The sequence below is a fragment of the Leopardus geoffroyi genome, chromosome E3 (assembly GCF_018350155.1).
Source record: "Leopardus geoffroyi isolate Oge1 chromosome E3, O.geoffroyi_Oge1_pat1.0, whole genome shotgun sequence".
NCBI lineage: Eukaryota > Metazoa > Chordata > Mammalia > Carnivora > Felidae > Leopardus > Leopardus geoffroyi.
In genome coordinates, this window is record NC_059340.1 from 34,053,123 (window position 1) to 34,125,211 (window position 72,089).

Sequence of the window (72,089 nt, forward strand, 5' to 3'; positions counted from 1 at the left end):
GCACTTGGCTCAGGCCACAGGCAGCTTATTGCTTTCATTCCCGTTTTGAGGAGACACTCTCTTCACCGAGGGTGAAGCTCAGGGGTGGAGGAACCTGCTGGAATATTTATTCCACTGTCTACCTCACCTGCGGTAGACCGGTATGGCTCGCCCCACCTGGGAAAGGAGGGAGCGTTCTCTCAAACACAGAGGGCGTCCGCGTCACCGGATGAGGGGACTGCGCCCGGCTGTCCTGCCGTGCGGGTTCTTCGTTTGAGCAAGAGCTACCATCACACAGCTGCTGAGCGCCAACCCCTGCGGGGGGCACGGGTGACACAGCCGTGAATGAGTCACAGCGCCTGACCTCAAGCAGTTACTGAGCCTCATGGGGAAGCAAACCAGTAAATGGGTTTTCCATCTGGCTTGGGAATAAAAACACAAATGATGAAAAACAAGCGACTCTTGTGTTTTGAGCCCTTATTCTGTGTCAAGTGCTGTGCTAACAGGGAGGGACTGCCCTGTTTTGAAGATCAGCTCAGGCACTGACTTCTGACGTAAACTTGGAAAAGTCCCTTTATCTCTCCTCGTTTCTGGATGTGGAGTCTTGGATCAGTCACGTATCCTCTCTGAGCCTCAGTTTCCTCTTGTAGAATGGGAACAAAAATGGCCCCTCCCTCCTAGGATTGAATGCAACGACACACAGAATACAAGAGATGCTTCATAAAGGCTGGTATTGCCATCTCGATTACCCTATGAGATATGTCTTCTTATTGCTCCCATTCTACAGACAAGGAAACTGAGGCTTAGATAGGTTATGTTATTTGCCCCATATCCCACATCTACTAAGTGGCAATCCTTGGATGTGAACCCAGGGTTGTAGGGTGCTGAAGCCACGTTTTTTGAGTTAACCAGGAAAGAACTAAAGATTTTTTTTTTTTTTTTTGAGGATAAGGATAGCGCATTTGAAGGGACAGTTTAAATCCCTATGCTGTGTGTCCTGCAGTGGGAAGACAAGGGTCAAAGGGACCCAGGCGTCACAAGGAAAAAATCTGAAGGAATTTAGCATTTCTGCCTTGTTTCCTCCTTCTTCTCTGCTCCCTTTGTCTCTGTAACTCTGAATCATTGTTTGCTTTCAATTTCCCCATTTGAATGTCTTCTTGGCACCTCAGTTTTGAGACAGCCAAAGTCAGACCAGGGGGCTGGAACCACCCCTTTCGCTGTGCTCTGGGCCCAGAGGTCCCCCCCCCACTGCCACTGTACATGCACCCCCATCTCTGAGCCACTCAAGCCAGAAACTTACAAACTATCCTCATTCCTTTTTCATCAGCAAAACATGGCAACTCCACCTTTTTTTTACTAAAATGTATTTGACATACATTGTGTCAGTTTAAGACATACCACATGTTCATTTGATACATTGCAATGGTCATTACGAGGGTCACTACTGCAGCCTTAGCTAAACCTCTATCACAGCACCTATCATTTATTTTTGTGGTGGGAATAATTAAGATCTAATCTCTTGGCAAGTTTGGTTGTTAGAGTACAGGATTGTTGACTGTCATCACTATGCTCATTAGATTTCCACCATTTATTTATTTACTAGTTGCAAGTTGGTCCCCTTACACAACACCTCTCCTCTTCCCACACCCACCCCCTGCACCCTCCCCCCAACCCTGGGAACCAGCTTTCTACTTTCTGCTTTTACCAGCTCAGCTTTTAGATTCGGCTTTTTAAATTCCACATACAAGTGAGATCATACATATTTGTCTTTCGCTGTCTGACTTACCTCGCTGAGATAAGTTGATACAATGCCCTCAAGGTCCATCTGTGTTGCTGCAAATGGCAGGATTTCCTTCTTTCTAATGGCTGAATAACATTCACATAAATGTATGTGTGTGTGTGTGTGTGTGCCTATGTCTAGATCACATCTTCTTACCCATTCATCTGTGGACGGACACTTAGGTTGTTTCCATGGCAACCCCACCTTCAAACCGGTGACTGACTGCTCACTTTTCTCCATCCCTCCTACCCATCACCTCTTGGCCAGACGGCTGCAGGAGCCTCCTCACTGGCCTTCCCACCCCTCTACAGCCTATTCTTCCGCCCCCCCTATAGTCCACCCTCTGCAAAATACCAAAGAGAGCTTTGGAAAACAAAACATATCTTGTTGTTTCCAATGAGAGGGCCTCTGGCCTCTCTTTACATTTGTGATAAAATCCCAACCCTTTCCCCTTCCAAACCCACCACCATCCTGTCCACACTCTCCATCAGCCATGGCTTCCTGGCTCGTGCACTCGGATCCCTTTGCCCAAACAGGACCCATGCTCCCTGTTACTTTCCCATCAAAGGCTCCCCCCGTGCTCTGTAGCTGCCTGCTTTCTTCTTGTCACTGAATCGCAGGTTGGAAGTCACAACCTCTGGAAGGATCTCCCTGACCACCCAGCTCCCTCCCATGAGTGATTCATTCCCTATTTTTATTCTTGCATGCACCTGTCACCAACTCTTATTTTTCCTGTGTTTTCTCCCAACGAGAATGCACGTGTGTGAGAGGAGAGACCCTGTCTGCTTTGTTCACGTTTCCTCAGTACCTTGAACACAATCTGGCACACAACGGGGTCTGGTGCATAAGTGCTTGGTAAATATTTATACCTTGGATACATAAATAGGTTTCTTCTCTCCCTCCTGTCCCTCCCATCTAGCTTCTCCAGTCTTAAATTCACTCCTCAGAATAAGGATCTAAGACATGTAACATCTCATGCTTAGTCATTTGTAACCGGTATGTAAAATCCTGGAACTCTTAAAATATAACGGAGAATTCTAAAATGTAACGTGTGGATGGCTTCTCTGAAATGTTTGCCAGCCTCACAGAAATGGCTCCTTATCTCCATGAATACAAATGAAGGAGGGTCACTCAACAACTACCTTCAAAGAAGCCACAGCATCTGTAATCCCTGTCAGATTCTCTCTGCTCAGTCTCAGATGCACACCCCTAGATTCATTTCATTAGTCTTAATTATCCCTCACCATGACTGAGCAAAGACTTTAGAGCCATTTTAGAACTCGGAGACTGGATCACTTTCTCCAAGGTGTCTGGCTGTAATTGTTCTCCCATAGAACGGAAACAAAAGTAGCATTACCTTATCCATTTGCTGAATTTATATTACATTTTGGGGCAGATGTAGTCTTATGGGTTTCTGTATTTTTCTGGGTTTGTGAATATCAAGTCTCCCTAGACTGGCTTTGGCTCTGGCTGAACTGTTCCTACCTTCTCCTGTGACATGATCTCAAACCCAGCCACATTACTCACGCATCCTCCCTCTCTCTCTCTCTCTCTCTCTCTCTCTCTCTCTCACACACACACACACACACACACACACACACACACACACTCACACACTCACTAACCCAAAACCACACGCCCAACCTGATCACTCCTTACCATCACCATCACAACACTGGCACAAGCCCCTCATCTTTTGCCAGGATCTCTGGAGGAGCCACTCTGCTCCCTCCACCCACTCGAGCAGCCAGTCAAATCCCATCCCTCCTCCTCCTCCCTCCCAAAGCCCTCAGTGGCCCCTCCGCACAGGTGGACCAAGTCTTTCCCACGCCCTACAACACCCCAGGGGATCTGGCCCCGGCCTTCCTTGCTGACGTCATCTCTTATTACTCTACTTCAACTACTCTTGCCTCTTGGATATTTCTGGAAGCCACCCATTCTACTTCTGCCTCAGGGCCTCTGTGCAACCCAGGACACACTCGCAGTGAATACCCACATAGTTTGCTCTCACCCTTCATGCAAGCATTTGCTCAAATGCCACTTCATCTAAGAAGCCTTGGCTGATCATTCGATCTAAAACATCACCCTCAGAGACAAACCATAAGAGACTCTTAATACAGAGAACAAGCTGAGGGTTGCTGGTGGGGTGTTGGGTAGGGGGGATGGGCTACATGGGCGATGAGCTTATTAAGGAGGGCACTTGTTGGGGTGAGCACTGGGTGTTACACATAAGTGGTGAATCACTAAGTTCTATTCCTGAAATCAGTATTACAATATATGTTAACTAACTTGGATTTAAATAAAATATAAAATAAAATAATAAAATATCACCCTCAGCCTCCTTTATCCCTTTGGCTTGATCTTTGTTCCATAACACCATCAGCTCATGACATTATATTATCTACTTATTGGTCATTTCCCTACATTACACATAAGAATGTGCCAGCAGGAGGAAAGAAGCTAGGTAAGGAAGACCTGGCTTTAACACCTACAGACAGATAGCAGCTGTCCCTCTGCAGAAAACTCCACTAAGTGGAGAGAAAATGATGGAAGACAAGCCACCCAAAAGACTGTTGTGAAAAAGATGCAGATAGATGATAAATGATAGATAGATAGATAGATAGATACATAGATACATAGATGAATGATGGTAGATACAGACAGATGGCAGATAGACAGATGGTAGACAGATAGACAGATGATAGAAATAATGATAGTGTTATCAATATTTAACAAGAGACTCCCTGCTAAATTAATTGCATTCATTATCTCAAATCTTTATTACAGTAATTCAAGATATGAATTTTGTCCCCATTTTAAATATGGGGAAACTGAGGCTCAGAAAGATTAGGAAACTTTCCAAGGTGACTCCCAGGGACGTGACAAAGCCTCATCTAAACCTGGCTTCACTGCAAGGACTGTTCAGCAGGCACAGGTGTGATCTACTGACTCCATTAGCTTCGCCATCTCTCCTGTTGAGAGTCTGTCCTTCCTAAGCAGAGAAATCTGGGAGGAAAATTAAGAGCACTTTGTAAAATCGTTTCAGCCATCACTGACTGCTGCACGCTCCCTAAATAGGATTTTGTCTGTGTTTGCAAATGCCAATCCCCTCCAGAATCTCTTATTTTCAGGAAAGGGGAAGGCATACATGAGAACGGAGATTTGTGTGTCATGTCATGCTCCTAAGATCACACTAATTATGGGTGTTTAGCATTTTGGGTCTTCCTGGTAGTGGATGCAAAAAAGGTGAAAAACTTCCAGAAGCTGCCATGCACCTTGTTGAGCAAGAAGCTTTAGACTTTATGCAAATCAGTCAATCAATGAATCAAGAGGCTTCTAAGGGTGTGAGCAGTGGGGTTTTGAGGTACTCCAGCAGAATTTATTTCATATATATTTAAAAGTGCCTACTACATGCTGCGTACTGATGTAGAAATGATGACAACAAGCCTGTGTTCTCAGGATCAGACAGGATCCCCTCTAGCAGACTCATCTGTAACACATCACTCAAAGAAAGGATGAGGGGCAGCCTTCCATCAGTTAAGCCAGCTCAGGCTGGATCTGTGAGCTGCTTTATTGGTGGGCCAGCGTAGGCTTGAGCTGAAAGCAGAGTTCAGTCCTCTGGCTCACCTGCGGGGGTATCACGTTCCACACAATGGAAAACCTCTCTAAGCCTCAACTTCCCTGCACATAAAATTGGGATGGAGATGGCCACCCAGGAGTACTGTTGTGGAAAGGACTGAATGAATAATGGCACAGAGAGCCATGCTCAGTGCCCGGCCCTTTGTGGGCACTCAACACATGGAGATTACCTAAAGCAGATATAGAAGGGAGGAAGGGAAGAAAGGAGGAAAGGGAGGGAGGGAGGGAGGAAGAAAGGATGGATTTCTATGTCGAGATCCAGGCAGAAACATGGAATGACTTCAAAACTGATTTGACATGCCTTCTTTGGCTAACACTGCGCAGTAGAGTAGACCAGAAGCCAATTTCAGGAAGTCATTTAGCCAGGAATGGAAGGCACTTCCATGGTGGACCTCAGAATCTGGCTCTACTTTCCATTCAAGAAAGGTCCAACATCCCTCATCAACTATCCCAATGCCTGCATCTCTCTCTTTACCATTCTTGCTCATCTAGACCCTTGGGGATTATACCAAAATATCACAACATCTGTACAACTAAGATGTTGCCCACAGATACCGAAATGTGAGCTTCAGTTTGGCAAAGGTAACAAGGAAGTTTACAATGTCCAACTCTTCAATCCAGAAATCAACCTTCTAGAAAACAGAAGGAAATTTCCTGAAATACAGCTATGCGTACAATGTTATTTACAATACAGAGAATAGGAAACGACCCAACTGTCCAGCGACGTGGCACTGGTTAAACAAATGAGGGCACATTAATATGATGAATGGTCATGCAGTCATTAAAGTTATGTTTATGAGCATTTTTAATTTCATGGAGAAATACTTATTCAGCAATGACAAGCAAAATAATGAAGATGCAAAATTGTGTCCTCAACTCTTAGAGGAAAAAAATGAAAATATACTGGAGGAAATTACTGGAGTGGCCAACACGTTGTGTTGTGTTTAAGAATGATTCTTCCCACGGGGCACCTGGGTGGCTCAGTCGGTTGGGGCATCTGACTCTTGATTTCGGCTCAGGTCATGATCTCACAGTTCATGAGATCGAGCTCCCTGCATCAGGGCCATTCTGACAGCATGAGGCCTGCTTGGGATTCTCTCTCTCTCCACCCTCCTCTGCTTGCTCTCTCTCTCAAAATAAATAAATACAATTTTTAAAAAAGAATGATTTTTTCCACTGTGCAATATTTTTCATATCTTCCAAAGTTTATACTATAACATGATGAAGACTCCCCCCCCCCAAAGTCATTCCATTCCCAGTAAATAAAATTCTTTCCACTTGGTTGGATTCTGGGAACTTCTTCAAACTAAGATGAGAAGGCATGCGTTGGGGACGGCAGAGAAGACAGAGACTTGTGTAGGGCTGGGACCAACTCGAAAGGAAAGCTTTGTCTTAGAGTGTTTCCCAAAGCTGAACTGGGGAGACCCTCTCCTTCTCTTCTAACACAGCACTTGAAGGCTCTCAGACTTCCATCCACCCCCAAGTCCAGCCAGGGGGAAACTGGGTGCAACTTAAGCACAGACATCTTGGCCAAAAGGTTGAGAGGAAGAAGTGGGGGAAAGATCAGAAAAATTAAGAAACCAGGGGCACCATCAAGGAGGGGAAGAGGGGAAAGAAGACCAAAGGAGAAAATGAGTTAGAAACACATTACCTACAAGAGTCAAACAGAGAAGCAGGCTGTGTAGAAGGATAATAGGGACTGGTGGGGACTATGGCAAATCCTACTTCATACCCTAGTGAATGGGAGCAGTTGGCTCAGTTCCAGACTAATATTACCACATAATAATGCACACCCAGGTTTTGCCAGGTTTTTCCCATTTTTCAATTCAGAAATCCATATTTTTGTATAAAAATTTCACATTTTTAAACATTAGCAAATTATTAAACATTTAAATCTTATTTATAAAAATATTACAAGTGGGGTGTTTTTGGTTGATGGACACAGTGGCATTATCACTTTTCCCTATTTTTAAGTAAGAAAAGAGAAACAAGGACAGAATTTTAAAGCCCTCTATGTAGACTAAGTAAGATATGGACAAGCATATTCAGTTTTCAACAATACCACAGTATAAGAATTCTTTTTTTACCTTGCAATGTAGCCTTAGTATGACGTGACATGCAGTGAAAAAGGGAAACACAGAGGTTTTTACTTATTTTCACTATCCTGTATGGTTTTCGCCGGAATGGACACCACTATCTCATCTTTCCAAATTGTAAGGGATCTAAGACCGTGAACATCCTTTAAGTCAGGAAAGAATACAAGAATAGAGTAGCCAGTCATGGCATGAAACTTGGCAAGGCCCCCCCCTCCCCCAGGAGAATGGACCTCTCCTCTAACCTCTCCAGCCTGAGCTCTATGAGTGAGCATCACTGCTGTGTTTATAAGACACAGTCAGATTAATTTGTTTGACAAATGAAAAGAGACAAGAGAAGTGTCGGGTCATAGAGATGGTTATGTTGTGACCGTCTTTATCAATCACTCCTGCATCTTCTGAGACAATGCCAGGTTAATCCGTGGGTGCCTCTGATTCAGATGGGAAAGATGAGAACAAATCACCCTTTTGCCAAAGAGTTCAGGCAGACAGACTGTGGTAGCGTCTGCTGGGCCAGAAATGATCGGAGTCTGACCCATGTAACATAAGAGCATCACAGTTCATTCGTGTGACTGCCTCTTTCCAAGGGTTGGCATCTGGTAACCAGAAGGAAATAGAACCTGAGCCATCCTGCAACTTGGCTACTGACATCCAGGTGTCCGTGGCTATGCTATGCCACCTTCCATGGACCCGTGCCCCAGGGTCCTCCTAGCCCCGCATGTTGGCTAGGAGATTCTGCGGATGAGCATAGAATTGATGCCAACCATTAACGGTAATGACAGCCATTAACTGTGAGGTTAATGATAACTAATACCCACCCGAGCCCCACTCTGTGCCTAACAGTAGACCTGCACTGTTATTTACTATTTGCAAATCTTGAAATGGCTATTAGCAGTCCCATTTTGCAGGTGAGGAATTCAAGACTGGAAGGGTTATGTGACCTTCTCACCAGGTGGGCTTTAAATGGGAATTTGGATCCCATCATCCAAGTGCACCTCACAGACTGTCCTGACAATGCAGACAGAGATGTGACAGTGTTTGATAAATCTCAGGAAGATGTTTTCCACGTATTTTCCATATATCCTAGAAGACTGTCCATCAGTTTGACTCTTACGAGAAAAAGCAGTTTTATTTTTTTTTTGTTTTATTTTTTTTTTTCAACGTTTATTTATTTTGGGGACAGAGAGAGACAGAGCATGAACGGGGGAGGGGCAGAGAGAGAGGAAGACACAGAATCGGAAACAGGCTCCAGGCTCTGAGCCATCAGCCCAGAGCCCGACGCGGGGCTCGAACTCACGGACCGCGAGATCGTGACCTGGCTGAAGTCGGACGCTTAACCGACTGCGCCACCCAGGCGCCCCGAAAAAGCAGTTTTAAAATACACCTTCCAAAGAAACTGTGGCCTGTGGTAGAAAGAGGAAAGTTCTAGCATCAGACAAGCCAGGAATTACACCCATGCTCCGTCACTTCCTTGCTGTGAGATTCCAAGCAAATCCCTGAAACTCTCCGACCTTTGGATTTCTCCAGGGCAAGGGAGAGATGGACTAAGAATTAAATGGAATAGTCTAAGAAAAGCACCTGGCTCAGCACTGGACGCAAGTGTAGAGATAACTTTTCTCTTGATGGGAGGCTGGCAGAGCCGCTTCCCCAGAGAACCCACAGAATGAGAGCCCGAAGTCATTCCCTGCAACCGCGATGACCACTGGCAAAAATGCCAACCTTGTGCCTTTCTCTCCTCTCTATCCAAGGGAAGAAAGTCCTCAGGACCCTGCTACCCAAACTGTGGTCTGTGTGTGGTAACATGGACATCACCTGACTCAAGGAAGCAGTGTGTGGGGAGAGAGTGACAGAGGGAGGTCTCCGCACAGGATGGGAAGAGAAATCCCTTCTGGGGCATTTGTGAGGAGATCCAGTGGCAGGGAAAAGCTCACCTTTTAAAGAGGTAGAGGGTGTTGCAGACAGAACAGAACGTGCAAAGGCCCATGTCAAGAACAGATTCAAATGTTCAAGGAACAGGAAAAAGAAAAAAAAAGAAAAAAAAAAAACCACACGGTGTCTGGATTCACGGGGAGAGACAGCAAGGTTACAGGGTGAGCATGACAACTTGGAAAGGTGAGCAACTTTCTCCCAGTCCTCAGGGGAGATTTGCAAACTTACCAGAGTGGTTTCTGTCTCTCTCTGTGTCTGTCTCTCTCTCACGCTCTCACACACTCACACACACACACACACACACACACACACACACACACACTTTACACACTTCCATTGCACCTTGTCATTCTTCTTGGCACTCAGTGCAGTACAGCCAGATAAGTATTCAAACAACTGTCTGTTTAATATCTGGTTACCTTGGCTACCTGACTAGCCTGTAAGCTCCCCTAGGACACAGCCTCTATCTGGGCTATTCACCAGTATACACATAGCTCCCAGCAAAAGTACAAACTAGGCTAGATGCTCTATAACATTTGGAGGAGGGGGAGAAAAAGGAGGCTCCCCGTTTACACTTCATCGAATGGTCGGTATTAAATTATTTTTAAGATTCCTTAAGATTCATTTTGAATTATTCTTTTTTTGTTGTTATTTAAAGGAACTGGGCTCCACTGCCACAAAAACTGGATTTCTTTAACAGGAGTTAAACGCAGCTACAATTTTTCTTACGTTGTTATGACAGTGAAAATAACTAAGAAATCTGTGATAATTTCAAGGAAAGCATAGAAGGCTTTTCAAAGTGCTCTAGGTAAAAGCATACAAGTGTCCCAGATGATGTGTGGCATATTTTTTCCAATGTTTACTTATTTATTTTTGAGGGGGATGGGCAGAGAGAGAGGGAGGAGAGAGAATCCCAAGCAGGCTCCAGCTGTCAGTGCAGAGCCTGACATGGGGGCTTGAACTCACAAACCGTGAGATGGTGACCTGAGACAAAATCAAGAGTTGGATGCAGGGGTACCTGGGAGGCTCAGTCGGTTAAGCATCCGACTTCAACTCAGGTCATGATCTCACGGTTTGGGAGTTCGAGCCCCACATCGGGCTCTGTGCTGACAGCTCGGATCCTGTTTTGGATTCTGTGTCTCCCTCTTCCTCTGCCCCTCCCCTGCTCATGCTCTGTCTCTCTCTCAAGAATAAAAACACATTAAAAAAAAAAAAGTCGGACGATTAAGTGACTAAGCCATCCAGGCGCCCCAAATTTGTGGCATAATTTAAATCACCTTGTTAAAAGTACAACTTTCATATACAAACATGCACACATTTTAAGTGTAGTTTGGTTTTCTAATTTTTTTAATTTTTCATTCCAACATAATTAAAACACAGTGTTATGTTAGTTTCAGATGTATAATGTAGCAATTCAGCAATTCTCTACATTACTGTGCTCATCGTGATAAATGTGCAATAACTGTACAGTCTGACAGTTTGGACAAACACATACACTTATGCCATGTAAGGGCAAATACAAATTAAAAACGAGAGGCTTAATTCTCTGTGTTAGAAATAAGGGAAGTGACTTCTCCCCAGTCCCTTTTCTTAGAGTGTAAATTTATTTTGGAAAGCTTGTAGGTTCGAGTTCTTCCTCTGACTCTGAAACATGCATAAATCTTTTGACTACATATGTCTCTTGCCAGCTTTAGGAACCACTGATTTCTCTCTCACGAACATGGGAACCACCTCTTTGAAATAGACATCATCAAGGGAGACGGTGCCTCTAGCTCCCCATTTCCTTCTTTTTTAGCTCCCCATTTCTTGTGGGAGGGTAGCAGCCTGCCTCCAAGTTGCACAACTCCCTTCTGTCCCAAGTGCTCAAAATAAGAAGCTCATTCTTCCTTTGGATAAAGCCAATTAGCACACACAGATGGCCACCTCAATTAGCAGATGAATCTGGGATGGACGGTGTGTGACAAATGGTGATATCAGGTCCTCTTACATGAGCAAAGTTATCATTTATCTTGAGAACATCTAAGTCATGGGTTGTACCTGGTTGCCTTTGGACAGGAAGAGAGTTTGTTTGTTTGTTTGTTTGTTTGTTTGCAATCTCTTGGCGGATTGCCTGTGATGGGTATCGCACTCTGCTTTAGTAGCTATTCAACCATCAAACTGTGTTCTTTCTCTTCCACCGTTGTGGAGAAGTTTTCTGGGTTGGCATGAGATTTTGATTTAAATTATATTTCTGCATCAGTCACCATGGCCCTAATCAAGACAGGGAACATTTTCGCCACCTCGGAAAGTCACCATGTGCCCCTTTGAAGTGACTCCCCAACCCTCCACCGCAGGCAACCACTGATGTTATTTCCATCAGTAACCACTAGTGTGACCCACTCTAGAACTTGTAATAAATGGAATCACATGGTATTTACTCAATGTGATGCTTCTTCTGCCCAGCATACTCTTGAGATCCAGTACATGTAGTTTGCACTGGATGTAGCTTGAGATCACTTCATGTTTCTTTTCACTGTAGAGGGCTGCCCCAGAATTCGTTTCTGCATCCACCACCTGTTGACAGGTATTTGGAGTTTTGCCTGTTGTAAATAAAGCTTCTATGCATGTTCATGTACAAGTTTGTTTGTGGACTTGCATCTCCCCTGTATAAACAGCTAAGGATGAAACTGCTGAGTCTTATGACCGTGTATGTTTAACTGTGAAACTAAGTGACAAGCCTTTTCCAAACTGCTTGTACCCATTTTACATTCCCATCAGAAGCGTATGATTGGTTCCTGCTGTTCCGCACCCTCGCCAACACTTAGTGTGGTCACTATTTTTTTTATTTTTTTAATCTTTATTTATTTTTGAGAGAGACAGAGACAGAGTGCAAGCAGGGAAGAAACAGAGAGAGAGGGAGACACGGAATCTGAAGCAGGCTCCAGGCTCTGCGCTGTCAGCACAGAGCCTGACACGGGGCTCGAACCCGTGAACCATGAGATCATGACCTGAGCCGAAGTCTGACGCTTAACCGACTGAGCCACCCAGGCGCCCCAGTGTGGTATTTTTAATGTCTGACATTCCAATAGGTCAGCATCTTGTGGTTCTAATTTGCTTATATCCAACAAGACAGGCACCTCTTGTGTGTTTATTGACCACTTGTACATCTTCTTTAGTGAAGTGTCTCTTCGAATCATTTGCCCATTTTTTAATTGGTTTTTTGACCTCTTATTGGTTTGTAAGGATTCTTTTTATATTCTGGACACAAATCCTTTATCAAATATATGCTCTGCCAATATTTTCTCTTTTTAATAGTGTTCTTTGTGTTCAGTCTTAAGAAATCTTTGCCTACCACAAGGTCATGGCATTTTTTTCCTGTTTTCTTCTTACATTTTTATATTTTTAGCTTTTACTCAGGTCCACTGGTACATTTTACATGAAATTTTGTGTATAGTGTGAGGCATAGATTGAGGTTCAAAATATCCTGCTTTTCCATTTCTTAAAAAAACATCCCCCTCTCCAAGTGAATTATGTGGGTGCCTTTGTCTAAAATTGCTTATATACATGAGGGTTATTTTTGGACTCTATCTTTACACCAATACTGCGCTGACTTGATTACTGTCATTTTATAATAAGTCTTGAAATCAAGTCGTATATTTCCTCCAATTTTGCCCTTCTTTTTTCAAAATTGTTTTGGCTATTCTCGGTCTTTTGCACTCAAAAAAGCCTGCTTGGGTTTTCATTAAGATTATGTTGAATCTATAGATAAGTTTGGGGGGAACAAACATGATGATTTTATTAGGTATATACTGCTCTGCAACAAATTATCCCAAATTTAAAACAACGATATTCATGATCGGACAGTTTGTGTGGGTCAGTAATCTGGCCATGATCTAACAGGGTCCTCCCGCTCAGGGTCTCCTACAAGGATGCAGTGACCTCTGTGTTTGCCTAGATCCATTCCCAAGCTCACGTAGTAGCTATTGCCCTGATTCTAGTCCTTGTTGGTTGTTGGGCTGAGAACCAGATCCTTGCTGGCTTTTGGCTGGAGGCCACCCTCAGCTCCTTGCCATGTAGGTCTTTCCCACAACATGGTGGGTGACGTCATCAAAATAAGCAAGAGAGGGGCACATGACTTGCTCAGTTGGTTGAACATCCAACTCTTCATTTCGGCTCAGGTCCTGATCTTGAGGTTCGTGGGTTCAAGCTCCACATCGGGCTGTGTGTTGACAGCGCATAGCCTGCTTGGGATTCTCTCTCTCCCTCTCTCTCTGCCCCTCTCCCCACCCTCCCTCTCAAAATAAATAAATAAACTTTAAAAAGAGTAAGCAAGAGAGAGGGAGTGAGTTAGAAGGACATAGAAGGCAAGGTCTTTCATAACCTCATCTCAGAAATATCATCCTCTCACCTTTGATATATTCTACTCATTAGAAATAACTCACTAAGTCCAGTTCATACTAAAGAAAGAGGTTTACACAGGACATGCTTAATGGGAGGTGGGGATCCCTGAAAGCCATCATGAAAGTCAACCGTTATAATAATATTAAATATGCCAATCTGTGGACATGATCTCTCTCTCTCTCCTCCTCTTTCTCCTCCTTCTATTTCTCTAAACAATGCTCATTAGTTTTACCAGTGAAATTTTGTATATCTTTCATTGAATTTATTCCTAAATATTTTATTGTTGATATTACCTAAACTACTATTTTTTTTTAATTTTTTAAATATTTTTTATTTATTTTTGAAGGAGAGAGACAGAGCATGAGCGGGGAGGAGCAGAGAGAGAGGGAGACACAGAATTCCAAACAGGCTCCAGGCTCTATGCTGTCAGCAAAGAGCCCGACACGAGACTTGAACTCACAAACCACGAGATCATGACCTGAGCTGAAGTCAGATGCTCAACCGACTGAGCCACCCAGGCACCCCACTAGTATTTTTTATTATGAAATAATAATTATCCATTTAGCCAAAGTGATGATAAAAGACATCGAAAACAAATCCATAAGGTCATATAGCTGTGAGCAAAATTTAGGTTTTTTTTTTTAAATATTAAGACTTTTAAGTTTTTATTTTAATTCCAGTTAGTTAACATAAAATGTTATGCTAGACTGAAACTTGTATTTTAAGGGCGCCTGGGTGGCTCAGTCACTTGAGCATACGACTCTTGATTTCGGCTCAGGTGGTGATTGCATAGCTTGTGAGCTTGAGCCCTGCGCTATCAGCATGGAGCCTCCTTAGGACTCTCTCTCTCTCTCTCTCTCTCTCTCTCTCTCTCTCTCTCTCTCTGCGCCTCCCCTGCTCATGCTTGCTCTCTCTCAAAATAAATAAAATTTAAAAAAATAATAAACTAGTATTTTAAATTTCATTTTCTAATTCCTTATTATTAGCAAATAGATATACAAATGGTTTTGTATGTTGGCCTTGAATTCTGTGACCTCACTAAACTCACTTATTAATTCCAAAACTTTTTTGTAGGATTTTCTACCTTAACGATCATGTCATCTGAAAGGGAAAAAAAAAAGGAAAAAAAGAAAAGTTTTACTTATCCCTTTCAAATTTCTATATGTTTAATTTTTATTTTTGATGTCTTATTACACTAATTCCTCCATCCAGTAAAACAGTTAATAGAAGTGGTCAGTCTTCTCTTCTTCCTAAATTTGAATTTACTATCTCATCATTAAATATTACATTAATCATATATTGTTCACAGATGTCCTTTAGAAAACAGATGACATATCTACCCTACTGTTTCCAGTTTCCTGACAGACTTTCATCATAAATGGGTTTCCAATCTGTTACCAAATCCATCTAGTACATTTTTAATTTTAATGGCTGTATTTTAAATTCAAAATTTCTATTTTATTCTTTTATATGATTTCCACTTGTCTTTTGATAGACCATATTTGTTCACTCATGAAAACTGTGTTTCCCTCAAGACCTGAAGCATCCTTAAATTGATGCTTTATATTCTCTATCACAATATCCACCATGTAGGCAGTCTCATTGCTGGTTTGTACTGACTACATTTTGTCTTGATTACGGTTCACATTCTCCTGTTTCTTTGCAGGTCTAGTAATTTTACAGTGTATACTGCACATCAAAGGAAAAAGTCTAGAGACCCTAGAGTCTTTCTCTTCCTCTGAGTCTGTTGGCTTTTGTTCTACAAGGAAGAAGAATTGTTGACTAATCACCTTAAGCATCTACGGTCTTGGTCTTACACTCCATTGGCATGGATCTATAAAAGCCTAAGCTGTTTCTCCAGCCTCTAACTTAGAAGGACCCAACTTCCAAATGTGGAGCTCTCTGCAGATCTTGGGCAGACGAGGCTTTAGTTTGGTGGGCTCAAGTCTAAATAAATATTACTCTGGGAAATATTCCTTATTCCTGAAGAATAAACTTTCTGGTTCTTTAGCTGGGTGCCAAGATGTCACAAGGTCTCTTCCCTCCGGACAGGCCAGAACCTCAACATCTCCAAGGACCCCGTGACCCTCAGTACTCTATTCTCCTCTCTGCCCAGGGCGTGACTCCTGGTAAATCTTGCACAGCTTTGCCCTGCACATACGCAGCTCAGCCCCCCACAAGGATGGTCCTAAGAATCCCTGCACAGATTTCTGGAGTGTCCTCTGGGCGTCAGCTTCCTCTCCTATGATCTGTTGGTGCGCAGCTGCTCCCGCAGCTCCCAACTCTGTTGTCTCTTCGTCAGCTCAGCAGCACTTCTAGGCTCTCCGGGAGCCTGCTCTGCACCGCAGCTTAGCACCACATCAAATGGGACCATTGTTTCCTGAGTTCATCCCTGCACTCAGGAGGCATGGTTTTAGGATGCTAACTCTCCAATGACTGAAAGCAGTTGCTTCATTAACTTTGTTTTGCAGAAGGAAGAGCTAATCCAGAGTCAGTTCCTCTCTTAAGGCTGCACATGGAATGACTGGTGACATTTCAATTTGGGTGAAGGCAGTCTTGTCAAAGAAACCACTCCCTGTCTTTCCAAGTTACTTTTCTTTTTTAATATTTGTTTTAAGAGAGGACGATCAGGGGAGGGGCAGAGAGAGAGGGAGACACAGAATCTAGAGCAGGCTCCAGGCTCTGAGCTGTCAACACAGAGCCCGACGTGGGGCCCGAACCCACAAACCATGAGGTGGTGACCTGAGCCAAAGTCAGATGCTCAACCGACTAAGCCACCCAGGCAGGCCCCACCAAGTTACTTTGACCACTAATGTTGTGGATTGGAACCCCCTGCTGTGCATTTCCTGGGACCTATCTGATTGTCAGCTTGGGGTCTATCTACTGGGGAGACAAAGTGCCCAGTGAGAAACAACTCACTCTAAATGAAGACAGTAACTAAGGGCCAAGATCCAGGGTTGGTGAGGGGGAATGAGTCTCCATCATTCAGATCTCCTTCCATCCCAGCAGTGTGGGCAGATCTTGGCATCATGGCAAGATGGAATACAATCAGAGTGAACAACCAAAAACACGATTTTTGGACATTCTGCAAAATGTTGGCATTGGCCATAATATTTGTTGGGGCGCCTGGGTGGCTCAGTCGGTTGAGCATCCGACTCTTGATCTCAGTTCAGGTCATGATCCCAGGGACGGGGGACTGAGCCCCACCTCAGGCTCTGAGATGAGTGTGGAGTCTGTTTAAGATTTTCTCTCTCTCTCTTTTCTCCTTCTGCCCCTCTCCCCTGCTCACCCTGTCTCTCTCTCTCCCCCTCTCAAATAAATGAATGAATGAATGAATGAATGAATGAATGAATAAATAAATAAATAAATAGAGATTGTTTAGTGCCTGCTCTATCCCAGACATAGTTAAAAGGACTTTCTATGCATTAGCTCACGTAATTCATACAATAACCTAAGAACAAAAGTTCTGTTGCTCTCCCAGCTTTGCAGATGAACTTAACCCAGGTGCTAGGAAAGTCAGTAAGGCCCAAAGTCAATCCACATCAACAGCAAAAACAGAATCTGTGAGCCTCTGACAGCCATTCTTTGCCTGCACGCCCAGTACAGTCTATACTGGAAAATTTCAAATTTATTGCTCTTTTATTTCTTGTGACTACCTATAATGCAAGTTAGTTTACAAACAAGGGATCTCAGTGAGGCCCAAAAAGAGAAAGTTAACGTTCCCAGTTCCTTCCCCCGGTGAGTACACTCCATGAGCTCTAAATGTGGGTTTTTCTGATCCCAACCCAGGGCGCTTTCCTCTGACCTTTGCCGAGAGCCCAGCAGCCCCAGGGGATTCAGCAGGGGGAGATGTGCTGCACTGTCCTCCCAACGTCTGGCAGCAATGGCGTCAACCGCCGACCTATCCTGACCTACGGTGGCAGCAGTAAGGAGAAGGGGAGGAAGAGGCGTGTGGCTTGAGTGGGTGGAAATGGATGGGACTTCTAGAGTGGTGGCCCCACAGACAGGGAGGTCTTGGGAGTCAGGGAGCCCGTACTTGGAGCCAAGATCTATTTTTAGTACTGTAACGGGAGTGGCCCTGAGGGAGAAAATGCTGCCTATTTTATTTCACAAACTGCTTTAGAAAGTGGACACATTTAGTGCTGGCAACTGTGGTCTCTCCACGGCCTGAGCTGCTCTATTCCTGTTTATAATAGAAATGGCAGGTGCACTGGCAGGCAGAAAAGTGTCCGACTCCTAATTTCGGCTCAGGTCACCATCTCTCGGTGAGTGAGATCGAGGCCTGCATTGGGCTCTGCATCGACAGCCTGCTCGGGAGGCTCTCTCCCCCTCTCTCTGCCTTTCCCTTTCTCTCTCTCTCTTACTCACTCAAAAATAAATCAACTTTAAAAAAAAAAGTGAACCAAAGTTTTATCACCTATAAAATGGAAGTCGTAACAGTTCCTACCAGCATGGCATGTGTCAAATGCCCCAGCAGCTTTAGATGCTTGGAGAAGACCTCTTTAAGCAATTAAATTCCTGAATAAGGCACAAAGGATGAGACCAGGTCAGACTCACAAAAATCACATAGGATACCCCAGGCAGGAGGGTAAGAGCAGGGGCAGAGACCCTTGGGCAGGAAAGAGCTGGGCGTTCACGAATCAGGGAGGACAGTGTTGCTGAAGCACTGAGAGCAGGAGTGAGGAGGAGAAAATTAGTTCAGGGCAGGGTCAGATCACGCAGGACTTTTTTAGGGCATGGTTAGGAACTTCGATTTGATTCCAAGTGTAACAGGTAGTTTTTAGAATGTTACGAAGGGTTTTGAAGTGAGGGGAGGACATAATTTGACTTATCCCAGGGTAGCCACAAGGGCACCAGCTCGATAATGCAGTTGAAGGAATCACACAGCAGCTGCATGTGGAAATGCACATAGGAAGAGCTCGGTAAATGGCGGCTGCCGTGATGGTCTCACGGCTGCATCAATCTGGTGTCCTCCAGGGCAAAGGTTATTGCTGGAAGGGCTCACTTCCCTGAAGCCAGAGGGAAGTTCCAGGAAGGCCACTGGCACAGCCCCACCACGTCTCTCCCGCCCCGGAGAAGGCCTGGGACTGCTGACTCAGGAGCAGAGCAATCATATCCAGATGAGCTTATTAAAGCTCCCTGCCTCTGCTGATGAGGTTATGAAGGTTAGTGACGAGGGAGCATCCTTCACCTGGCTTTGAACACGACCTGCTGCTGGGCTGTGCCCAGACTCCTGCCCTCCCAAGAGGGGTCTGCTCACTGGGTGGTTTTTTCACAGAGACAAGCTCTGTTCCGCCCTGTTCAGTAGCTACAAGGAGGGCACAAAGAAGCAGTCTGCCCGCTTCCTGAGTCCCAGAATCCTCAAGGGTCCCCTCATCTAATTATAATACCAGAAAGAAGCTATCTGTGGAGCACCTTGCATGCTCCAGGCATAACATAAGGCAGTTACATTGCCTCCTTCAAACCCTCAACCACCCTTCCAAGGAGGCATGTTTTCTTTCCAATTCACAGAGATTCAGAGAGGCTAAGTATGTTGCCTAAGGTCACACAGCTACTAAGTCGTGGAAGTAGCATTCGAGCCTGGTGTTTTTAACATCATAGCTCACGCCATGCTGCCTCCACATCTCTTCTCCCCCATCCCACAGATGAGGACAGGGAAGGCAAGAACGAAGCAACTGTTCTATACCAGATGCCTCAGCGTGCTTTTAAGAAGCTTGTCAGAGAAGGCAGAACCTAGCATCACACTATGTCGATGAGCTCCTCAGAGGACAGGACAAGTTGACCCTGAAGCTTCCTTCCAGCCTCCTTCAGAGACTGTTTCTGGGATGGTTTCTGAAGACATCTACAAAGCAATTTACCTAAATAAAACTGAAAACCTAATCACCAAATATTTACTGACCCCTTAATGTGCCAGGATTTACAACTTGGGAAAGATTCATCTACTATTACTCCTGAGTTTGCTTTTGGCCAAGATGGAATCACACAGATCAGATACACCCTTGTGGCAGAAAGAACCATTAAATCCACACAAGGTGTAAGAAACAATGGTTTTAAAGACTGTGACAGCAGACAATCCAGACTGAGGATCCCTATGGGGCCAGAAACAAACAAGGTCAGCCCTATGGTTCTTCCTGCTCTGAGAGACTTTCCAGGACGCGGCTGAGAGAGGGGGAGCCTCAGGGACTCTCTCTGTTGAAAGACAGAGCTGTGAGTTCACAAATCCAAGACAGCCAGAGTTTGCAGGATCGACCAGAGAGCAGAGACCTGCCCGGGGGATATGCAGAGGGTCCCTTCAGGCCCTGAGCACCTGGGTGTGAGGGAGCTAACTCAGACTGGGGAAGAGATGGCCCCCAAAAATTAGAGAAAACAGTGCCTGGAACTCACACAGGGCCAGACGCAGTGCCTGTTCCCATCAGTCAGACAGGAAAACCTCATGACTCATGGGGCACTGGGTGGAATCCCTCACAAGGGTCTTGCCTTGGTATTGGTGATGCTGTAAATCTTGAATGGTAAGAGACAAAGATAAGGCCCTTAGACACAAGAGCATCATAAACAATTCCGCCTCTTCTTGCCATGGAAATTATTATAACTGGAAAGAAAGAGAGAAAACCTATAAAGTTATCGCATCTATAATCTTAGTGAAAATTCCCCTTTTGGGCCATATTCCCCCTAAAACAAAAAGGTGGCTTTTTGAGCAGCAAATGAACAGCTTTGGAAGGTTAAAAGGCAAACACAGTCACTAGGTCACATCTGGAACAACTTCACCAGGACTTTACAAAGATTCATTGCTATAGAGCAAATGACAGGATGGGCTCCACATAATTTTTTTTAACAGAGTGGCCTATTTATTTTCCCTCCAGCACCTCGTATAGGGATGAAAGTTTCCAATGTTTTTAACATCTGCAACTCCAAAGAGAACATAATATTATAAATACTACTCAGTATCAGAAAGACAGTTGTAATTTGATCCAACATCCACCGGGCACCAAAGAGTTGTCTATGTGCTGGAGGTTAAAAGGGAATAAAGATTTTAATCATTATTAATATTTACATTAAAATAACTCATCATTAACATTTGCATTAATAGATAATACATAGATGGCCGTTGCTCTCAAAACTAAAGAGGCAGACACACCCAAATAATATTAAACTTTGGGAGCATCTGTAAGCGTAAAATATCAGAACTCCGCTTGGGATTCCTTCACCAGAGTCCAGAAACTCAAACAAGCTGCTGAGCCTCTGGACCCAACCAATGGCATGCAGCCTCAGCTGATGGAAGCGGTCTGTGGGTAAATCAGGCTGACGATGACTGAGGAGAAATCACATGCACCTTAGCTATCAAATGGTCTCCTTGTGTCGGTATTCTTCAGCCTAAACCCAAGCCTTTAAAATAATTCCCCTGTCCAATGTGGCTTGGTTGACTCCATGCCACTTAACTCCTCAAGAGACAGCACAGCTGCCTCCTTGTTTGCTTTAGGCAATTTCCACCTGCATGTCCTCCTGCTCTTCTTCACCACTGTTGTGGCTGTAATTATCACCATTGCCATGGTCCCCATCATCATCACCATGATTATCATCATCATCGTCACCATTGTCATTCTCATCGTCACTGTCACCATCATCACCATCTTCATCATCACCATCACCATCATCGTCACATCATCATCGTCACATCATCATCACCATCATCACCAGTCACCATCATCGTCACCATGATCATCACCATCATCGTTGTCACTGTCACCATCATCACCATTGTCATCTTGTCACTGTCATCATTGTCACCATCATCGTCATCACCATCATCATCACTGTCATCATTATCATCACCATTATCATCATTGTCACCATCATCATCGTCACCATCATCATTGTCATCATCACTACCACTTTCTGAGCACTAATGATAAGCCAGACTAAGAATAAGGATGTGTTAAGTACCCTCCATGCCCTGTTTCAAATTCTTAAAACATTCTGAATGGGTACTTTTATCCCCATTTTACAGGTAAAGAAACTGAGACTTAAAGAGACTGTTCCCTAAGTTCGCCTGGTAAAAATGAGAATGCAAAACCAGAGGTCACGATGTCACAATAAACTCACACTTCATAATGCAAAGACTTTTTTCCCAGCCCAGTCCAGGTTTCCCAAGTACCCTGAATATAAACACTGGCAGGAGGATTATTTATTTTCTATTCTTGTGACTTGAATCAGTGCAACATTTTGCTCCCTGGGATTTGGACCATAAGCCTAAAAGTCATCTGAGAATACTGAAAAATCCCTTTGTTTCACTTCAGAAATGCTCTGCCAGTGTTGGAAATATTCCTGCAGCTTTGTACGGATGCCCATTTTTCTCCGTGATAAATTTTGTGTCGTGGTGGTTTCCTACCAAACCGGCTTTCCAATGAACACTTCCATTCGGGTTTCTTTTATGATGTGCAGATGGTAATGAAATAAAGCTGCCACTCCCATTTTTGCTTTGAACTTTCATCACTACACATCATAAATAGTGAAGGAGTTCTCACAAGGGACTTCTCGGGTGTATATAAATTGCTGTTATTTCTGTGGTTTAACCACTTGGACCTGGAGTGATTTATCTTTGCACAACTAGAGGCTGCGGTGACATTCATCATCCAAGGGGAGGCAGAGAACCAACGGGCCCGTGTTCACTGAACAGCTAAACGTGACGCGGACGGTATACATGGAGGCTGGGCCAAGTCCGAGTGACTCATAAATGAACGTACCACTGGACGCACCCCTGGAAACCACTGCCGTTAATGAATTACTCCAAAATGCAAGCCTCATGAGGACTGAGACCATGACGGACTGAATGTTTGTGTCTTCCCCAAATTCACATGTTGAGATCCTAACCCCCAAGGTGGTAGTGTTAGGAGGTGGGGCCTTTGGGAAGTGATGACATCATGAGGCTGGAGCCCCCATGAATGGAATTAGTGCCCTTATAAGAGAGATCCCACAGAGCTCCCTCACCCCTCCTGCGATGTGAGGACACAGCGAAAAGGAAGCAGGTTCTGACCAGACACCGGATCTTCTGGCACCTTGATCTTGGACTTCCAGCTGCCAACTCTGTGAGAGAGACGTGTTTGGTGTATAAACCCCCCAGTCTATGGTTATAGCACCTGAAATGGATTAAGACAGAAATCCTATCTGTACTGTTCATTTCAATTCTTATCACCTTGCTCAGTGCCTGATGCACATTAGATGATTCACAAATATTTTTCCATTTCATTACAAAAGTTTTCAAACACAGCATAGTTGAAAGAATTTTGAAGTGAAAACCTTTATACTCACTACCTAGAGTCTACCATTAAAATGTTATTATACTTGGGGCGCTTGGGGTGCTCAGTCCGTTGAACATCCAACTTCGGCTGAGGTCACGATCTCAGGGTTCGTGAGTTCGAGCCCCACGTCGGGCCCTGTGCTATCAGCGTGGAGCCCACTTAGGATCCTCTGTCCCCTCTCTCTGCCCCTCCACCACTTGTGCCCTCTCTCTGTCTCTCTCAAAATAGATGAACTTAAAAAAAATAAACCCCTGAGTTAAGAAAAAAATGTTATTCTGTTTGCTTTATCACATGACCATCCTGTTACCTATCCATCCATTAATCCATCTTCTCTTCCAAAGCATTTCAGAGTAAATTGCAAATATCAGTACGCTTCCTCTAAATACTTCAGCATACGCATCGTTAACTTCAATACTTGTTCTCAGTTTTTTTTCTCCTGATGAAAATTTACATCCAGCACAGTGTACAAATCTTAAGAGTACGCATGCTGGTGGCTATGGGCTCAACTGTGTCTCCCCCAAATTCGTATGTTGAACGTCCTAGGCCCCAGTACCACAGACGTGACAGTACATGGAGACACGACGTTTAAAGAGGTGATTTAGTTAAAATGAGGTCATATGGATGAGCCCTGATTCAGTATGACCAGTGTCCTCAAAAAAAGGGAGAATTAAGACACAGACACCTGCAAAGGGGAGACCCTGTGAAGGCACAGGGAGAAGACGGTCACCTACTAGCCCAGGAGAGAGGCCTCAGAGGAAAGGAAGGCTGCTGACCCCTTGACCTCAGACTGCCAGCCTCCACTATTACCATTCAGTTCCACCCAGTCTGTGGTGCTTTGCTATGGCGTCCTTTGCAAAGTCACACACTGGGTTTCACAACCACATTCATCCATCAGAAAATGAAACATTATTATCCCCCAGGACGCCCTCTGGTGCCCCTTTCCAGTCCACCCCTACCCCAACCACGACTCTGAATCTTGTTCCTGTTGGTTGGTCTTCTGCATTCTAGAACCTCACAAAACTGTAATATGTATGTGCACTCTTTTTGTAAGCTTCTGTTGCTCAGCGTGATGTTTCTGAGACTCACTCATGTTTTTCCATATATCGGTACTTTATGCCTTTTATTGCTAAGTAGCATCCCAAGGTATGGATGTACCACAGTTTATTTATACCTCCTCCTACTGAAGGATATTTCAGATGTTTTAAATTTTGGATATTATGACTAAAACTGTTGTGAATATTCTTGTACAAGTCTCTCTGTGAACAACATGTTTTTCTTTCTTTTGGGGCAGACATCTAGGAATGGAATGGTTGAGTCATATGGTAAACGGATGTTTAGTGGTGATTTTAAAAATCACCAGAATTGGGTGGCTCCATCGGTTAAACGTCTGACTCTTGATTTCGGCTCAGGTCATAATCCCAGGGATCGAGCCCCACGTCAGACAACATGCTGAGTGTGGAGTATGCTTAAGATTCTCTCTCAAAAAAAAAAAAAAAAAAAGATTCTCTCCCTCTCTCTCTCTCTCTATCCCTCTGCCCCTCCCCCTGGCTCATGCCTACGCACATGAGCTCTCTCTGTCTCTACATATACATACATACATAATACGTATATATGTATATTATATGTATTATATATGTATGTTATATATGTATACTACATATATTATATACATATATATTAGATATGTATATTATATATATTATATATGTATACTATATGTGTATATTATATATGTGTGTATACTATACATATTATATATGTATATTATATATGTTATATATGTATGTTTTATATGTACATTATATATCATATATGTGTGTATACTATATATATTATATATGTTATATATATGTATATCACATATATATATGTATAGTATACATATGTATTTTTTTTAGTTGCCAGAATGACTTCCCAAGTGCTTCCACCACATTACGTCCTCGCCAAAAATGTGCCAGAGTTCTGGTTGCTCCACACCCTCACCTGCCATGTGTGCTGTCTTTGTAGGTGTTTGATAATGACTAAAGATGTGCATTGTTGCTGAGTCTTGAGGCGACTGTGCCCAGAACTGTTCTGGGGAGACTTCTGTTGCAAGAACCAGGTTTCTTTTCGCAGAGAGCAGAGACATGCAATAATGAGATTATGGGTGTGGGGGACGGGTCTTCTGGGTCCAGATTCCAGCCGTACTTCTTAACGGCTGTCCCATCTGGGCAAACTTCATTCTGCTCGTGTCTGGCAAGAAAACAATACCAGCATCACAGGTTTGCTGAGTTAAATGAGGAGCCATACCTAACAGCGTTCAGTGTGGACCCTGCCCATGGTGCAGTTCAGGAGCTGACACTTGGGGCCACAGATCAATCACTCAGCCTCCTTCTGCTCCGTCTGAGGGCCTCTTGTTCCTTCTCCCATCCTGCTTGCCTCTTAAATTCCTTCTTGCACTCTCTTCCTCCTCCCTCAGGCCCCCCATAGAAGAGCAGAATCATTCTGGGCACACCCAGTAGCAGAAGGCATCCCGTGAAAGGCATAAGGGAACCAAGTCAGAGAAAGACCTCAATTTGAATCCAGCTCTACTTTTCCCTTAGCCGGGACACTGGCGATTAATGAGTCTTGGTTTTCTCTTCTGCAAATCATGGATAATAACACCTTGCACCATGGGTTGTTGGGTGTGTCCAGTCAAGCAAGTCTAAGACACCGAATACCCAGCGTAGTGTAGGTGGTCAGGCAATGGCAGCTCCTGGCTTCCCCCAGGCCTGGGTCAGAGGGCACCTTGCCTGCCCGTGGTCTCTAGCTCTCTCCATCTCAGTTCTGCTCCTGACTCATGTGGGACTGAGCAAAGCCCCTTACTCTTTTGTTCTGTCTCTTTAGATCTTGTTACTCCAAGCCTCTGACATTCCATTGAGCATCCGGGAGCCAAGACTCCTTGTGCGTGGTCATGCCCCAAGCCCTGGAGAGAGAGGGCAACGTGTGGTGATGCAGAAACAGACAAGGAGAAGGAAACAGAGAGGAAGAAGGATCCAGTTAGCACCTGTCTCCATCCTGAGCCTCAGAGCAAAGATTTCAGAAAGTGCCCTCCCCCACTCCCCTTCCCTATCATCTTAAGAGATACACTCAGGGCATTTCCTCACTCTTCAACTAAAGATAAAGCAAAACCTCTTCACATTTAACAAAGGATTTCTGTGAAGTGAAAATAAAAGCCTTTCATTCAGCGATCACTCCATTTTATTATTATTATTAACCACTGGTTGACTCGTGTTAATTGAGCTCCTCTGGATAAAAGGTTAACATTTCTTAATACAGAGCTGCCACTAAGCCATCTAGCAGTTTTCAGAACGCATTCTCTGGGTTTTACCTAATTAAGGTGCTGTCGGAGGGGAGGGGCTCACATGTTGTCAGGGGTGACCCGGGGGGGGGGGGCCACGGGGGAAGTGGCCTACCACCACTCATGAGCTCCCTAATTCACCATGTTCATTCCAAATGAGTTCTTAAGCCTACGCTTCATGAAGCTGCCCAAACCTTATACAATGATGAATGCGTGAAGTCTCCTGGACTCAGATTTTCACTGGATAATTAGGAAATGAGGTAGACAGAACTCTTCCAAATTGTACTCTTGGGCAGCCCAGATAGTTTAATTTAAATTGCTGGAGAATTTACATATGTGGTAGGCTGGAAGCTTTTGGAAGCAAATAAAACCACATGTGAATAACAACTATGACTCTCTTGTGCGCGCGCGCTTCTGACCTCAGGCCTGTAATCTCTCGGAGCCTCAGTTTCCTCACTTGCAAAGTGTCAACAGTAAGACCAACTGCTGAGGTTTGTTATGAGGTTTGAAGATGATGCGTAGAAAGCATCCAACACAACACATAACAGGTGCTCTCGGTGGGAGTGCGATCTCATTGTCATCGTCACTGCCATCATTGTCATCCAGCTGTGAGTTTATGGCCTTTAACTGGCAGCCACATTGAATCCCTGATGACAGTATGTAAAAACGTTCCCCTGAGAGTGAGCCAAACGCCGTGTTAAGTGCAAGAAGGGTAGAGATGTATGTCCTGTAATATTTGTGTAAGGTTTGTTCCTTTGTCCTTCTGCTCCCCAAGGACTAAAAGGCACACACAGTGACTCAACACAAATTACACACTATATACAGGAAAGACAATACTATTGTAACCTGTAGGACACAGAGACATAAATAAGGCTTGTTAAGTCAGAATTCTGCTAATGGGCTGGGGACAGGGGGCTCTTTACCTGGCTTTGCACCAGAATTGTGGCTGTGATAGTCAAAGGGTTGCCCCAGACCTGACATCCAGCTTAAAAATACCGGGAAGAATTCTGAAACTCAGGACTTTTCAAAAGCTGAAGGAAGACTTGAAGAGAATGCCTGAGCCTTTTCGCTGGCTTCTGAGGAGGTCCTGACCCCTGCCTTCTCTACACATCCTAAGTCACCGTGATGGGCAATGAAGTCTCCCATCCTTTTAGCCCAAGGAGTTGGTCAAGTTCAAGGTCAGATTGGGTCATGCTGCCCACAGACAGAGGATCCAGAGGGAATTAGTTCATAACGCATGCGGGCATTGTTCCCTCTTCTCTAACTCCATCTACGTGCCACTGTGGTTCTGACCAAAGGTTGAAATCCCAGGACCTGCAGGTGACAAGCTGGTTACATAAATGAGTGACAGCACCACGCTGCAGAGGGCGGCTTAGTGTCGGCCAAGCATTGCCAGGTGGGAAAATGCAGCGTTAGCAGACATTTGTATTTTTTTAGGGTGAGTTAAGAGGCCAGATTTTGTAAAATCTTCAATTTTTTAACTTTTAGAAAATAATTTCTTTAAAAAAAACTAAGAGTCAAACAAAAATATTCAAGGCCCACATGCGGCCGGCCCTTAGCCAGCCAGTAAAGTTTAGTCACTGGAGTGAATGAGGACCAGGTTTAAATCTCAGCTCTGCAAGTTATTATCCATTGACCTTGGAGAAACTGCTTTCCTACCCTATGGCTCAGACTCCTCACCTGTAAAGTGAAGGCAGTGACAGTGTCTGCCTCATCAGCTGATGTCCAGATTAATTAGGATTGTTGTGACAAAGCTCCAACATAATACCTGGCACATACAGATGAATTAACACTGGTTTAAGAAATCATTAGCACGTCAAAACGTGGGGACGGAATTCTAGAACACCAAACAAAGATAACCTCCCTAGACCTCACACGATGACCAGCTGTAGACTGTCTAGTTTTATCTCGTAGTAGTTCACCCAAGTCTCCAAGTTGGCATAAATTCTGAGCTAGTCTTGTCCCCAAGAGCTGCCCACAAAATACGATTCTTTGCACGTCAAATCTCACCCAGCTCCATCCCAATAAATGTGGCTTATATCTGCCCCTCTCTGCAGAGACAAGAGGAAGAAATGGATCAGTAATGGGTCAGTCTGAAAAAGCCCCCAGTGAGCCCTTGATTTCCTCCAGAAACCTTCTCTGTCCGTGTTATCACCCACCCTTGTCTCTGCACCATTGACTTCTCTGGGAGCAGAGAGGCAGAAACACCCGAGCTAGGATGCAGGGACTGTTCCCCGGGCACTCTCCAAGTCTCCTGCAGACACAGAGGAAATCCATGATGGGAGAGAGCCTCCTCATGGGTCAGGAAAAACAAGGAATCTCTCTAGAGAGCTGCCCAAGCCCAGCAACACTGACATCCTGAGCCAGGTGATTCTTTGTCATTGGGAGCCCCCTGTACACGCAGGACATTTAGTAGCATCCCTGGCCTCCACCGGCACACACCAAGTCAGGGAGGGAGGTTCCTCATCCATTCGTTCAACATTCATTCATTTATGAGTCTTCCTATGTACCTGGGCGTCACTCAGAGTCTTTGAATCAATCAGTGGGCAAAACAGACAGAAGTCCTGCCCCCCAGAAGGTACATCCCAGTGGGAAACACCACGGACTTTCTGAAATGTTATGCCATAAACGTAAATAAATAATGCAAATGTGATTTAATAAGGATTCATCATTGCCTACCTCGTGGCTAACTATCTGCACCCTCATGGTAAGACTAACATTTCCAATGCTGGCTGTCCTCATCTGTAAAGCAGCAAGGAGGGGGAGTGGGAGGGGGACAAAGACACGGTGGTGATAGGGTTCTAGTAAACGCTCACCTTAAATATCGCTTCCCTTAAACTCCCAACTGAGACTCGGCTCCCTTGTGTGCAGTCAGAGCACCATGAAGTTCTCCATAATTACATCCGTCGGTGAGATCGTTTGGTGACTGACTGCCTCCCCTGCTAGACCCTGAAGGTCAGGACACGCCTGCAACCCCAGGGCTGAGGACAGAACCTGGCACAAAGCAGGTTTCTGAGTGAACAGACGAGTGAATAATCACCATCACTACTGCTGTAAAGCCATTCACCCTCCAGGGATCTCAGACCCCTGGCCTCAGCACCCCATTCTATGAGATTTTGTTTTGTTTATTAAAGTTGCCGCTCTCCCTCTTCCACCAACTCGTTTAAATCTGTCTTCCCTTCCAGTGTCCCCGAACCCGTGCGGGGTAGACACCTTCCTCGATGAAGGCACTCGACTCCAACATGCTCAGCCCCGAGGTAATCGAACCTCCTGTATCGGGGTGGCCCTGTGATTCAGGGGGAGCACCACTGTGCAGCAAACATTATTAGTGCTGTTATTACCGTCGTGGCAGAAGCCACTTTGGTGGTTTCTGGAAGCATGTCAGATGAAGAACCTTCAGTGAGTCTGGGTCTGTTTCTCGTTTTTTAAATTTTTCTCTGGAGCCTCCTAGATCCGACTGCCCTGAGATGGCAGGAGGACCCTTGTGAGAGACACTGTCAGACCTGAGCTGCCTCGAGACTGACAGCTCTTCGCAGAGAAGGACCAGCAGCCATCTGCCAAGTGGCCCCTGAGGACGCCTGCCAAGAGAAGAGAGGCTCCAGAGAGCAGGAATTGAAAATCACTGTGTTTGCGCACGCACACTTACGCGCACACACGCACCTCACCAGCACCCTGAGCGCCGCTCAGATGTTCAGCTGTAAAGACCAAATCCTCAAGGGTATTTCATAAATAACTGCACTGGAGCATGCCTGTTGGGTCCATGCCCCTTAAAGACACCATAAACCTCGCTCCGTCACCTGTCTTTATCCACACACAGCTGGCAGGGAGCTCCTAAAAGCCCAGTCTATATTTATATGATGCTTTGCTCTCAACAGGACTGACTGTCCACTCCCTGGTGGGATCCTCCTCTCTTTGAAAGGTGACTCTTGGGCTGCAGTGTCTGGAAAATGCCAGGAAGGTGGGCAGCTGCCCCCCCCCCCACACCAGCTCTGTGCCTCAGACCATGACCCTCCCACCAGTTCCCAGGGCCCCACTGAGGTGTGTGCGCGAAGGGACCAGGCTCTGTGCTTCACAGACGCTGTCTTCCCTGCTACCACAAGGACCCTGGACCGCCCAGGTCTCTGGGGCTCTTCAGACAGTGCCCAGAGCACCGAGTCACCTTCCTATCTTCTGCCTGTGTACTGGCCTTCAGAACTTCCTAAACCAGGGGCACAGACGGTGCCCCTTCTCCAGCAAGACCAAGGGTCCAAGGGAAACAGTACCAACTAGGTACTTAGTGCTTCCAAGCTTCAAGCGGATTTCTGAGCATGTGATGAGCTCTGCCTTTCATTTAAATTCACAAGAGGCCTGCAAGTTACGTATTTATCGTTATTATTTTATAAGCAGGGGGGCTGAGGTTCAGAGTGGGCTATTAACTTGCCTTTCCACTCACTGACAAGCAAATGACAAGGCTTTACTGGAGCACAGATCCGTCTGGACTCCAAACCTGAGTTCTTGAAAGTACCAAAAATAACAACAGCTGGGGGCACCCCAGGAGGCTCAGTCAGTTCAGTGTCTGATCCTTGGTTTCGGCTCAAGTTATCATCTCACTGTTTGTGGGATCAAGCCCCATGTCTGTGCTATCAGGGTGGAGCCTGCTTGGGATTCACTCTCCCCCTCCTCTTCCTCTCCCTCTCCCTCTCTCTTTCTCTCTATCTGCCCTTCCCCTCCACCATCAAAATAAATAAACTTAAAAAAAAAAAACAATAGCTAACATCTAATGCCCACTTTACCATATGCTAGGTGCTAAACCAAGCATTTAACACGTCTTTCTTCTTTCTTGTATTTATCACAGGAGCTATGTGCCATTATATCCATTTTAGAGATGAGATCACTGAGGCCAAAAGCAATTAAGTATTTGACCCAAGGATTCATGGCTGGTGAGTGGAAAAGCAGGGATCCCAGACCAGGTCTTCTGATGCCAGAAGCTAAACTCTTAACCACACACTATGCAAATTTCTACAAAGATTTCAGAAAAGACCTCTGATCCACTTTGACTTATCGTCTCAAAATGTCTCCTCATGCCCCCAAATCCTGTTACCAAAAAACTTACATCCAATAAAAAAAATCAAGTCAATAACAAGAGAGGTGGGAACAATTTGATACTTGTCTCCTTAAGGGTACAGCTCAAATCCTTGTCTTGTTTTTAAAACATCAGACAGGGGCGCCTGGGTGGCGCAGTCGGTTAAGCGTCCGACTTCAGCCAGGTCACGATCTCGCGGTCCGTGAGTTTGAGCCCCGCGTCAGGCTCTGGGCTGATGGCTCGGAGACTGGAGCCTGTTTCCGATTCTGTGTCTCCCTCTCTCTCTGCCCCTCCCCCGTTCATGCTCTGTCTCTCTCTGTCCCAAAAATAAATAAACGTTGAAAAAAAAAAAATTAAAAAAAACAAAACAAAAAAAAACATCAGACAAGGGGCACCTGGGTGGCTCAGTTGGTTGAGCATCCAATTATTTTTGTTATTGTTGTTATTTATTTATTTTTTAAATCCAAGTTAGTTAATATATAGTGAAATAATGATTTCAGGAACAGAATTTAGTGATTCATCACTTATATACAACACCCAGTGCTCATTCCAACAAGTGCCCTCCTTAATGCCCGTCCCCCATTTAGCCCATCCTTCCACTCAACACCCCACCAGCAACCCTCAGTTTGTTCTCTGTATTTAAGAGTCTGTTATGGTTTGTCTCCCTCTCTGCTTTTATCTTATTTTTGCTTCCCTTCCCTTATGTTCATCTGTTTTGTATCTTCAATTCCACATGAGTGAAGACATATGGTATTTGTCTTTCTTTGACTTATTTCACTTAGCATAATACCCTCTAGTTCCATCCACATAGTTACAAATGGCAAGATTTCATTCATTTTGATGGCTGAGTAATATTCCATTACATATATACATATATATATATATGTATATATATACACACATAAGCACACACATACACATATATACATACACCAACTCAAGAGCATCCGACTCTTGATTTCGGCTCAGGTCATGATCCCAGGGTCATGGGATCGAGCCCTGCTTTGGGCTCCTCAAAAAGCCTGCTTAAGATTCTCTCTCTCTCCCTCTGCCCTCCCCACTTCTATCTCAAAACACACACACAAAACAACCATCTGACAGTATATATCACCCTCCAACGGAGCTGTCTAAGCCCAGAACAGCCTCAGCTGCTCCCATACTTCTGTCTCCCAAACATACGTGCTGAGGACACTTGTGTTCTCCTCCAGCATCCTGTGGCAGCACCCCAAGCTACTCAGGATTTACATACCATGCAGGAAAGCAACGAATCTCTCCCTTTCCCCTACTACCCACTCACAGCTTTTAGAACCAGTTCCCCATTGAAACAGGACACCACACATCTCCAGCCCTCATCCTGGCCGAATGGAGGTCAGCCAGAGGGACACGAGGACTGCTCCAGCGGGGGAGACCCTGGCTCCTGGAACTGTAAGGGACTGCGCACAGGGGATGTGAGGTGAGCCGCTGGGAGCACGTTGCCTTTGCCCCTGTGCAAGAGCGGACCAGATGAGGCTTCCCCCACAGCCTCACCACCAGCCAGGAACAGGATTTGTGGTACCCTGTCCGTCCACACCAGGGCAGCTCTCCTAGACAGCACCCGGTGCCAGGGACCGCCCGTGCAGTTCAGAACTGTCGCTGGGAGCTCAATTCAGCTCCCCACTCAGAGCTAACCAGCTGCATCTCTGTATATTACGCCCCAGAGGCCACCACCGACTAGGACGCCGGAGCCCTTACCCCAGTGCCCACTCAGCTGGCCACCCGGCCAGTTCTTTTCAGCTCAGAGAAACATTACTTCTGCATCTGGGTTCAAGTATGCCTCCTTTATCTCCAGCTGCGTGACCTAGGGCAAGTCACTTTCCCTCTCCAAAATCCAATCTCCCCACGGCGAATTGGGGATTATAAATACCCTCACAGCGCTCGCCCAGGTCCCCGCACAAAGAAGCTGCAGCATAGATGCTGCGGAAGTCCCTCTCCCCTAGAGAGCCCAGTGCACGCAGGCGGTGACACAGCACTTGAACTCTGAGCGTGGCTCAGGGCAGTCTCTTGGAAATGAATGCGGAGATTTTAAATCCTTTTTTTCAGACTTTTTGATGCAGGAACATTTTCTGTATACATTTCTGAAGGAAAATTGGGGAAATGTGGGGGTTTTTTCATGCCTTTCAAACATGCACCTAAAAGAGACCGTCACGGCAAACTGTACCGTAATGTTATAGTGCCTTATGGGCACAGCCCTCAGTCATTGTAAATCTCGATACACAAGTTATGAGAGAAAAAAATCAAAACAACTGGCTTGACTCAAGGGACTCCGAAGTCAGCTCATGGTGCTGTCAGAATGCCCTGAATGGATCCACTCATGGACAGGCTGTCAAGGAAAAAGCCCATAAAACCACAACCTGGCCCTTGGCCTGTACCTACTCTTTATATTGGGATGCTGAAAACACCACAGTAACCAAAAAGGACACTGCACAAGCTGGAATGACATGCAGAGAGCTGACAGCCGGACCAGGCGGATGCTGGGGTCCAGGTGAGTAACTGGGCAGGTGGTCAATAAAGGAAGACATCGCTTGATGGGCCAACACCGAGGACCGCCTTATCTCCGTAATTCCAACTGAGGCTTGAAGGCCAGAGACGTCCCTCCCAGGCTGTGCTCCCAAGAGTTTGTAGGAGGCTTCCCAAGGTCAGGAAGTTGTTAAAGTCTTGATAAACTCTTTTAAAAAAGGAAAGCATTTAAAATATCACAGATCTGGCAGTTGTTCAGAGCAACTGAAGTCTCTGCCACTGTGACACAAGACTGGCCCCAGCAGCTGCCTTTGCGTGGGCCGTTCTGGTCCCCCCTCTCCGCCCCTCCTTTTCCTCAGCTCCTGTCCTTGCACTGAGGAACAGGGCCCAAGGTCTTTGGAGTCAGAGCCAGGATCAGAGTGAGTCTCCCCCGCTTCCTACTTGCCCATCTTCGGGTCTGTCACTTCATCCCTCTGAGCCTTACATCCTCATCTGTAAACACACAGAGCATACTCACAGCCTCTCCCTCTTGGGTCGCTACAGGATTCCATAAAATATGAATAAAAAATCACTCCCTCATAAACGCTAGTTTCCAAAGTACACCCCCAGCACAGTGCGCGGCACCCATGACGGTGGCGAAAGTAACAACACAGCGCCCAGCAGGTGCTCCGGGCTCCGTGCTACGCACCTCACAGTTACTGTCTTATTACAGCAGCCTCACTCTTAGAATTGGGGAAATCAAGTCCCAGTGAGGTTATGCAACGTATCCAAGGACTCAGCTTGGAAAACGGCTCCCTGGGGATTCCAGCCAAACCATCCGCCTCCAAGTCTGACTCTAAGCCCCCACCCTCAGACGCACAAAGAGATGACCTCTTCTTCCTTACGATTCCTCTACTCTTCCTTCCCTTACATGAACAGAAGTGTTCACGTCAAGTTACGTGATTCATTGGTCATCCCACACACCTGTATGAACCCTCTCCTGGCTGCTGGGAGCTGCCCCAGGCACTCGGTGCCCTCGGAGCCCCCTCCAATCTCCTGCTAAGCAAGTAGAGCCGACATCAGTACCCTACCAGACAGAATTTAAATAAAAAGGGAACCAGACAGTGTGAGCGTCATGCTCACAGCCACACAGCTAGAACCTGTGACCGTAGAACTGAGACTGGGCGTCCGACTCAGCGTTTTTCATGCCCGCGCCAACACAGACCGGCAGTACCCACGTAAACGAGGCGGGCTAAGCTCCCCTAAGCGTTCGCGCTGTGCAGAACTGTTCTGCCTACTTTAAATACAGCATGCTCCCCCAAAGAACTCTGTGAGTTAAGTTCTCTTTTTATCCCCATTTTACAGAAAAGGAAACCAGCTCAGAAAGTTCATGTAGCTCATAGGTTACATAGTTAAGAGGAGGAGCCAGAACTCAAACCCACTTCTCTCCAACTCAAAAGGCTTTTCCTTTGTTTTCACTGTTTTTTAATGGTTATTTATTTTTGAGAGAGAGAGAGACAGCATGAGCAGGGAGGGGCAGAGAGAGAGGGAGACAGAGAATCGGACGCAGGCCCCAGGCTCCGAGCTGTCAGCACAGAGCCCGACGCCGGGCTTGAACCCAAAAACCGTGAGATCGTGACCTGAGCTAAAGCTGGACGCTTAACCGACTGAGCCACCCAGGCGCCCCAAAAGGCTTGTCCTTTTAACCCCTACACTCTGCTGCCTCTCCAAAACACTTAAATACAAGATAAGGCTACATCTTAGTAAGTGCCAAACCAGGAAAGCAGCCATTTACCTCTTGGTCTGTTCACCTGGGACATTTCATGTCCCCACTGTGAGCCTGAGATTCCTCAGTGTCCATGTCCGAGGGTCAGGGTGAGGATTTAGGAGAATAGGATTTGGAAGAGCACATCAAGGCGGCCTGGATGCATGCTTTTTGCACGGAAGATCTGCACCGCAGGACCCCAGCTCTGGTCTAAGATGCAACTCCTCTTTTTGCTTGTGTTCCCCTTCTGTTTCGGGGAGTCCACGCCAGGGATGAAAGACGCACCTGAATGGGAAGCTGTGCTGTCAGACCTCCTCAGCCCACCTGCGGGAGGAATCTGAAGACCTCACATAACTGTCTCGAAAGGAGCGGCTCAGGGAACGTACATTACAGGAGGCAAGAAAACTGCCCAATCCTCACGCTGGTGAATCCTCAATTTGCAGGAACTCAGAATCAAAATAATGAGGAAATAAGCATCGGGGCCCTTCTAAGCCAGTCCCTCCGGGAGAACCTGCCTGCCAGCCACTTCCAGGAGCCGCCACCTTTAGGGCAGAGGAGTCCTCAAGGCTACCTGGGAGCAACTAGGAGGCCAGAGCAAGCAGCAGTGAAGCAATAGGCATGCGTACAGGGGGACAGCAGAAAGACTCAGGGCCTGAGGGGCTCAGAGTCAGAACTCAGCCACTCACCAGCTGTGTGACCTCCAAATACTCTACCTCTCTGGGCCTCCCCAGAGAGCGGACAGGGTCGTATGTACCCAGACCTACTGAATTCCCATAACAACCCCTGGAGGTGGCCTATTAGTCTTCTGAGACTGCCTTCACAAATCTCATACTGTGGTGGCCTAAACAACAGAAATTTCTGTTCTCACAGCTCTAGAGACAGGAAGTCCAAGATCAAGGTGCTCCTGAGGCCTGTCTCCTTGGCTTGCAGATGGCCATCTTCTCGCTGTGAGCTCACAGAGTTGTTCTCTGTATGTGTGCCTCCCTTGTTCCTACTGTGTCCAAATTTCCCCCTCTTACAGGACACCAGCCAGACTGGATGAGGGCCCACCCATCTGACCTTGTTTAACCTTACTTAGCTCTTTAAAATTTTGTTAGCGTTTATTTTTGAGAGATGGAGCAAGCGAGCACATGAGCGGGGCCGAAAGAGAGGGCGACACAGAACTTGGAGCAGGTTCCAGGCTCTGAGCTGTCAGCACAGAGCCCGATGCTGGGCTTGAACCCACAAACCACAAGATCATAACCTGAGCCGAAGTCAGCTGCTTAACTGACTGAGCCACCCAGGCGTCCCAGCCTTAATTAGCTCTTCAAAGTCCCCATCTCTACACAGTCACAATCTGAGGTCCTGGGAGGTTCAGACTTCAACATATGAATTTGGGGATACACATAATGTATGTGTCGCAAGAGATGGTAAGTACTTTTATCTCCCCATTTTACAGGTTAAAAATTGAGTCTTGGAGAAGCACAGGAACTTGCCTGCAGTCACATGGCTGGAAGTCACAGCCAAGCCTTTATTTACCATGTCAACTCTCAAGCTTGTTCTTCACGTTCCTGTCACTGCCCGAGGATGAAGGTGCATGGGACACATGTCCTAAATGATGGGGGATGGTCTCTGAATTGGAGGGACCCAAAGGGAGTTCCTTCTCCCTCATGGTTGTACACAGAGCCTAAACTACTGTTCACGCACTTATAGGGACTTCCGTGTTCACTTGAGAATATCCCAGAGGGCTGTCCTTGATTTCCTCCACTGACATGGAGCTCACTTCCTCACAAGATATAAAGTCTTCTATCTTATCCCAGAGACCCCTGAGAAACTATAGCGCATGGCAGATTCTTACTCATCAACCCCCTACAACTCATTCAGCAGTGATACACTGGCACCTATCAGGGAATGTGGCTCCAACAGGATCTCACAAAATGGACCGTCAAGGCCTCCTCAATCGAGACAGAGCAAGCACCCGGGAGTCAGAACCACTGTGGGCGCAACCCTGGCTTTGTCACTTGGTACGACCTTGGACAAAACCCCACGACCTTCCTGGAGTCTGAGTCTTCTCACCTGTGGAACGGAGCCAGCGCCTCACGGAACGAAGGAACCAATAAAATGACCTGACAGAGTTGAAGAAGGTGGCAGAGAGGGGACAATTTCACCTCCCCCAGCATGCAGGCCCCTCCCCCTCCCTCCCCACCTCTGAGTGCTTCTTCCTTCTCTCCCCATCCGGAAACCCTCCAGCGAGGCTCCCCTGCTCACACCCCGCGTGCACACTGCTCACTAATCCGATAGCTTTCCCGCCTCTCAGACGATGCTATCTGACTGCTCTGCTCACCGAGAACCGTTTTAATCTCTCTATCACAGGGACCCGGGCTGAAATCTGAATTATGGCAAATAAGCATAAGCGGCAGGATCCAGACGACAGGGGTTTGGGGGGAGGGTTTTATTTTTTTATCATGTAACAAGGACAGACGTTTGAAATAAAGCTAGGAGTGTTTTTTAAATTCCATCAATGGAGATAGGAAAACTGATTTAGTGTCCAATTAAAAGCCCATATGTTCAAAGCCCTACCATTGACGGGGAAGCTTTACAGATATGTATTTAATGCATAATTCATGGAAAAGTGGTATGATTTATTTATGTTTATCTGTGAGGATGGGCTGAGCGGAAGCTATTTTAAACAAATAGTTTTACCACCTTGAAACTAAGAGGCTCAATTTATACATTCATATTTAAAGGACGCTGATGGCTGAGCATGATGAAGACTCAGCCCATCCATGAGCTCAGTGAGGGATGGCTCCTCCATGATTCCCAGGAGTCCTGAGAACAGCCAGGAGGGCTCCAGGCCCACCCAGGCAGGTCCTGTGGGAGCCTCTAACCCCAGCACACTGGGAGTGCGGGGGGTGGGGGGAGCGCGTCTCAGAAACTGAAGCAGGCAAGTGTGGAGGTTGGGTCTGCGGGTGGGGAGAACAGTCACGTCTCGCCTCCCCAGGTGGTGGTGAGGACACACGAGATGATGTTAAGCATGGTGCAGAACTTGGAGAACGGGGGCTACCAGGCCAGCAACGCCAGCAGCACCACCCCTCCAGTGTGACATCATGGTTAAGGGCACCAAACGAGTACCTGCACATGAGCAAGTTCTGGACCCTAAGCCAGTCAGTGAACTCCCCTTGGTGTCCGTTTATTCATCTGTCAAATGAGGTGATAATGGTGTCATGTCTTGTACTGTGTGCAAAGATTAACATAGTCACATAGGTCTTAATCTGGGTCCCCCAATGGGAGCGTTATTATCCCTGCTTAGCAGACGAGGCAGAGGATCCCACATCCTGGCGCATGCCCATGGTTCTGGCATAGTTACTGAGAGCGTCCCCCTCATACCCCCTGTGCCCCTGTCCAGATGACAAATCCTGTGATGGTCCTCGAGAGTAGAAAATTGGGGCAAGAGAAGTCACTTGCCCCGAATCGCAGAAGACAGCCAGGGCAGGGCTCACAGCCAACACCCAACTCCATCCTCTCCCTTCCCACCACACCTGCCTGCCTTCCCTTCTACAACTTCCCTCAGTGTTTTTGGAAGCGGCTCAGGCAGGGCTCCATGCCCCGAGAGTCCCATGGGAGATGGGTGAGGCCACTCTCAGGACAGCTGGGGGTCCTAAAAAGCCACTGCTCGCAAGCCACGGGGGTGGGCTGGGTCGTGTCCACATTATGCTCCGCGTTCGACACCCTTCAGTCATGAATGTACAACTCAAGCCCGAGACAGGACCTGGGTGCAAACTCTTTATTGGGAGTGGAAGGGAGCTTCGGCCAGGCAGTGAAGAGTGAGGTGGAACAGGGAGAAACCAACAGGGAGAGCAATCGTGCAGGACCTGCAACGGGCACCTGGGGATCCATCCGCCGGAGACTGAAAAATGCATCAGAATGACCCCACTGACGGGCAAGGACACGGGCCACTTACCCGCCAACCCCCATCCCTCGCCCACTGAGGATCACTCGGGCACATTTGCCTGCCCAGGGCGCAGGCCCAGGATGCCCAGCAGGGGGCCCCAGAGCACCCCACAATGTCAGAGGAAGCCATCAGCATGCACGGGGACTGGGACCGACCCCGGCCTCGGCCGCAGCAGGTCCCAGGCTAGCATCTGTGGCCCTCGCTGTTGCAGTCCCCCAAGAAGCACCTGTGACCTGTGCCATCCCACGCGATGCGGGAAGAGAGTGGTCCAAGATGATGCTGTAGAGAGAAGGGGCCCCCAAGGATGAGGTGGAGCTCCAGAGCTTGTCCTGAGGGCAGCAGGAAGCTCATGACGGGTTCTAAATCAGGAATGGGCATCAGCTGGTTAGCACTTTCAGTCAGCCTGGCCGCTGCGCCATGAAAGGCGCCAGCCCTGAAGCATGTTCACAGCATAGACGGCAGGGGGTTCACGGCCAGGGAGAACTCTTTCCGGAGCAGAGCTCCAAGCAGGGGCAAATTTGCCTAACTAACCCTTCCGGGACATTGGGCAACGTCTGGGGAGATTTCTGATCGACACAAGAGTGACGGGGACCACTACTGGCATCTAGTGGGTAGAGTCCACAACAGCAGCCTCTGGCCACGACGGGAGAGAGGGACTCAATGCCAGACAGGTAACCGCACAGGGGCAGGATGCAAACTCCCCTGCCGGGCAACAGGGCCTTGCTCTCGGTCCATAAGAAGGCAGACAGCTTTCATCTCTGTTTGCTTCGTAGTGACTGCCCGGACCAGGGGTCAAGGCTACCAGGCTCGCGCCAGGGTCCATCGGCGATGCCCGCCACGGGAGCTGTGCCATCCGCCGTCTGTTCTGAACAAAGTTCGTTTCTCCTTCTTTGGGCAAAGGGCAGGGCTGAGAGAGAGGACAGTGGTCATGATGTCACGGTTTACCGAGAGGCTCCACGAAGCACACGCATAGGGTTAAAGCACGCTGGAAGCTGGGCTGCACAAACCTTGAGCTATCCACCATACGAACTGCCCAGAAACTCCCATCCCCGCAGATTCCAGTGCAAATAACAGAAACGGGAAGCAGTCATGGGTCAAGACGAGGTAGGGTGAACTGTGCATGCTATGTCTCTGCAGCTGTGCCCGTGAGTACAGTATTGATACTGCTCCATTACGCAATCACATGGGGCGCCTGGGTGGCTCAGTCAGTTAAGCATCCCACTCGACTTCAGCTCCGATCATGATCTGGTGGTTTGAGTTCAAGCCCTACATCGGGCTCTGTGCTGGCAGTGCAGGGCCTGCTTGGGTTCTGTCTCCCTCTCTCTCTCTCTGTCTCTCCCCTACTTTCTCTCTCTCTCAAATAAAAATAAAACTTGGGGCGCCTGGGTGGCGCAGTCGGTTAAGCGTCCGACTTCAGCCAGGTCACGATCTCGCGGTCCGTGAGTTCGAGCCCCGCGTCAGGCTCTGGGCTGATGGCTCAGAGCCTGGAGCCTGTTTCCGATTCTGTGTCTCCCTCTCTCTCTGCCCCTCCCCCGGTCATGCTCTGTCTCTCTCTGTCCCAAGAATAAATAAACGTTGAAAATAAATAAATAAATAAATAAATAAATAAATAAATAAATAAATAAAAATAAAACTTAAAAAAAAAAGTTATGCTATCACACATAAATGCCACCCCACTCCAGGTTTTGAAGAAACTATACAACTCTGGGACCTCCCGGACCTCTCTCCCCTTCTCGTCTCCCCTTGCTAACTGCTGGCTGCGTCTTCCCTCCTTTCTCTGCCGTGACCTCCCCCTCCCACTCACTCCAGCAACAGACTGTTTATCATAAGCAGCCTCAACTCTCCTGGGAAGGAATCCACTCTGCTCCTTGCTATCTAGTATCAAATGCAATACGTTTGGGAAGATGGTCTATTTGATCCTGCCTAAGAAACAGTTTCCACTCACTCTTTAAGTTCAAAAAGTAGGAGCCAGAAAGGACCTTTTTTTAAATTGCTTTTGCAGTACTGGTGCTGAATTCCTCAAAGTGTGATTCACAGACCACCTGCCTTCCCCAGACCCCAGTCCCTCCAGGGTGGTGTTCTGAATGACTTGTACCTCTGGGAATGTCCATGACCCCTGCCTTTCCAGAACACTTCCCAGGCTAAGGATTTTCTAACACCATTCTGACCTCATTCATACATTTCTAAAAACAAAAATTAAAACCTTTTACAGGGTACCTGCTCCATTAGGGTCCCCTGGGGGTGCTGAACCTTCGCGATCAATCAAGTCAGTCCCTCCTCAAAGAACCCACAGATGGGTGTGGGCTGGAAAGTCAAGAGAGCCCGAGGGGCTATGGGGGCCCGAGGGGAGGACTCCCTGGGAAGGCAAATCTGTGCTGGGCCCAGGATGATTCCGGGCTACATAAGTGAGAAGGAGTGAGCAGGAGGGAGGGCCTCAGGGCAGAGGGATGCATAAAGCCTCTGGCATGTTGCAGACTGCCCGTCCATCACTACAGGACGCTCACAGAAGGGAGACCCCAGAAGACACACAACCCCACGGGGCGGGGCGTTCAGGCAAGTAAAGCACTGGGAGAGAATATACATGGGCAGTCCTAGCTCCATGCTTGGCTACACGCTCACCTTCCCAGGACCCAAAATCAGGAGGGTGAGTTTGGGCCTTCCAGTACCTTCTGGGGAGGAATTCATTCCTTCCTTCCTTCATTCATTCATTCACTCACTCCCTCACTCACTCATTCACTGGTTCATTTGTTCATGTAATAAACATTCACTGAGCTGCTCTGATGTGATGTGATCTCATGATAATCCTGGGGATAAAATGACAAAGTAAACCCACAAGGTGAACCCTCATGGAGCTCAGAGCCAGCCCTCACATCCCCGGGGGAGGCGACAAGGCAGTGGCTTTGAGGACAAACTCCTAGTGGCTCTGGCAGACTTCTTTGCGTCTCCTGCTGACCCAGCACTTTTTCCAGGGAGGATCAAGGCTGCCCCCGAGGGGTCAAGATTGAGGGAGGAAGGCTGCTGTGGGGGCCTCAAGGCATCCTGTGTAAATTCAGAGTGTTGAGCACAGGCTCCTGCTCCAGGCTTCAAGGAGTTCAGGCTGGGACCAACCTGTCAAGCCCCAGGCAGCACAGACCTAGCGAGGACCAGGCCGCAGAGCTGAAGTGCCACAGGGAAAGCCAAACAGCACCTTCCGGTGGGTTGCAGAGGGTTCTCACCTCCAGAGAAGCACAAACCAGGGCTGTTCAAATGCAAAACGGCTTTGTTGAATCCTCTGCTCCTTTCTGGCTTTCTCTTTCCAGAGAGCAAGGCTTCCTTTGTTTGCAGACTCCAGGCTTTTTCCAGAAGCAAATCTACTGTCAGTCAGCTCCACGGTGATGAGAGGCTTTGCAAAGGCCAGTGAACTCTCTGAGGATTATCATTTCCTCGCAATCTCCCAGACCTCAGGGCTGCTTGGAACGCACCTTTATCAATTAGCGTCTTCATGAACACTCTTTATGCGGGAATAATCATCATAATCAGAGCAGTATCATCGGCCACCATTTATTCAGACCCTAGCATGTGCCACGCTCTATGCCAACCACATACCGTGCATCTGACCCTCCCACTGGAGGTTGGTACTTGTAGCGGATGCTGTCCTGTGCCCCACATCTCTCTCCTTCGGGGCCAGGCCGCTCATTCTTCCCTCTCCCACGAGTAGTGCAGGCTGGCAGCTCTCGGCCAAGTTCTTCCCCAGGTGGAAGGGACCGGCCTCCCCAAGGTCACACGTTTCCTCCCTGGGGGGTGACGTCACCCAGGTGCCTGGTCCCATGGCACCCCACCGTCCTGCCTCCTGGAGGGACAAGCCTGCGGGGCAACCCTGCTCCAGGTAGCTGGTGGTGCTGTGGCTTCTGCAACTGCCTAACGGTTGAGCTCCTCCCTCTGCCCCATCAACCACCCGTACTCCTCAGCAAGTGCAGACTTCTAGAACGTTCTCCAGTAAACCTGCACGCAAATCCCTATCTCAGACTCTTTCCCAGGGCACCTGATGCAGCACAGTAGAGCTTACTACATCTATTCTGTGCAAGAAAACAAAACAGAAGCTCAGAGAGGTGGTATGATTTGCCCAAGGCCACACACCAAGAAGTGCAGGAGGCTGGGGGGAGGGGCTAGACTCCCCGACTTCAAAGCTCCTGCAGAGGAGTCCATCTTCTCACCACAATACATCCCTTTTCCTCTTTAAATGCTGGTTCAGACGCCCCGAGTCCCTCCAATGAATCCAGCGCTTTTCCGAGTGCTGCTGGCAAGAGCTGTGAGCAGAGTACAGGGATGCCCTTTCTAACTCTCCTGGCGTCAGGTTATCAAGACAGAAGCTTGGCAGGCAGAAAATAATGTCAAAATCCGTTTCAAAATGCTCCACAACCCTCAGGGGCAAAACGGTCACAAAAATTTATTTCTTCCAAATCAAACTGAATCAGGCTCTGAGCTCCCGTTTGCCAAGGGAGCGAGAGATGAAGTTGCTAGGGGTTCTGTCCTCTCTCTTCCGTGGGAAATTCTCCCGTTACCTGGTGCCTGAAAAGCGGAAGAGGGGCGGGGACCCGCCACAGATGTGGGTTTCGGAGTCTGCACTGCTCTTCCTGCTTTAAGACTCCTGTTGAGGGGGGGCGCCTGGGTGGCGCAGTCGATTAAGCGTCCGACTTCAGCCAGGTCACGATCTCGCGGTCCATGAGTTCGAGCCCCGTGTCAGGCTCTGGGCTGATGGCTCAGAGCCTGGAGCCTGTTTCCGATTCTGTGTCTCCCTCTCTCTCTGCCTCTCCCCCGTTCATGCTCTGTCTCTCTCTGTCCCAAAAAAAATAAATAAACGTTGAAAAAAAAAATTAAAAAAAAAAAAAAAGACTCCTGTTGAGGGGCTCCGGGGTGCTCACTGGGTTGAGCATCTGACTTCAGCTTGGGTCATGATCTCGCAGTTCGTGGGTTCGAGCCCCACACAGGGCTTTGCGATGACAGCACAAAGCCTGCTTCAGATTCATATTCTCTCTCTCTCTCTCTCTTTCTCTCTCTCTTCCCTTCCCCTGATCGTGTTCTTTCTCTCTCAAAAGTAAACATTTTTTAAAATGTTTCAAAAATAGGTTTAAAAAAAAGACTCCATTGAACCCAGTTCAATGAATCCCTGGATGCTGACGCCCAGACAAGCTTCCAGGAGCACGGCCAGGAGTGTCCTCTGCAGGGACCACAAGCCCGGCCACACAGGCTACTACTGCTTTCAGTTTTCACCTTAGTGGGGACATCATGACAGGGTCACTGGTCTTCACCACCTATGCCATTCCCCCCAGATTCACCCCCTCGCTCCACCTGGAAACCCAGACCCCTCCCCAGCCACTGGACATACTTTCTTTCATCTGTTGCAATTCTGGAGGCTCTCTTTTTCAGAAAACCCACCTCGGTCACCTCAGAAGGAGGTAGAATTAGCAAATAAAGCCTTGCCATTTCTTCCCATGAATTCCCAGGCTTCCCGAGGACCACCCCCCCCCCCCCCCCCCGCCACACTCCATCTTTCAAAGGCTTGCTCAGCATATTAGTGTCCTGGAGACGCTGTAACAGATGACCACAGGCTTGGTGGCTTAGAGCAACACAAATGTATTACAGCTCTGGTGGTCAGAAATGGGAAGTGAGTCCCACTACACTGAAGCCAAGGTACTGATAGAACCGCGATCCTTCTGGAAGCTCTGGGGGGTCTGCTTCCCTGCTTTGTCCTGCAAGTCGAGGTGCCTGCACCCCTGGGCTCATAGACCCTTCCTCTGTCTTCAGGGCTGTAGTGTAGCATCTTCAAATGTCCCCCTCTCTCTTTTCCTCCCTTCCTCCCTCCCCGCCCCCTCACATCTGCCACCCTCCTCATGTCTCATTCTCTGACTCTGACCCTCCTGCCTTCCTCTTATAAGGACCCCTGTGATCACATGGGGCCACTCAGATCACCCAGAAGCATCTTCCTATTTCAAGACCCTTGTCTTAATCACACCTACGAGGTCCTTTTTGCCATGTAAGGTGACGTATTCACAGGCTTCAGGGATTACAACATGAACCTCTTTGGGGAGAGTTTAGTCTGTCTACCAAAGATCAGCAAGTACAATCCCTCCTTTCCAATTTCATACGGCGAAGGGATCAGTCCCAAACCATTAGTTCAGAGTATTCTGCCTGTCAGGTGGAAGCTGAGATTCCCTGTGCAACCTCCCTTGGTCAGAAATTCATCAACGTGTCTGGTGAGGCAGCAAGTCCTCTTAGGTCAGTTTGGCCACTGCCCACAATTCCTTATCCGCACACTCAGCACTTCCCGTTCTGCAGGAGCCATGGCCAACCTTCCCACCTAGGTCCCCAGGGGCCAAGACCCTCTTGCACGACCCTCAACAACTCCACGGTGGCACCTGGCTTGTGCTCTTAGTTCTGAGTGCATGGCCATCACGGCAGCCAACGCTCGGAGGAGACACTGAGGACCCTCCAGCCCTGCAGTGCCATTGGCCACATGTGGCTCACAAGCCCTGGAAATGTGGCTTTTCCAAACTGAGATGAGCTTCACGTATAAAATGCACACGGGCTTTGGATGGTTTAGTACATATAAGAATGAAAGGCCACAAAAGGACATGGAAGAAACCTAGATGCACATCACTAAGTGAAAGAAGCCAGTCTGAAAAGGTCACGTACTTGATGATTCCAACTATGTGACTTTCTACAAAAGGCAAAACTGTGGAAAGAATAAAAACATCACCGGTTGCCAGGGGTTAAGAGAGGGACAGACAGGTGAAGCACAGAGGATTTTTAGGGCAGTGAAACTACTCCGTATGGTACCGTAATGATGAAAACAGGTCATTTTTTACACATTTGTCCAACAGAACAGACAGTGAGCACAGAATGTACAATACCAAGAATGAACCTAAATTACGGACTGTGGAGGACTATGATGTGTCCGAGTAGATTCATCAATTATGACAGATGTCCCACACAGATGGGGATGTTGACAGTGGAGGAGGCCATGCCCGCGTGGGGGCGGCGTATGTGGGGAATTTCTCCATCTTCCCCTAAACAATACCATGAACCCAAAACTACTCTAAAAAAAAAATGCCTATTTTAAAAACAAAAAAATGAAAGATAATGTTTTTATGTCAATTCCATGTGGAAGGGATAATATTTTGGATCTATCAAGCTGAATAAAACACATTACAGAATTTATTTCGTCTGTTTCTTTTTTCTTTTTTTCATGTGTCTAAGGAGATTTTAAGTTACACAGAATTATGTAATTCTATAATTATGTAAAATTACATTTGTAGCCCATTTTATATTTCTGTTAGGCAGTGCTGGTCTGATCGATTGCTTCCTACAGAGCTGTGTCCTTCCATCGGCCCCGAGGAAGGATGACCGGTTCACTCCTGTGCCACCTGGTGCCAGGCCACATCCCTGGTAGGGAGCAGACACTCTAGTGAGTGTTTGCTGCATGAATGGGAGACCAAATGACTGAGCACCTGACCAGGCTGGGAATGGCTCCACGATCCCACCATCCTCTCCCATCTGAACCCTCTGTCCTCCGCTCACGCCCTGTCTGTGAATCTGAAGCCTCTGTCCTCTGCTCATGCCCTGTATGTGCAACCAGCATGCTGCATACCGGGGGGATGTTCTGACATCATCATCAAGACGCATCCTGGAAATGTGTCCCCACTTGCTCGGCCCAAGAAGCTTTCTGCTTACACGTTACTTCCACCAAAGTAGCTCCCGAAATCAGTCCCTTCATGCTCAGTATTTCATCGACGGCCCATCTCACACTCCTTAGGCTTCTGAATGGCAATCACGCAGGAATTCATATCCCAACTTACAGGCGAAAGGCCCAGGAAGAGAAATGTCAAGGAGCTTGCGGAAAGGTCACAGAGCATATTTGCTCTCCTAGATCCCATTTCGAACCCAAAGTGCAAGCAGTCACACGTGTCTGCTGAACCAAAGAGGAAAAGGTAGAGAGTGGCCAAGCCAGGGTTCATTCTGCTTTGTTGTACTTTGCTTTATTTCCTTTTTCTGATTACAAAACTAACACCTGATCATTACAGGAAGTTTGAGTGGCAACGAAAAATTTAAGGAAACCAGACAACATTATGCCTTTCAATCCTGCCACTCAGCCACCAACAAATAATAGCAGGTTTCCTTCCAGGTCTGGACTTAGGGCTCTTTACATAATGTACATAGTATTTTTCGCAATTCCTCTATCCTACTTTTTTCATTCAACACTACGGCATATATAATATGATATACATATATCATATACAAATATACAAATATAGCATATTTGATACGATATACAATATCATTTCAAATTCTTCACAGGACAAGCTAAATGCTGTATGCCACACGATAGGGACTTGCCCTGCACTGTTATAAACAAACCTTCACTTCATTTTGTATTGTTTCCAGAATAAAAACCAAGAATTGGAGTTACTGAATCAAAGGGCAGGAAAACGTGTGAGGCCCTTGATACAGTGCAGCAAAACTTGTAAGGAAAGAAATGGCCTTACTCCAAATTGGTCCAGTGGTCCATTTCTGTTCTCCAGTCTCTAACCCTAGGGATGGCCAGGGACCCTGAGAAAATAACCCTGAATCACTGGGCTCAGAGCAGATCACCCCCAGGGAGCACTGTGGGGGGAGGGTCCTCTCACCGTCAAACTGGCCAGGGAAATTTGTGGGAGAAGATACGACTTCCTTTTGTTGCAGGAAATGGGGCCAAAACTAAATTCACACCACCCTCAGGGAAAGAGAATGTATTGGCTCCTGTGGCTTGGAGAAGATACTTTGGAAAGAATGAAAAGCAGAGTTACAGGGATGAGGCCCCAGGCAGTAGGACTGACCTGGATTTAACACTGCCAAAACCTCTCCCTCTCCATCATCTCTCTTTTCCCTCCCTCTCCTTCTCTCTCTCTCTCTCCTTCCCCCATCAATTTATCATTTCCCTCTTCTCTCCTTAGCTTCATTACCTTCCACTACAGACAGGTCTTCTCTACACGGTGGGGGAAAAGCTAACTGCCAGTGTCTACAACTTACATCCCCCTTATACATCCAGCCAAAAACAAGACTGTCTCTCCTGCAGTATCTATACATCAAATCCAGGGAAGAATGCTAATTGGCTGTGCTAAGGTCACATGCCCACCCACTGAACCAATCACTGAGGATGCCTGAGGACCAGAGCTCGGTGACTGGTCAGACCTGAGGCGTATGTCCATCTCATTGGCCAGATCTGTTATCAGAAGGAGAGAGACACAAAACCGTGCTGGATAGTGTTTTTTAAACCACTTTTTTAAAGTAGTCTTTACCTACTTCGGTGAAACATGCTCATGTGTACCCACAGGCTCCAAGAACATCAAGCTTTGAAAGCAAAGGCATGGACATTTGATGACAGCTGTCAAAGCTAGAAGCCATTCCTTAAGGTAAATTTGAATTTCGATTTTTAAAAAAGAGAGGATGACGGAAACATAACTGATAAACATCAGGCCACCCACCTTTGATTGATTCCAAACAGATACCGCATAATTATGCTATTTACCTGGAGATGGCACATGCCAGACGACAAATGTTTCTCTGCAATTACCTGATTTTGTGTTGCCTGATTTAGACGTTCGAGTTGTCAGCAAAGAGCACTTACCCATAAATATAAAATTACCTATGTATGTTATCCGGGTATAAGACAATCTGTAAACAGGGTATTTAAGAAAAGCGTACAGTAATTACTAAGGCATGCTGTTTGGGGGGCATGTTACCTAAGCAGGCAATGAAGTCACTGAATGCTAGTCTCTATTTAAATGTCATTCATTTGCAGATAGGAAGACATTCTACGGCTTTTAATTAAATCGTAGAATTTCTCGGCTTTACTGTGCATTGGGTGCAAGGTGGTTTTAGTTCATTCTCTTTTACAGTGGGGTGAACTGAGGCTTATTTCTCTGGCAGACAACCTAGAAAGAAGGGTTATGAAATCTTCAACAGAATTTTCCACATCCTTTGCATCTGCCTTATATGTAAAATGCAATCACTTTTATAAATGTGAAAATGTGCTTACACTTGACCTCAGAACTGAGACGGAACAGTGGGGCACACAGAAATTTGTGTTTGTTAAATGCCTACTATGTGCTAGGTATGGTGCAAAGCACGACACACATTTTACCTCATTACGACCACTCTGCCTTTTTTTTTATGTTTATTTATTTATTTTGAGAGACAGAGAGACTGACAGAGAGAACAAGCCATGGAGGAGCAGAGAGAGAGAGAAATCTCAAGCAGGCTCCGTGCTGTTAGCCCAGAGCCCGACACGGGGCCTGAACTCACAAACTGTGAGATCATGACCTGAGCTGAAACCAAGAGGCAGATGCTTAACTGACTGAGCCACCCAGGCACCCCGACCACCCTGCTTTTATAGGAGATGAAACCAAGGCTCCAAGGGCTGACTTTGAATGCCCAAGGTCACACGGCTTCTGAGTGGCAAAGCCGGAATTTGAAATCAAGCCGGTTGGTCTCCACGGTCCACGTTCTAGCTACCACAGCGTGGGTTCCTAGGCTGGCAGCTGAGAAGGATGGAAGCCAAAATTCCCTCCTAACTGTCAGGTTCTGTGATGCCAAGTTTTGTGGCTCTACTCATAAATGGCCCAAAAATAGCATCTGGTGAATCAGGGCTCAGGGGAACCAAGTCCTGCTGGATAGTTCTGTCATCTGTTGTATTTTGCAAGACAAAACCTGTAGAAGCTACCTCATTTGCTGCAGACATTATGCCTTCCCTTGAGGATGGCAGGCAGCGGAGCTTAGCACATGGGCCAGAGTCCACAGAGTAAGGCTTCCGGACTCAAATCACCCCGACTCCACTACTCCCCAGCTGTGGCCATAGCGTGGAATACAGGCAAGGTATTTTTCCAATTACTGAGTCCCAAAACTCTCACCTGTGAAATGAAGTCAAATACATTACTCACTTCACATGACTACTCTGAAATGACTACCTGAATTTTATTCATATAGATTACAAACCTGAACACATACGGAGCACACAAAGGGGATGTTTCTGCCTTCTTCATGTCTCGTTAGTTTGAAATGTCTGAAATGGATTAATTCATCCCTTCAGCCAATATTTCTAGGGTACCAGCAATGTGCTAGACACCACGGTGAGCTTATACACCAGTGGACAAACAGACATGGCCCTGTTTTCACACAGCTTACAATCTACCTGGTGAGAAATATTTCTGGCTTTAACTGATACTCCTCAAAGTCCCACACTGTCTTAAACGATAACGTGCATTTGGGGCTTCCAAACAAAAAGCCTGTAATAAGGAGGCCTACAAATTGGTTAAGTACTTCAGTGAATCAGGAGGGCCCCTGAATCTCCCTGACTTCTGTTATTCTCAGTATGAGAATGAGCCCTTGCCTCATGGTCACAAGATGGCTGCCTCAGTTCCAAGTATCACGTCTCCACATGACAGCTTTCCAAAAGAAAGGAATCTTTCTTTAATGAAGGAGAAAAATCTTTGCTGGAATCTCCTAGTCGACTTCTCCTTAGATCTCACTGGCCAAAACTGAGTCACATGCCCACTCCTACACCAATCCCAGGCAAATGAAAGATTTCCACAAATAATTTGAACCAGTTGAGGCTCCTCTCCAGAGGCTGAACACATCGCCTCTTCTTCCAACAACGACGACAAAGATGGGGGAATATTTGCTGGGCAAAATGCCCAGCAGTACCTGCCACAACGGGCAGGTGAGAGGAGTCAGATGCAGCCTGGGGTGGGTGTGATGCTGAAAAACAGGCCGGCTGAGGTCCAAGTGCCCAGTGAGGAAAGGAGCCCAAACTACATACCTGGCAAAGGAGCGAAGGTAACCACACAGAAGAAATAACACATGGAATCTTGAACTCAAATACCTCCCAACACCAGGTTGGTAACAAAAATTGCTGAAGCCCTCCAAGTGGACATCAAGGCAAAACAGGGGGTGAGGGGGACATACCCCATCTGTCTAAAGGAGTCAGAGGCTACTCAGTAACAAGTGGTTATTGCTGGTGGGAATTCTGGCCAAAGGCTATCAGAGCAACTAAATTTTGAAGAGAAGTCAGAAATCTAGATTTCTAAAGGAAACCTCCCCCATTTTAAGTATCGGTAACAAAACGAAAATATTATTAATAAAACAGTGGTCCAAACAAGATGGCTGCAGGCAAGATTTTCTGTGTGGACCTCTAGTTTGCAGCCTCTGGGACAATCTTCTCTTCTCTTCTCCGGAAGGCTCTCTCACTGCAAAGCTGGGCGTATGTGCGCTGATTCCCTCCTCCTTGCATCTTTTTTAAATGTTTATTTATTTTTGAAAGAGAAAGTGTGTGTGAGCAAGAATCCCAAACAGGCCCCGCACAAACCATGAGATCATGACCTAAAATGAAGTCAAGAGTCAGATGCTTAACCGACTGAGCCACCCAGGCAACCCCCTCCTCCTTGCATCTTACATGCACATCATATTCCCGGCCCGCAGTCACACACTTCTACTCTTTCTGACACCTCCCAGCCATAGCCCCCTAACCCCATAGCCATACTCCAGTCCTGGATCATCCTCATCCTGATATCCAGCAGGATCAAGAGCCAAATCCCGGACAAAGCAATCACTTTGAGAAGCCAAGACAGCAGAACAGCATGGAAGTTTTTTTGCATCTCACGTCCATGAACTACAGCCAGATCAACACTACACCATCCTGCACACTAGAACACTGATTTGAGGATTAACACAACAGTTTGCACAACGTGAACCACAGAACTCAGCACGTACGTGGCGCGGAGAGGTAAACTGGGGGAGAGACAAGCTGCAGAGGGCAGGAGTTGTTTCTGCTTGTGCAGAGAGGACCGAGACGGGGGCGAGTTCGGAAAAAGCACCCCCTCCAAAGCAGCTGGAGAGACAGGAAAAGTGGAAACAGCCGCCGGGACTGAACTAAAAAGGGAGAAAGGAGCAAGGAGAGGGTTTAAATTCCATTAAGACTCTAAAACAGGGGATCGCAGAGTCTGAAACTCCGCAGCTCGTTACCTGGTGCTGCTCTGGTGGGAAAAGCCTGGTGCGGGATGCGTGTTGTGATTTTGCATGATCCCTCCAACGCTGCCGCTACACGAGATCGCGTGAACCTTCCCTGGGGCGGGCTGGCGCCCAGCCGCAGTCTCTGGCGACGGCAGCAGCAGAGTCCCGCGAACGTTCCCGGGTGAGGCCGGCACCTGGCCATTGCTCGGGGAGACCCTCCCGCAGAGGATCTGAGCTGGTCCAAGCCGCGGTCCCTCCGAAGTGAGGGGTCGGGAAGCACAGCCGCGACGGAGATAAAACTCAGGAGGGAGGTGTCGCCCGGCTTGGTCATGGACAGTGTAAAAGCGGGAGCGGAGGAAGCCCGACACAAAGGACACGAGCGTGAGTGCTGGCCGGGGAGAGCAGCTACACTGCTACACTGGGTAGTTGCGCGACGCCATGCTCACTATTCCTGCGCATGCGCATACACACCTACAAACGTCACAACACTCCAACCCGGTAAGCTGGGCAGCGCCATCTAGTGGAGAACGGAGCCGTTGCACTAAGCCCCGCCCAACCAGGCCAACCTCGTTCTTCAGGAATACAAGTCTCTCCGCCTGCTTAATTTAGGGACTATACAGTGCTTCATAGTTTGACTTCTAGGGGTAACCAAAGTAATTTCAATCGTATTTCAGTCTATTCGCTGGTCCAGCTATTCAATTTTCTTTTTTCTCTTTTTTATTTCTTTTCTTTTTCTTGAATACAAAAGGAGAAAAAATCTACTTTATTTTCAATTTTTATTAAAAATATTTTTTCAACTATGTATTTTACTTTTTTGTAAATTTTTAAAATTCTATTTTACTTCCATCATTTCATTTTATTCTATTTCACTGTATTCATTTTTTCAAATTTTCAAATGATTTCTTCCCCCCCCCCCCTTTTTTCTCCAATCTTTCAGGCCCCTTTCAACACCCAGACCAAACCACTCCTAGGATCTACCATCATTTATTTGATTTGTGCATGTGTGTGTGTGTGTGTGTGTGTGTGTGTTATTTTTAATCTTTACTTTTATGTTTATTTTAATTTTTTTAATGTAATTTTTTTATCTCATTAATTCCTTTTCTTCCTTCAAAATGATGAAACGAGGAATTCACCACAAAAGGAAGAGCAGGAAGAAATGACAGCCAGGGACTTAACCAACACAGATACAAGCAGGATGTCTGAACCAGAATTTAGAATCACAATAATAAGAATACTAGCTGGAGTCGAAAATAGATTAGAATCCCTTTTTGTGGAGATAAAAGAAGTAAAAGCTAGTCAGGATGAAATAAAAAATGCTATAACTGAGATGCAATCTCGAATGGATGCCACGGCGGCAAGGATGGATGAGGTAGAACAGTGATATAGAGGACAAACTTATGGAGAATGCTGAAGCAGAAAAAAGAGGGAGACTAAAGCAAAAGAGCACGATTTAAGAAGGAGAGAAATCAGTGACTCAATAGAAAGGAACGACATCAGAATCACAGGGGTCCCAGAAGATGAAGAGAGAGAAAAAGCAGTAGAAGGATTATGTGAGCAAATCATAGTGGAAAACTTTCCCAACCTGGGGAAAGACACAGACATCACAATCCAGGAAGCACAGATGACTCCCATTAAATTCAACAAAAACCGGTCATGAACAAGGCACATCATAGTCAAATTCACAAAATACTCAGTCAAGGAAAGAATCAAAAAGCAGCAAGGGGAAAAAAAGTCCTTAATCTACAAGGGAAGACAGAGCACTGTGCAGCAGACCTATCCACAGAAATTGGCAGGCCAGAAAGCAGTGGCAAGATATATTCAATATGCCGAACTGGAAAAATCTGCAGCCAAGAATTCTTTATCCAGCAAGGCTGTCATTCAAAATAGAAGAAGAGATTACAAGTTTCCCAAACAAACCTTAAAGGAGTTCGTGACCACTAAACCAGCCCTGCAAGAAATTTTAAGGGGGACTCTCTGAGGGGAGAAAAGATAGACAGACACATACATACATACATACATACATACATACATACATACATACATAAATACCAAAAGCAACAAAGACTAGAAAGGACCAGAGAACACCACCAGAAACTCCGACTCTACAAGCAACATAATGTCAATAAATTCCTACCTTTTAGTAGTTACTCTAAACCTCAATGGACTCAATGCTCCAATCAAAAGACATATGGTAACAGAATGGATAAGAAAACAAGATCCATCTATATGCTGTTTATAAGAGACCCACTTTAAACCTAAAGACACCTTCAGATTCAAAATAAGGGGATGGAGAACCATCTATCATGCTAATGGTCAACAAAGAAAGCCACAGTAGCCATATTTATATCAGACAATCTATACTTTAAAATAAAGACTCTAACAAAAGATGAAGAAGGGCATTATATCATAATTAAGGGATATATCCACCAAGAAGACCTAACAATTGTAAACATTTATGCTCCAAATGTGAGAGCACCCAAATATATAAATCAATTAGTCACAAATATAAAGAAATTCATTGATAATAATACCATAATAGTAGAGGACTTCCAACACCCAACTTACAACAATGGAAAGATCTAAACAGAAAATCAACAAGGAAACAATTGCTTTGAATGACACACTGGACCAGGTGGACTTAACAGATATATTCAGAACATTTCATCCTAAAGCAGCAGAATATACATTCTTCTCCACTGCACATGGAACGTTCTCCAGAATAGATCACATACTGGGACACAAATCAGCCCTGGACAAGTACAATACGATTGAGATCATACTGTGCATATTTTCAGACCACAACACTATGAAACTGAAAATCAACCACAAGAAAAAACTTGGAAAGGTAACAAATACTTGGAGACTAAAGAACATCCTACTAAAGAATGAATGGGATAACAAGAAGTTACAGAGGAAATTAAAAAGTACATGCAAGCGAATGAAAATGATAACACCACAGCCCAAAACCTCTGGGACACAGCAAAGGCGGTCATAAGAGGAAACTATATAGCAATCCAGGCCTTCCTAAAAAAGGAAGAAAGGACTCAGATACACAACCTAACCTTACACCTTAAAGAAGTGGGAAAAGAACAGCAAATAAAACCCCAAACAAGCAGAAGACAGGAAATAATAAAGATCAAAGCAGAAATCAAGGCTATCAAAACCAAAAACACTGTAGAACAGATCAATGAAACCAGAGGCTGGTTCTTTGAAAGAATTAACAAAATGGACAAACCACTAGCCAGTTTGATCAAAAAGAAAAAGGAAATGACCCGAAGAAATAAAATCAAGAATTAAAGAGAAGAGATCACAACCAACACAGCAGAAATACAAACAATAATAAAAGAATATTATGAGCAATTATATGCCAATAAAATGGGTAATCTGGAAGAAATGGAAAAATTCCTAGAAACATATACACTACCAAAACTGAGACAGGAAGAAATAGAAAATTTGAACAGATCCATAACCAGTAAAGAAGTCAAATTAGTAATAAAAAATCTCCCAAAAAACAAGAGTCCAGGGCCAAATGGCTTTCCAGGGGAATTCTACCAAACATTTAAGGAAGAGTTAACACCTATTCTCTTGAAGCTCTTCCAAAAAATAGAAAAACTCTTTCTATGAAGCCAGCATTACCTTGATTCCAAAATCAAAGACCCCACTAAAAAGGAGAACTAGAGTCCAATTTCCTTGATGAACATGGATGCAAAAATCCTCAACAAGATATTAGCCAACCAGATCCAAAAATACATTAAAAAAAATATTCACCACAACCAAGTTGGATTTATACCTGGGATGCAGGGTTGGTTCAATATCCGCAAAACAATCAGTGTGATTCATCACATCAATACAAGAAAGGACAAGAACCACATGATCCTCTCAATAGATGCAGACAAAGCATTTGACAAAATACAGCATCTTTTCTTGATAAAAATCCTCAAGAAAGTAGGGATAGAAGGATCATATCTCAAGATCATAAAAGCTATATATGAAAGCCCTGACGCTAATATCATCCTCAATGGGGAAAAAATGAGAGCTTTCCCCCTAAGGTAAGGAACAAGACAGGGATGTCCACTCTCGCCACTGTTACTCAACATAGTATTGGAAGTCTTAGCCTCAGCAATCAGACAACACAAAGAAGTAAAAGGCATCCAAATCAGCCAGGAGGAGGTCAAACTTTCACTGTTCACAGATGACATGATACCCTATATGGAAAACCCAAAAGACTCCACCAAAAAACTACTAGAACTGATTCATGAATTCAGCAAAGAATAGAAAATCAGCAGGATAGAAAATCAAAGCACAAAAATTGGTTGCAATCCTATACACCAACAACAAAGCAACAGAAAGAGAAGTCAAGGAATCGATCCCATTTACAAATGCACCAAAAACCATAAAATAACTAGGAATAAATCTAACCAAAGAGGTGAAAAATCTATACACTGAAAACTACAGAAAGCTTATGAAAGAAATTGAAGAAGACACACAAAAAAATGGGAAAATATTCCATGCTTCTGGATAGGAAGAACAAATATTGTTAAAATGTCAATACTACCCAAAGCAATCTACATATTCAAGGCAATACCTATCAAAATAACACAAGCATTCTTCACAGAACTAGAACAAACAATCCTAAAATTTGTATGGAAGCAGAAAAGACCCCGAATAGCCAAAGCAATCTTGAAAAAGAAAACCAAAGCAGGAGGCATCACAATCCCGGACTTCAAGCTGTATAACAAAGCTGTCATCATCAAGATAGTATGGTACTGGCACAAGAACAGACACTCAGACCAGTGGAACAGAACAGAGAACCCAGAAATGGACCCACAAACATATGGCCAACTAATCTTTGACAAAGCAGGAAAGGATATCCGATGGAATAAAGACAGTCTCTTCAGCAAATGATGCTGGGAAAATTGGACAACAACATGCAGAAAAATGAACCTGGACCACTTTCTTACACCATACACAAAAATAAACTCAACATGGATGAAAGACCTAAATGTAAGACAAGAAGCCATCAAAATCCTCGAGAAGAAAGCAGGCAAAAACCTCTTTGACCTTGGCCGCAGCAACTTCTTACTCAACACGTCTCCAGAGGCAAGGGAAACAAAAGCAAAAATGAACTGTTGGGAACTCATCAAAATAAAAAGTTCTGCACAGCAAAGGAAACAATCAGCAAAACTAAAAGGCAACTGACAGAATGGGAGAAGATATTTGCAAACAACATATCAGATAAAGGGTTAGTATCCAAAATCTATAAAGAAGTTATCAAACTCAACACCCAAAAAACAAATAATCCAGTGAAGAAATGGGCAAAAGACATGAATAGACACTTCTCCAAAGAAGACATCCAGATGGCCAACCGACACATGAAAAAATGCTCAACATCGCTCATCATCAGGGAAATACAAATCAAAAACCACAATGAGATCACCTTACACCTGTCAGAATGGCTAACATTAACAACTTAAGCAACAATAGATGTTGGTGAGGATGCAGAGAAAGAGGATCTCTTTTGCATTGTTGGTGGGAATGCAAACTAGGGCAGCCACTCTGGAAAACAGTATAGAGGTTCCTCAAAAAATTAAAAACAGAACTACCCTACAACCCAGCAATGGCACTACTAGGTATTTATCCAAGAGATACAGGGATGCTGTTTTGAAGGGGCACATGCACCCCAATGTTTACAGCAGCACTATCAACAATAGCCAAAGTATGGAAAGAGCCCAAATGTCCATCGATGGATGAATGGATAAAGAAGATGTAGTATATCTATACAATGGAGTATTACTTGGCAATCAAAAAGAACAAAATCTTGCCATTTGCCACTATGTGGATGGAACTGGAGGGTATTATGCTAAGCGACATTTTTCAGAGAAAGACAAATATCATAAGACTTCACTCATAGGAGGACTTTAAGACACAGAACAGATGAACACAAGGGAAGGGAAGCAAAAATAATATAAAAACAGGGAGGGGGACAAAACAGAAGAGACTCATAAATACGGAGAACAAACTGAGGGTTACGGGAGCGGGGATGGACTAAATGGGTAAGGGCCACTAAGGAATCTACTCCTGAAATCACTGTTGCACCATGTGCGAACTAACTTGGATGTGAATTTAAAAAATAAAATGAAATAATTTTTTAAAAATGAAAATATCACACAATAAATGAAATATAAGAAAATGTAAAAAAAAAAAAAAAAAAAAAAAAGAGGCAAATCCCAGAGGCCAATCATGACAAGCTCTTAGAAAACAATAAAGTGGTTTTTTTTGTGTTTTTTTAGTGCGTTCATCATCCACTGAACAAACACTGACACAGAGCCTACTGTGCACTGAGCACTGTCCCAAGCACTGGAGACACAGTGAAATGCAGACAGACAGACGGGGACCAGCCCGTAACCCACGGTCCTGGCTCTCTCCTTGCTAGCCCATCATCATCACTTCCTCGGTCTGGTCTGCTGGTGAATTCCTTCCCCCTCCGTGCTCCTAACTTGGGGAAGCATGAAGTGAACGTTTAGGCAGGAAGAGAACATTCTTTCCGTCACCAACAGGACTCACTCCTGGGTGATGCCGAGCTGCAAGGGTCAGTCGATTCCCAAAGCGCCCCCCCCCCCCCGAAGCAGGGCTCCTGGCGGGGGGCGGGGGGGGGTGGAGACAGTGAGTGAGGTGAGTTCCACGCCAGCACTGCTACAGCTCAGCGCCGAGTATGAAAGCTGGCACCCGTTCGGCGTTCAATAGGGCGCAGCTGATAGAGGTTTTGCACCTACCGGGGCGGGGGTGGCCTCTCCAAGTCAGCAACGACTGAACCCAATGGATTTCAACACTGACTGCGCAGTGCAACCTATAACCCTTGCCCCCCCACACACCAATTAAATGAAAACCCCCAAAGTGTGGGGCCTGGGCATCAGCATTGTATAAAAGCTCCCCAGATTGAGAGCCAGGTTGCAGATGCAAGAGAACGAGCCTGTAATGAAGCTGAAGCTCACACAGGAAGCAGAGAGGTTTACAGTCTGGGGCTTCCCCTCACCAAGTGAGTTTCAGCTCAGCCACAGACTAGACTAATCATTTAACCTCACTGGACTCAGTTTCACCATCTGTAAAATGGGGATAGTACTAAATAATAGCTGCCTTGCCAGGTGAAATGAGACGGTGAGAGTGAATGTCTTGACCAGTGGTAAAAGTGATTATTAATTCTTCATTAATTGCTTGTCTTCTTACTCTCTCCATAGGGAGTCATCTATCAGGTAAGAGCAGTCCTGACTCCCACACGGCTTAGCTGTGAGTCCCAGGTTGTAGGCGTGTACACGTGTGTGAGTGTGTTAGTGGTCTTTTATTCCTGCCTCCCTCCCTGACACTGCTCAACAAAAGTTTCGTCCAGTCCTGTCACAGGGAGAGGTCTGAGAACCTGAAGGACGCTCATGATTGAACACGGCTCCTAAGATATTTGGCAGAATTAGGAGTACCTTTGCCCCTCCATCCGAAACTCTTTCTAGAATACAATCCTGTCGCCCTTAAAAGTGAAAAGTGAAGAAAACAGCAGCCCAGCTATTTTTAGTCACAACTACTGTCTGGAGGACGGAATGGCTTTGTCAACCCTGAGCAGAAACGAGGGAGCCAGTCCTCTCCCGGAGCATCCCATGGTGGCTGGAGCTGACAGTTAGCCAACAAGGTTTCCACAAGCACGTGCGCAGTGACACATTGGAGGAGAAAGTCATCACTAATGGCCTAGGGAGGGGGGCACTCAAAAAGAAACTGAGCATTGCGGAATGAAAAGAGGAAAAGCAAAATTCACAGCTTTCTGCACTTCCCATGGCCTCCTGATGTGTCCTCTCTGACAACTTGGTCAGTTTGGGGGAAAATCAGAATTTAAAGTTGGCATTCCAGAATCCCCGAAGCCTAGAGGCAGAAGGCCAATGTCCCAGGGGATGCCAGGGGGTGGTGAGGGGCAAACAGCACAAGGGCCTGGGAGACAGACAAGAGGCTTGGGTTTCTTTTTAAAAATTTTTTTTTTTTAACGTTTATTTATTTTTGGGACAGAGAGAGACAGAGCATGAACGGGGGAGGGGCAGAGAGAGAGGGAGACACAGAATCGGAAACAGGCTGCAGGCTCTGAGCCATCAGCCCAGAGCCCGACGCGGGGCTCGAACTCACGGACCGCGAGATCGTGACCTGGCTGAAGTCGGACGCCCAACCGAATGCGCCACCCAGGCGCCCCAAGAGGCTTGGGTTTCAATCTCAGCTCATCCGTGGACCACGCCAACCACTGCATCTCTCCAGACTCCGACTCCCTTCTATAAAACGAGGAGAGAAGTAAGTCATACCTACTTTCCTGATCAGATGAGAGGATGAATGTAAAGGCCTTGACTCGTGTTCATTGCTCATTCGTTCGTTCATTCAACAAGTAATTATTGAAGGCTGGCTCCACGTTCAGCATTCTTCCAGAAGCTGGAGCTTGGAGCCATGACCAAAACACAGGCGAGGGGAAAGGAACCCTCAGGACCAGTGGTGGGAAGGTAAATGGGTGCAGCCACTGTGAAAGCATTGCAGTGGAGGACCTTAAAAAAATTAAAAAGAGAACGACCCTATGATCCAGTGATTCCACTAGGGGTATTTTACCCAAAGAAAATAAAAACACTAATTCGAAAAGGTGCATGCACCCCTATACGATTATTACAGCATCATTTACGACAACCAAGATATGGAATAAGTCCCTGTGTCCATCAATAGATGAACAGATGAGAAAATGTGAGATAGATGATGGATAGATAGATGACAGACAGGATAGATGGATGGGTGGATGGACGGATGGATGGACAGATAGGTAGATAGATAGATAGATAGATAGATAGATAGATAGATACAGTGGAATACTACACAACCACAAAGAAGGATGAGATCATGCCAGTTGAGACAACATGGGGGGACCTACAGGGTATTATGCTAAGTAAAGTAAGTCAAACCGAGAAAGACAAATACCCCATGACTCCACCCCTAAATGGATTCTAAAAAAATGAATCAACAAAAAGCAGAACGAGACCTATAAATACTGAGAACAAAGTGATGTTTGCAAGATGGCACAGAGGTAGGGAGGTGGGCAAAATGGATGAAGGGGAGAGGGAGACACAGGCTTCCAGTTCTAGAATGAAAAAATCATAGGACGAAAAGGCACAACATGGAGAATAGTCAGTGACACTGTAAAAGTGATGTAATGGGACAGCAGGTAGCCACACTTGTGCTGAGCACAGCATAATGTGTAAACTTGTCAAATCACTAAGTTGTACACCTGATACTAATGTAACATTGTGTGTCAACTACAGTACAATAAAATACACACACACACACACACACACACACACACATACGCACAGTTTATGCCTAGCTAGATCGGCAGGGGAGGCTTCACTGAGGAGGTGGGGGTATCGGGCAAGAACACATCAGGCAGAGGGATCAGCAAAAATGCTGAAGAGGCAACAGACCAGGGGAATGTGAGATGCACAGAGGCAGAGTGTCTCGATCAGAGCAGATGAGGCAGGAGACCAGCAAAGAGTTCACAGTGGGGCTCCATGAGGCCAGCTGGGCCTTTATAAGTAACCCCAATTTGGGGTTTACTCTGAGTTGGGATCCAATGATATATCTATAGCTAGACAATTAGATCCATTATTCTTCTAGCTTAATCATGAACTTCGTGAAGACCAACATTAATAAACTAACATTTTAAAAAAACTAACATTAACGAACAGACCAGCCTACCTCTGAACCTAACACTTTGTATTTGCCTGCGTGGTAGGTTCTGGGTGGGAGAATTGGATGGTTTCTTCCATGAGTGTTCATTTCCCTAGCCCTGCCCCATCCCACAGAGAATTCAGAGTTCTCTGCTGTTCTAACCACATCTCCAGAAACCCTGATGAAATGGATTTGAACGAAAGGAAAAGAAGCAGTTCATCCAAAGGCAGCAAGGTACCAAATGCTGCCCACATCTAATTGCGAGACCCTGAGGTAAGTCGCTCAACATCATGCCCCAGACTCCTCGCTGGTATAAAGGGAGCAAGGATGTAATAATCCCTCATTCCCTGGAGGTCACCAGACTCCAAGATGGCCCCAGCGATTCTCATCTCTTGACACTCACGTGCTTGTGTAGCCCCCTCCCGTACTGGACAGGCTGGCCTCTGTAACCAAAAGGGTCTGGCAGAAATGACAGGTGTGACTTACAGTGCTAGGGCGCAAGAGACAGTGCAGCTCCCACCCTGCTCTGTCTTGGATCACCTGCTCTGGGGTGAGTCAGATGACATGTGACAAGAACACACCAGCAGCCCTAACAGGAGGCCTGTGTGGGGAAGACTGTGCTCTCCAGCCCCTAGCTGGCACCAAACTTGCCCGTTGCGTGAGGGCACCAGCGTGGCTCTTCCGGCCCCAGCCAAGCCTTCAGACGCCAGCCTCATGAGACACCCTGAAGCAGAACCCCCCGACCGACTTTTACCGAATTCCTGACTCTCAGAAACTGTGAGACCATAAAGCTTCACTGATACTTTAAGCTGCTAAGCTGTGGGGTGATTGGTTATGCTTTGGTAGAACTGACACAGTCCATCAGTAAGTGGTGATGGCACACGTCTCAGCCTAACACAGGAGGCTCGCTGGGACTCACAGCCCCTGCCTCATTCTCTGGTCTCCTCCCTCCCCCTGGGGCCCCGCCCCTGTCCTGACCCACCAGACCTCCTGAAGTTTTCGGAAAGCAGACAGCATGCTCCTTCTCCCCTCCGCCCCCTCTCAAACGCTATCCTCCCTCTGCGATGTCCTTCCCCTACCCCTCCTGACACACCCTGCTCCACAACCCAGCTCAAATGGCCACTTCCGCCAAAGCTTTCCCCGGGAGAAATGCATATTTCTTTCTGCGTTTCCAGAGCACCCAGTAAACACCTTTATCCCTGTCCTCATCTCTGAACACTATGATTAACTGCAGCCTTCTGCACATGACAAGACCCATGTCTTGTCCGTCTCGGCAAGGCACTACCCCCATGCCTGGTACATAGGTTCTCAGAAATACATGGAGGCTAAAATTACTCACCTACCACTCGCGCAGCACCCGCTGTGTGCCAACACAGAGTATCGCCAACCCACCACCCCTCTGAGGTAAGGATTTTACAGATAAGGAAGGTAAGGCTCAGAGAGGCTAGCCTTTCATCCAAGAATCACAGCTGCCCAGGGATCATCCAGAACTGGAACCCAGAGAACAAAACGAATTTTTCTTTTTTTTAAATAGGTATTTCATCATTTCAGCATACATGATCTTTTTTTTTTTAACTTATTTATTTTGAGTGACAGAGAAAGACGGAGAGAGGAGAGAGAGAGAGAATCCCAAGCAGGCTCTGCACTGACAGTGCAGGGGCTCGAACTCATGAACCGCAAGATCATGACCTGAGCCAAAATCAAGAGTCAGATGCTTAACGGACTGAGCCGCCCAGGTGCCCCTGGAATGAATTTTTCTAAGCACTTTCAGCTCTCAGGGTTTTCCTCTGATGTATCTCCCACTGAAACAAATGAGAGAAACAGCTGCAGAAACCATTTGCAACAGTAAATCCCAAGTAAACGCAAGGGGTGATAATTGCCCTTGACAACCCCTCTTGCTACCCAGACGCTGGGGATCCAAATTCTCCAGGGCCTTTTGGTTTTTCCAACCATCTTCATGGCCCAGTCAGGCTCTCTGCCGCAGTGACCCCTCATAACAAGGCGCTGTGACATTTCGGTGGCCACGCCTCGGAGGCGTTCCCTGCCCCCCTGCCAGCTGCAGACAGGAGAGAGAGCCAGAGGGAGGCGTCCCCCTGGGTGCACACTGTTTACGTAACACTCTAATTTATTGTCCCGCCTCTGCCACTGCATTAGGGATTCGCTGTGATCGCATCCGTGCTAATGAATTTGTCGGGTAATAACGTGCATGTCACATGCACTTACGCTCCGCGTTGCCACAGCACTTCTGCCGGCAGAGCCGTGACATGCTCGCCTGGGAAACGTGCCAACTTGAGAGGAGACTGGGGGCTTTTCTTCCACCTTGTTCAGATGAGTCAGGCATTTCTGCTGAGCGTCTGCTACCTTCGCTTCTCTGACCCATTTGTCTTTGAACAAGGCCCTGATGCCCACCTGTCGGCCCCCAGAGAATGTACTTTTGGTGCCTTCTTCTACATCAGCATCATCTAGAACTTTCTGCAGTGATGGAAACGTTCTGTATCTGCACTGTGCAAGACAGTAGCCACTAGCCACGTATTTACTGTGCGCTTAAAATATGGCTTCCATGACTGAAGAGTTCTTTTAAACTTTTAAAATTTATTTCATTTTAATTAATTTTCACTCAAATAGCTCCACGCGGCTAGTAGCTACCTTCCCGTGCAGTTCTAAAAAGATACCAGGGGCGCCTGGGTGGCTCAGCTGGTTAAGCGTCTGACTTTGGCTCAGGTCATGATCTCGCGGTTTGTGAGTTCCAGCCCCGCATCAGGCTCTCTGCGGTCAGCACAGAGCCCATTCCGGATCCTCTGTTCCCCTCTCTCTCCACCCCTCCCCAACTTGGACTCTATCTCTCAAAAATAAATTTTTAAAAGCATTAAAAAGAATTTTTTTTAAAGAGACCAGATCACAACTTCTCAAACTTAATATCCACACAAATCACCTGGAGACCTTGTTAAAATGCAGATTCCAATTCAGTAGGTCTGGCGAAGAGCCTGAAATTCAGAATTTCTAACAAGTTCCCAAGTGATCGTGATGCTGCTTGTCTGCGGACCACACTTTGAGCAGCTCAGGATCTGGATGGTGGTTACACTGTTGTTTATATGTACAAATTCACTGAGCTGTACACATAAGAGTCATCCGTTTGCTATTGTTATATTCTCTCTCTTTCTAAAGATTGGGTCTCTCCAGATTCCAAGTCCACTGGTTCTTACCAATGGTTGCAGGTAGCATTGTTCCAAATACCACAGCACATGTCTGTACTAAAAAAGTATCTGTTGTATATCTGAAATTCAAATTTAACTGGATGCATTGTTGTTGTTGCCATTGCTGTTTGGCTAAACTGAGCAACACTGTTGCACATTAAAACTAACTCAGGATGTTTCCCTTAATACCAGTGACCAGGCCCCACTCCAACTGGTTTAGCATGAGTCTGTCCGGAAGCTACCTGGATGACTATCATTTGCAGCCAGGGTGTGAAACACTGGTCCGGCAGAGTCATCCTCAAACTTTAACAAGTATTAGTATCCCCCAGAGGGGTCATTAAATCCAGATTGCAGGGCCCCACCCCCATAGTTTCTGAGTCACCAAATCCTGGATGGGGCTTGAGAATTTGCATTTCTAACAAATTCCCAGGTGATACTGATGTTAGTGGTCCAGAGACCAAACTCAGAGCACCTCTGGTTTACTCTGTGCTGACCTAGGGAATAAATGAATCCACACTACAGGCAACCTAGTCCCCAACCCCCGGTGAGGTACAGGTACAGAAGCAAACATTTATTGCGGCCTGAACTGCCTAAGAGTCAAGGGCATGATTACCCCCAAGGGGCTCCCTCTGCTGTGTCCACCCAGGTGGTGAGAGGTGATGAGAAGCTTTGGGTGAGATGGACCCGATCCCACCACTTACTGACCCCTGGCCCTTGAGACGTGCCTCTCCCCTGTCACAGCCTCGTTTGTAAAATGTAACATCCAGCTTTTCCTTAGAAGGTACGATGGACTGCGGTGTGCAACGTGGCCCAGTGTGTGGCTGCCACTCAGAGGAACACTCAGCTCTGGGGCGCCTAAGCCATCGCACTGCAGACCCACATCATCCGTCCTCGCAAGTCTGTGGCTAGAAGACAACGTGCTTGGGTTTTAATCCAAGCCAATGGTATCCAACTCCAGCTGCTATTAGAATCCTATAGAGAGGCTTTTTCAAGTACTGGTGCCTGACCCCACACCTAGAGACTCTGTGTCAATTGTGCTGGGGTAAGGCTTGGACGCAGGCATTTTTGAAGCTCCACAAATGTTTCTCAGGGACAAAGAAGAGCTGAGAAACACTCCTCTCGGGCTGGCTCAAATCCCAGCCTCCTGGCAAACTGTGTTACCTGTGTCCGTTTCATCATCAGTTTCCATGGCATACAAACAAGCCTTCTCTCTTTCACTGGACAGTGGGAGGAAAGAGCCTGAGCCACAAGACCCAGAGAGGCCTTAGAGCCCACCTAGAGCCCACCTCTCCCAGGGGATGAAGCTGGAGGAAATGGTCCGAGGTCCCTCAGCCGGGTATTTAACTCCCCCTCCATAACATAAGCCAGGTGTGGTTCAAAATCTATTTTTATTGAAGAAACACTTCTAGGCTTCCTACATTCAAGACACTATTCTAAATGCTCTATGAATATCCACTCATGTAATCCCCACAGCACCTCTATGAGGGAGCTGGCGGTGGTGTCTGCATTCCCATCTCACAGACTAAGCAACTGAGGCTTGGAGACGCTAAGTAATCTGCCTGAGACCACACAGTGTGTCCTGGCCCACAAAGGTCACAGATCCCAGAAGGCAAAGATACTGATCCCTTTCCCTTCCGTCATCAACAGAGTCAACTATAAAGTGAGGGGAAGAAAGGTCCTAACTTTTACAAGGAAAGGAAGGTCACGTCTCCATACACCTGCCTTCCCAGCTGAGGGCTTCTAAATGCCCTTCTAATAAAAGCAACCACACCTCTCGGCACCAAGAAGGCTTTGCCGGCTAAGGAAATGAGAATTCGTTGTCGGTGACTGCTCGGTCAGGCAGTGTGACTAGACCAATCTCAGACCCCTGTCAGGCCATTGGCCGAGGATTCTAGAAACCCGAAGACATCCCTGGCGAGCCTTAGCCCTCCCCCTCTCCAAGCTGTGACTGTCTGCTGGGGAGACCTTGGCCACAGCTCTGAAGGATCGTAAGACCCACAGGTGCTACCTGGAGTAGGCACCCTCGACCCCAGGCACCGGGATCCCCACTTGGCACTCATCTTTGCCAACCTCAGACCTGTTCACATCACCCCTGCACAGAACATCCTTCGATAGCTCCCTATTGCCCTCACAGTAAAAGTACATTTCTCAGTGGGGTCGGATCGCATTCATAATGTGCTCCAACCTCCTCCTCAGACTCCCACCCTTTACTCTCCAGACACCCTGACCTGCCTGTAATCCCACACTCACCCTTTGCCATCTCCTGCCTCCAGACCTTTATTCAGGCTGTTTCCTCTGCCCAAAGTGCTTTTCCCTCCCTTGTCTGCCCACTCACTGATTCCTCTGAATTTGGTGAGTCAATGTAACCGGCCATGGGGTGTTCAGACTAAACGGGAGTTTCTGGGCGAGTCCATGAAGGTGTTTCAGGGTGAGATTACCGTCTGAATCAGTGAACTCAGTAAAGCAGAATGCCCTCTCCTTCATGGGTGGGCCTCATCCGATCTGTCGAAGGCCTGAACAGAACAAGGCAGAAGAAAGAGGGGGAAGGGGTGCCTGGGTGGCCCAGTCTGTTAAGCGTCCAACTTCAGCTCAGATCACGATCTCACAACTCGTGAGTTTAAGCCCCACCTTGGGCTCTGTGCTGACAGCCAGGAGCCTCGAGCCTGCTTCAGATTCTGTGTCTCCCTCTCTCTCTGTCCCTCCCCTGCTCGTGGCCTGTCTGTGTCTCTTTCTCTAAATTAAATAAACATTTAAAAATTATTTTAAGAAAAGAAGGAGAGGGAAGATGGAGAGACAATGACATGTGCAGGCAGTCTCCACACTCACACTTCCAAGCTCTGAGTCAGATCTGACTTCCACCTGCCAGGGGACAAGTTATCTGGTAAGTGATCTCGGCTTGCCGACCAGAGCTCCGGGACCATCACCGTCCTTGTTGAGATGATTACTTAGCTGTTCCACCACATTCTGCTCATTCTTTTTTTTTAATGTTTATTTATTTTTGATAAAGAGAGAACACAAGCAAGGGAGGAGCAGAGAGAGAGGGAGACACAGAATCCAAAGCAGGCTCCGGGCTCTGAGCTGTCAGCACCAAGCCTAAATGCAGGGCTCAAACCCACAAGCCTTGAGATCATGACCTGAGTCGAAGTCGGACACTTAACCGACTGAGCCACCCAGGTGCCCCCAGATTTTACTCATTGTAAGACGTGACTGAAAACAAAAAAAGTGGAAGCACCAATATTACAGACAAGGGATCAAATCTCAATCGAGATTGAAACGAGCAGGCATGCCAGAGTGACGAGCCTTCAACTTACAGGATCTGGGCCAGTTACCCACGCTTCCATTGTGAAGGGAAAGGACAAAATTAAAGTCTATACTGATGCTAGAAACCTTGTTTCCGAGTGTGTCTAACAGAGGAACCATGAAGATACTACGCTAAGTGAAAGAAACCGGACACAAGGACCCCATGTTGTATAATTTCATCATAGGAAATTTCCAGAAAAGCAAAATTTATGGAGACAGAAAATAGGTGAGTGGTTGCCTCAGGCTGAGGAAGAAATGGAGAGACAGCAAAGGGGCATAAAGCCTGTTTGTGGGGTGATGGTCGCCCCGCTTGGTAAATATACTGAGAGCCCCTGAAAAATACACTTAGAATTGGGTACAATCTGCGGCTCATGAACAGTATTCAATAGAGCTTAAAGAAAAAAGGTAAAGGGGATAAAAAACAGGAACAACAAACAAAGAAGTAACCGAAAATGGTGTCATGCTTCTAATTCTTCAGGAAGTACTCTCTCCACACACAGAGGCTCACAACATGTAAGTCTGATTTCTGCACGTTCAGTGGCTGCAAGCGTCATGTAGGGCGGTCGCGGGGCTGTGAATTTCTGCGGGTCAACAAGCTGGCTCTGTCTGTAGCCCCAGCCCACTGCTGGCACACAGCGTGTTTTGCCGCACTGATCTGAAGATAAATGAACTCCCTTCCTGCCAACGACGGCTGACAGGGTCTACAGGCGAGCAGTCCTGGGGGTCCGAGGCCTGTGGGCCGCTCAAACGTGGCCCCTCGGCCCACTCCGGGTGGTTTGCACTTTGATAACAGGCCAGCCACTCGCAGGCACACGAACCTTCAACAGTTCGGGTCTGATCTGGCCTCGAGAGCTTTCTTGACTGGTTCATGTCCTGCGAGATGTAATCACCTAATGGACAAAGACACCTGCCTTCAGGTCTCTCCATGAATAGTGGGTTGCACACACAGGCTCCCTTCAGTTGCCCTTTGCCATCCACATACTTATTCTCGATGGTTCTTGTAACTGCGGGAGGCTTTGGGGAGCCTTTAAAACACCGGGTTTGCCTGTCGAGGACACCCACACTCTTCCTCATCGAGCCGGGCACCACTGCCCTGCATTGTCCCAACCGACCCGGCCACGGCCACGCTGTTCCACTTAATGATGACGGACTGCAGGGGCCCCGGCTTAGCTCTCCATGCTGTGCACCATGGATTACAACCAGCCTTCGCTCCAAAGCAGCACATTTGCATGCTAACAGGGGCTTCTTGGCCTAATTCTGTGGGAATTGCTCTGTCGGAACACTGTCCTTAAAAGACTGATATGGAGAAGGGACAGCTGGTAGCGAAGAATGTGGACGAATTCCACAAAGGATTTACTAACCTCAGCTCAATGTAAGGAAAAGGCCTTGGAAACAGATCTGCCCCAACCTCAGGCTTTGCAGTGGGAGGACCAGGATCCCAAAGGCATGCTTCCTAGCCCAGTCTGGCCCCTCCCCAGCCAGGTGCTGTGGGCAAGTCAGTTCACACCACTGAGTCTCGCTGTCCTCCTCTTTAGAATGGAGGCGATGTCACAGCCCTGGATCGATGCCTGGGTATCTCTTCATTCCTTTGGTCAAAGTGGGGCAATGAGTTTAGCAACAAATCGCTACTCCTCTCTGAGGATCAGCGGGGGATTAAGAGCCCAGAGATTTATAAATGTCACGGCTCGCTATGCCCGGCAGGAAGGAATGTGGGGCTGAAAAGTCACATCTACAGACACTGCAGGAGCCCATCCCACACGTGTGTGCAAGCAAGGACTCCCAGGGGGAAGATATTTGACTCAAACTCAGAGTCACTTCAGACAGAAAATCTGGCAATTAAGTAGCTTATTTGAAATAAATGGTGATGATAGAAATGAACATTGATTTGCCCCTCATACATGCCAGCTCCTGAGCACTTAATAAGCATCATGCTATTGACATCACCCATTTGACAAAGGGGTAAAAGGGATGTGCTATGTACCAGGCACCATTTGGAGATCAGCCAGGAACCAAATAGAAAACTAGCCATGCCTTCATGAAGTTTACATTCTCCTGGTGCACTGGGGGGGGAGGAGGAGGAGGGGGATGAGGAGGAAGGGGATGAGGAGGAGGGGGAGAAGAAGGAGGGGGAGGAGGAGGAGGAGGAAGAGGAGGAGGAGGAGGAGGGGGAGGAGGAGGAGAAGGAGGAGGAGAAGGAGGAGGAGGAGGAGGAGAAGGAGGAGGAGGGGGAGGAGGAGGAGGAGGGAGGAGGAGGAGGGGGGAGGAGGAGGGGGGAGGAGGGGGAGGAGGAGGGGAGGAGGGGGAGGAGGAGGGGGGAGGAGGAGGGGAGGAGGGGAGGAGGGGGGAGGAGGAGGGGGAGGAGGAAAAAGAGGAGGGGGAAGGGGGAAGAGGAGGAGGAGGAGGGGGAAGGGGGAGGAGGAGGAGGGGGGGTGGAGGAGGAGGAGGGGGAGGGGGAAGGGGGAGGAGGGGGAGGGGGAGGAGGGGGAGGAGGGGGAGGGGCAGAAGGAGGAGGGGAGGAGGGGGAGGGGGAGGAGGGGGAGGAGGGAGAGGGGGAGGAGGGGGAGGAGGGAGGGGGGAGGAGGAGGAGGGGAGGGGGGAGGAGGAGGAGGGGGAGGGGCAGGAGGAGGAGGGGGAGGGGCAGGAGGAGGAGGGGGAGGGGCAGGAGGAGGAGGGGGAGGAGGAGGAGGGGGCAGATGATAAAGACAGCGTATAACTGGATTACAGAACACGTCAGATTGTTACAAATACTAGAGAAGGTACATGGGGCGCCTGGGTGGCGCAGTCGGTTAAGCGTCCGACTTCAGCCAGGTCACGATCTCGCGGTCCGTGAGTTCGAGCCCCGCGTCGGGCTCTGGGCTGATGGCTCAGAGCCTGGAGCCTGTTTCCGATTCTGTGTCTCCCTCTCTCTCTGCCCCTCCCCCGTTCATGCTCTGTCTCTCTCTGTCCCAAAAATAAATAAACGTTGAAAAAAAAAAAAAAACAAATACTAGAGAAGGTACAGCAGGAGACAGCGAGCAGCAGTCAGGAGTCACGTTCGAATAGGAGACCTCATGGTATTTAGGCAAGGACCAAAAATGAGGGTGAGCATGTGGAGGAAGAAGTCCCGGCAGAGAGAGTGCATATTCGTTGAGGTGTGAAACCACCATCACCATCAATTTCAGGACATTTTCGTCATCCTAAAAAGAATCCTCATAC